Source organism: Corvus hawaiiensis, chromosome 3 (genome assembly GCF_020740725.1).
Source record: "Corvus hawaiiensis isolate bCorHaw1 chromosome 3, bCorHaw1.pri.cur, whole genome shotgun sequence".
Lineage (NCBI taxonomy): Eukaryota > Metazoa > Chordata > Aves > Passeriformes > Corvidae > Corvus > Corvus hawaiiensis.
The window spans coordinates 106706578-106770141 of NC_063215.1; the positions used below are offsets into that span (position 1 = coordinate 106706578).

Genomic DNA, 63564 nt, shown 5'->3' on the forward strand with positions numbered 1-63564 from the left:
CCTTTGAGATCTGAAGGAGATTCATGGACATTGCCTGGTTTTGCACTGGAAGAAATAGGGAAACCTCCTTAGACAGAAAGTCCTTGTGAATGTTCTAGTTAAGGGGAAGGAGACTTCCAAATGGATGCAGCCTATGCAGGATCAGAGTTTGTCATCCTCTGACAGCACAAGCCTAAAGCCACCTATGGCAGGTTCACGATGGCAAATCTCTTCCCCGACTCTCTCTGCCCGTGTCAGTATTGCAGGCTGAGGCTGGGGGAGGAGATGCCTTCTGCCTTGTCCCCCGTCCCTGCCTTGCCTGATCCCTGACAAGAAGAGTTGTGCCAGACCAAATGAGGTGTCTGGTGCATGTGTGTCAGTCCCTGCTTTCAAGTTCAAAGCCTCAATGCCAGGGTTGTTGTTCCTTTGCCATCTCTGGGCGTGGAATGATAGGAGAGATGAGATTTGAAGAAACAATTTTGCTGATGCAGAAAAAGGGATCAGATCCACTGGTCCCTTGCCTCAGGGTTAGTTCTGCCAAATCCTGGGCACGGCCCCTTTGGAATGATTCCTTAATTGCTGATATGCAGCTGGAATGCTGAATGCATCTGGGGAGAAGTATTGCTGAGTATGTAAGGTGGCATTTCTGGATTAATTTTGGAGTAGAAATGAGCTATCTCTTTTAATATTGACCTGGCCTTTCTACAGGGGAAAAAATTCCAGATTTAAGACAGGTCTTCTTTTTATGATTACCCTATGCAACTTCCATTGGGAAAATTTTGAATTGTCAGGAACTGCCATGATCAGAAATGTTTTGAGGCAGGTCATGTTTGTGTTGGGTTTCAGTTTCTTTGCAGAGAAGAAAGCAGGCAATAAATCCCTGGAACCATGAATTAGAGCAAAAGTGGGATATTTGGATGACCCATTTGTTCCCTACAGATACAGGCTACTTGAGTATTGGGGACATCTCATGGGGAGTGCAAAGCTTCTGCAGCTTCTAACATGGGGTGCCACTGTTTGTGTCCTAGCACTGCCTTTGTTGTAAAGAGAAATAAAAACCACCAAGAAAACCCAACCCAGAACTGAGGGGGAGTTACAGAAACACAGGCCTTGAAAACTGGCTTTGGAAAGCAATTAATTCCTAGGTGGAATTGTCAAATTCTAGAGACCCCTGTGGGTTGCCAACTGTTTGGAAGGAAAGGGATCCCCAAGTAGTGGATGAGCCATGAGCAGCACAGAAGCAAAGTAGTGGAATCTCTCTCTCCCTTCCTGCCAGCTCCATACAGTTCAGAGCAATTATAGTGATGCTAGTTTCATGAAAAATAAAAACAAAGTGATCTTCTCAATAATAAATAACCCCTCGAGTGCCTCACCCATTAGTTGTGGTGATTGTAAAGATGGGAGTTCAACTAACTCACTTCTTCCCTTGTACCTGATCTACAGCTTCTTCAGTAGACAAAACCTCAAGGAAGAAGTGGATGGAGACCATGCCTAAGGAGGGCCCTGTGCGGCCTCCCCACCCTGGTGCCCTCCCGCCCCTGGCTGGCTGCAAGGATGCTGTGCAGACCCCCAGGCTTGGCAGTGCAGGTCTCCGCTCGCAGCCTGCTCAGGGGGCCTTGGCCCAGGAGCCCCGGCAGGGGCAGCTGAGCAGCGCTGCCCCCGGGGTCACTGCCAGGGAGCACAAGGTGAAGGCTGAGCATGGCTCAGCCTCACAAAGAGGTAAGGCAGGAGCTAGGCCGCTCTCTGGCGGGAGGAAGGCTCTTGTGCCAGCCTAGAGAGCCTGGGCACATTGCCAGGGAACAGTTCTGCCCTGCATGTGCCCCCTGCACTGAGCTGTGCTGCTCCCAGTGCCCCGTGGAGCTGTAGGGCTGCTCAGCTGTGGGGCCGGGAGAGGAGCAGGAGGGTGCGTGTGCAGCTGAGCCATTCCTGGAAAGCACAGGCCTCTGGGCTCCCTGCTGTCCCAGGGCAGCCCAGAGGCCAGGCTGTTCCTGTGCTGGCTCTGTGCAAGTGGGTCAGGGTGTCTCCCTGGCCTGCCTCAAGTGGCTGCTGGCAGGAGCATGTTTCCCTGTGCAGCTCTTTAGAAGTTTCCAGGGAATCTCTCACATGAAATACTGTAGCTTCTGATGCTTTATGTTGTCATTGTGGCCTCTGTTATATTTTGTGTTTCCATTTTACAGGACTGACTGACTTGGCTACTCTTGCCAAGAAATTTACCGTGGAATCTCCTTCTATGCTCCTTCCCTCCAAGCCATTGCCTCCCATCCAGAAGAGCTCTCCTTCTTCAAATGCAAAGAAAATAAGTAGCAGAGAGCAGGAGAATGGGGAAAATGGCACTAGCTACGATGAAGACAGTAGAGCAAACCAGGAGTTGAGTACAGAGGGAAAAGGATGGAAGGTAAGGAAATGAAGCTAGAGTCCTGTGTGGAAGGTTTTCAGTTTATGTGCTGTAGGCAGAGCTCGGAGACCTTTTGCTGTGGTGTGAGGCCAGGGAAGCAGCTGAGCAAAGGGAGAGCTCAGCAGGACACTGCACTTCAGGCTGTCTTTGCAGTGGGTGTGTAGTGCAGGCTTCATGTCCTCAGCGGGTATCAATAGCAGGGGAGGTCTTTGAATGGTTTCTGGCTCTCTTGTGGCTCCTGCTCTGTCTTATGGCTGAGAAAACACCAACAGGCAGTCAGAGCAGCTGAAGTTGGCCTATCTTGTGAACCAATCCTTCTACATTTAGTAAACTATGGGTATGTGTGAACCATCTCTGTGTCTTGGTGGTGTTTTCTGTCAGCTGTGTCCGGTTTGGACGGAGAAAGGTGTTTGCTGGAACAGGCAGTCCTGCAAAGTCAGTTCCAGGTTGTGTCAGCTTTTGAGTTGTACAGCCATGCCCTTGTGCCCAGTTGTCTCTGATGCTATTTCTAGACTTCATCAGCTTCTGGGCAGCTTTGTGCATTCTGGCATGGCTTTGTCCAGAGGGAAGGGATGGCAGGTGGCCATGGGGAGAGCAGCCCAGAGCCCACCCCCACGATTGCCTTTGCAGCAGGGCCAGGACCTGCAGTTGTTTTGGGTTTGCCGTGGGGTGCAGGAGGAGGCAGATGAACAACAGCTTTGGTAAACAGAATGTCCAACCCAAGGCTTGTGTACTTGATTCCAGCCTTGCTGAGAAAGGGCCCAGCGTATCCCTGAGAGGAACTGATCCGTCCACTGAAGTTTGAACAGGGCCTGATTTGGCTCTTTAGCTGTGCCAGGGACAATGGGATACTAAGGAAGGGTGTGCATCTGCCCCTGCTGCCTCCACCCCGCTTGCTGGACATGGCATGGGGGCCCTGGAGCAACTTGGGCAGGCAGAGGCCTTCCAGAGAGCAGCAGGGCAGGGAGCTCATCAGAACTTCCTAAATGCCAGTGAGCCTGAGATGATGGATGTGTGGGAGCTGGAGAGCACCGAGCATGCCCAGAGCTCAGCAGCATCGGGGCTCAAAGGCTGCTGGGGAACTGTACGAGGGAAGGGAAGCAGCAGCAGAAATGAGGGGCTTGAGAAAAGCAGGTTTAGACATCCTGCAGGATGGCTTTGTGGGGACTTGGCTGGAGATCCGCACTGGCTGTTAGGTGCTTTAGGGACAGGGAGAGACTAGGGATCCAAGGCCATTCCCATACGACCCAAAAGGCCAGTGGAGGCAGTGGCACCGCAGAACATCCTGGTGCCAAACATGTGGATGCCATCTGGGAATGTAGCCACATTTCCAGAGAAGTGAGCACAGGGATAGCGGTGGCAAATGTGGGACATGGCCTCTCCCTCACCACTTCCCTTTCCATTCCCTGTCCTAGACCAAGTTGCTCCATCAGTTTGACATCTCTGCCAGGTCTCAGCTAAGAGCATGGCTAAATGTCTTCAGGCATGAATGGGGGCAAGGCTGGATGCTTGATCTGAGGAGTACTGTGTTCTACTCTTTGCAGGCTTCCTTGCTGTGTTCCAGTGGTGGGGATATGAAGAAGGGATCATTGGGACCACCTTTGATCCCCCCAATACGCAAGGCAGTGAGTCCCCCTGTGAGCAGTGCGGCAGCGTCTGTCCCAAGCTCTCCGCAGCTGGATTTCCAGGAGTCCCAGGAGATGAGGTAAGCCAAGGTGTCTGCTGCTCCAGTGTGCTGTTCCCCTCGCGCTTCCCGTCTCGTGAGGTTATTTTCCACAGTCATCTCTCCCTTGTATTTAGGCAAACCTCAGTGTATTCCCCATTTTGCCCATCTGTGGTGATCCAGCACAATGGCAAAGCCAACACCATATGCCCTAAGAGCAGAGGTGGTTGTGGGGAAGAGGAGGCAGGGCTTAAGAGCACCTCAGAACAGGTCCTCTGCTGGACTTGGCTACTGATTCCCTCTGTGGTGTTTGTGCTGTCATTTGGGAACTGTATTGCATGGATCTGGATACTGTGGTTCTTTGAATACTGTGATCCTTGCCTGTCAACTTCTGCAGCCATGAGGATATGTCAGGGCAAATATTGGCTACTGAGGAGGTGTCTGCAAATTCAGGTGCTGCTCCTGTAAATGTCAGGTGTGACTTCTCTGTGCCTGGGCCTCCACCGTGAAACCAGAGCCCAGATAAAACTTGGGGTACAGATGTATCATCTGATCGAAGTTTAGTATTTCGATCTGGGCTTAAGATCAAAGAGGGCAAGGTGCTAGAGAAGAGTTATAGGACTGTACCTGATGCAAAGACATTGGCTTGGATAAATGTGTGAGAAAATGTAGCTGTCAAGCTTATCCTAGTGACAAGGATAAAGCAGGAGTCCCAGAAGTATCATTCCAATTGAAAAGCGTCCGTAGGGCTTTTAAAGTGCAATCGGAATATCCTTACCTAGCAGCTGAGTTGGAAAAGGCCTTTTTGTCCTTGAAAGAGCAAGGAGGTGTACTGTCATTCTCAGGAGAGAGCAGTGCTATGGCCCCATGTAGCCCGAGACTGTCACCAGTGTAAGGCATGAGCAGGCAAAGTCAAGCTTGGGCAGGAGAACAAAAGTAGCTGCCCTCCATACAGACTTGTGTCTCAGCTCAGCAGCTCTTGCTGCTTCACAGAGGCTGTAGGAGCCACTTGGCTGCAAAAGGAGAGAACTGGGCAGGTCTGATGCAAGTTGAAGAATGACTGCTGTGTTTCAGCCGGAGCTTGGCAAGCTCTGTGGGACTCCAGCACCTGAAAGCTTAAGGACAATTCCTCAGCTTTGCATCGTGTTGGGTTTATGTGTTGCATTTCCTCCTTCATCAGGGGGACCATGCTAAGAAGGTTTGCCTCCTTTGATGCTACACACATTCCATGCCCTTCCCTTTCTACCTGCTCATATGTTCTTTTGTCCTCCCTTTTCTCAAGGCCAAGATCCAGCGGAAGAAGCAAAGAGATGAACTCTGAACATGCAAGTAGGTACAGGGCATGTCTGTCCTAAAATGCCCATTGGAATGCTGACCCAGGGGTGGCATTGTGACAGTTTGGTTGAAAACCATCCTGGTTTAAATGTCTTCAAATTCCTTTCAATTCCCTGATGGGCTCAGTGGATTCTCCCAGAGCCTGGTCACTGGGAGTGTGCTCCGGTGGTGCAGTGAAAATTACTCCAGGAGCTGCACTGGTACCTTGGGGCTCAGGAAATGCGCCACAGGAAAAGAAAACATTCCTCTCCATCCTGCACATGCCTTTCATCTCCCTGCACCCTTTCTAAGGTCATAATTAGTAGAGAAAAAAAGACATTTAGCATGAAAGGAGAAATGTTCCCACTCCTTCCTCCTGCCTTTGAAGGAAGAAGGAGAACACCTTCCCTTGGGGCAGTTTCTGCGCTGAACCCTTTGAGATCTGAAGGAGATTCATGGACATTGCCTGGTTTTGCATGGGGAGAAATAGGGAAACCTCCTTAGACAGAAAGTCCTTGTGAATGTTCCAGTTAAGGGGAAGGAGACTTCCAAATGGATGCAGCCTATGCAGGATCAGAGTTTGTCATCCTCTGACAGCACAAGCCTAAAGCTACCTATGGCAGGTTCACGATGGCAAATCTCTTCCCCGACTCTCTCTGCCCGTGTCAGTATTGCAGGCTGAGGCTGGGGGAGGAGATGCCTTCTGCCTTGTCCCCCGTCCCTGCCTTGCCTGATCCCTGACAAGAAGAGTTGTGCCAGACCAAATGAGGTGTCTGGTGCATGTGTGTCAGTCCCTGCTTTCAAGTTCAAAGCCTCAATGCCAGGGTTGTTGTTCCTTTGCCATCTCTGGGCATGGAATGATAGGAGAGATGAGATTTGAAGAAACAATTTTGCTGATGCAGAAAAACGATTTATCATTGATGGAGGCCTGTACAGAATGATTAGTTCTCTGAGTTTCAAAAGCTCCATTGGAGAGCATTTCAGATTAACCTGCACCATGCCGTTTCCATTAAGAAAATTTTGAATTGTCAGGATTAGCGAAGATCAGAAATGTTTTGAGGCAGGTCATGTTTATGTTGGGTTTGGGTGTCTCTGCAGGAAGGAAAGCAGGGAATAAACTCCTGGAGCAACAAAGCAGAGAAAGCTGGGACGTTTGCATGAACAATGTGTTCCCTACAGATATGGGCTGCTTGAATAGTGGGGACATGTAATGGGGATTGCAAATCTTCTTTTGCTTCTAACACGTGGTGCCATTGTTTGTGTCCCAGCACTGCCTTTGTTGTAAAGAGAAATAAAAACCACCAAGAAAACCCAACCAAGAACTGAGGGGGAGTTACAGAAACAAAGGCCTTGAAAACTGGCTTGGGAAAGCAATTAATTCCTAGGTGGAATTGTCAAATTCTAGAGACCCCTGTGGGTTGCCAACTGTTTGGAAGGAAAGGGATCCCCAAGTAGTGGATGAGCCATGAGCAGCACAGAAGCAAAGTAGTGGAATCTCTCTCTCCCTTCCTGCCAGCTCCATACAGTTCAGAACAATTATAGTGATGCTAGTTTCATGAAAAATAAAAACAAAGTGATCTTCTCAATAATAAATAACCCCTCGAGTGCCTCACCCATTAGTTGTGGTGATTGTAAAGGTGGGAGTTCAACTAACTCACTTCTTCCCTTGTACCTGATCTACAGCTTCTTCTGTAGACAAAACCTCAAGGAAGAAGTGGATGGAGACCATGCCTAAGGAGGGCCCTGTGCGGCCTCCCCACCCTGGTGCCCTCCCGCCCCTGGCTGGCTGCAAGGATGCTGTGCAGACCCCCAGGCTTGGCAGTGCAGGTCTCCGCTCGCAGCCTGCTCAGGGGGCCTTGGCCCAGGAGCCCCGGCAGGGGCAGCTGAGCAGCGCTGCCCCCGGGGTCACTGCCAGGGAGCACAAGGTGAAGGCTGAGCATGGCTCAGCCTCACAAAGAGGTAAGGCGGGAGCTGGGCCGCTCTCTGGCGGGAGGAAGGCTCTTGTGCCAGCCTAGAGAGCCTGGGCACATTGCCAGGGAACAGTTCTGCCCTGCATGTGCCCCCTGCACTGAGCTGTGCTGCTCCCAGTGCCCCGTGGAGCTGTAGGGCTGCTCAGCTGTGGGGCCGGGAGAGGAGCAGGAGGGTGCGTGTGCAGCTGAGCCATTCCTGGAAAGCACAGGCCTCTGGGCTCCCTGCTGTCCCAGGGCAGCCCAGAGGCCAGGCTGTTCCTGTGCTGGCTCTGTGCAAGTGGGTCAGGGTGTCTCCCTGGCCTGCCTCAAGTGGCTGCTGGCAGGAGCATGTTTCCCTGTGCAGCTCTTTAGAAGTTTCCAGGGAATCTCTCACATGAAATACTGTAGCTTCAGAGGCTTTATGTTGGCATTGTGACCTCTGTTATATTTTGTGTCTCCACTTTGCACTTGGGACTGACTGCACTGGTCCCAAGGAGGTTACCCTGGAATCAGTAGTTTCCCTGTCAACTTCTCAGATGCTCTTACCTTCCAAGGCCTTGCCCCCAATCCAGAATAGCCCTCCTTCCTCAAAGCCCATATCTAACTCTTTTTTATTATTAAGCTGACCATTTTGCAGGGCAAAAAATCCGGATTTAAGACATTGGTTTTCTGCTACTTTGCTGCCACGTGTTTTAATCCTCTGTGAAGCCATGTAAAGAGTGATTCATCCTCTGAGTTTTAAGGGCTCTGTTGAAGAGTATTTCAAAACGAGCTACATTGTTCCACTTCCATTAGGAAAATCAGCCTTTGGTCAGACTGGCCTGAAAGTGGCCCAATCTCACACAGTTTAGAATGAAAATCCTCGGGGAAAGCAAATTATCCAATTTCAAGAACACAATTCACGTTTTGCTAACACTCCTGCAATCCTAAGCTTTTCTTTTCATGTCCTCTAAAATATTGCCACAAAGAGAAGAAAATATTGATCTAAATGCTTACGGGTATTAGAACCCGGGAGTTCTTTTAGGAACCAGGGAGAAGATGTTTACTAAAATCAGCATGAATTAGGGCAGATAAGAATCTCTGTCAAGAGCAAGCTCCGTCTCTGCCCTTCTCTATCAAACACAGCAGCTCTCCAGCATCCAGGGCTGAGGCCTCCATCCTGCAGGAGGTTTCATTCTGCTGGCCACAGAGCAATGCCATGTCTGCTGCCAGTGCACTGTGGCAGTAGCCCATCCATTGGGAGAGGTTCTAGGCATATGTAGCTTGCTGCTCTCAGACACAATCTCTGGGTCTTATCAGAGCTCTGCAATCTGGAAGCTGTCTTGCCTGTTGCCCAGCAAGGCGCTGTTGGGGGCTTGAAGTGTGCCAGAGATTTACAGGAACCTTTGCTTCCATTAACAGGCCTCTCAGTGAGCCAGGCCAAGGAGACGGATCACCCCACCAGTGCTGGCCTTACGAGTGCCGAAGCCCTGAAGGATGGCTTTGGAAAGGTGAGGGATAAGGACAGGGATGAGCAGACTTCCTTTCCAGTGACTGTTTAGTGCTAGGCCCAAACTGTCCCTGAAAATCATAATCTTCCACTCTTGGGGGGTGGGGATTCTCTTGGGAATATATTTGACAGCTACAGAGCAATTGCTTGGCTATTTCCAGTGGTGGCAAGGTCACTGGTTTGGAGATGGTGCTAAGGTCATGCCAGAAGCATTCTTTATGTGCAAAGGCCCTTGTAGAGAAGTTCTGAATGGCAGAGCAAGCTACACATCAGTGAATGTGGGCAAAGTGCATCCTGGGAAGCACAGAAGCAAGGATTCTAATGCTGAGTGTAAGCAAGGGTGCAAAATAAAATGGGAGAGTTTGATTTTTCCTGGTTACCTTTCTTGCTGTATCTCACAGCCCTCTCATTCTCAATTTTTCCATGCATTACCATCAATGTTTCTGCAACTTGTTTTCACGTGACTCCTCTTTTTGGCCTCACGGTCTCCGAGAGCAGCTGAGTCCTTCAGAAGCCAGAAGTGAGAAACAGCTGCAATTCCTGGCCATGAGTGTTAAGCAACAGCTACTTACCCCTCCTTGCTGCGTATTGCACATGGTTTTTATTCTCCTGCCATGGCCTGTAGGAAGGGAACTGCCTGCTCACTGATCACGTAGGCTCTTCATCTGTCTTGGAGCACTCCTGTGATTTTCTTGCTTCAAGCAGGGCCTCCTGACACAGGCTGAGAAACAGTACCTTGGAGCAGTGGGAGGTTATGGCAATAAAGCGTTCCACCTCACTGTGTGTAATTGCCAAGGTGAGGACAGGAGACATTCTTCAGAAACCATTGGAATGTACATGGAGCTGCATCAAGGACTGTGGAACTCTATGGACTCTGTGCTCCTGATGAGATGTTGTGTCTGGTTTGTGTGTCTCTGCTTACAGTCTGTGATGCATTCCCATTGCATGTAGGTCCGTGCTGCATTGGGCAAGTTGGCTCAAAGGAACTTAGAGCGGATGCCAATGGAGCTTTTGGAGAAAGAGATCAAGACAGAGAGAGAAAAGGAAACGTCCTTGCAGCTGCCTCCACAGAGAGTTGACCCCGGGGATGCAGCTGCGGCAAGTAAGTGGTTGCTACACCTGTGGTCCTTTCTGATCACTTGCTTGCCCTCTGCACAGTGTTGCCCTCAGACTGGGGGGCTGTTACATTTGCATCTGAGTGGGAGTTTGCATAGGATGTATTTCCGGTCCCCAAAGAAAAATGGAGAGGCATGAAGTGTCTTGCCCATGGCCTCACTGAGTCCGTAACAGAATATCAGCTTCCCACCTTCCCCTCTGAAGTCCTTCAGAGTGTAAAATTCTGTCTTGCAAAGTACACTGGGGCTTCAGACTCTCTCCTGGATAGCAGCCTCCAGGAAAAGTGGGTCCAAAAGAATGCTTTTCAACCAAGGTGCAACCTGGAAGAAACAAAATTCAACTCCTTCTAATGAAAACCCCAGAGACCCTTCTCCCACCACTCCCTGCTGAGGAGCTGGTGCTGTAGAGCTGTGCTGAAGCCCCGAGCCAGTGCTTCTGTTGTAGCCCCAGGAGCAAGCAGCGTTGCCGACTGAATCCGGGCTGAGGGGCTCTGACTGCAGTGCTGTGTGCGCTGCCCCAGGGCAGCAGCAGGGACCTCAGGAGGCAGCACTCAGCCCGAGGGCATCACGCAAGGTTATCTGCGCTTTCTTTTGGTAACTTCCCCAGCCAGCCTCTGAAACAGGAAAACAAAAGCAAAGCAATACTGGGGTTTCCTTGTTTCTTCGGGGAAGCATCACTGCAATTTGGTTTTAAACCAGAAGAGGGTAGATTTTGATTAGATATTAGGAAGAATTTCTTTATAATGAAGGGGATGAAACACTGGAAGAGTTTGCCCCGAGAAGCTGTTGTTGATCGATCCTTGAAGGTGTTCAAGGCCATGTTAGATGGGGCCCTGAGGAAGCTGCTCGTGCTGAAGATGTCCCTGCTCATGGGGGCTGGACTAGATGGTGGTTAAAGGTGCCTTCCCACATAAACTCTTCTAGGATTCTGTGATCACTTTCCCATGGTGCTGTGCCACTGTTATACTTGAAGTTCTTTGGGATAACAAAGAGATGTTACCCAGCTCCAGCAAGTTTTCTGGGCCTTTCCATTGCCACCCTCCACTTCCAAGCTCCTCTTTGGTCCCTGCAGGCTTTAGCCTACCGCCTGTCAATGGCACAGCTTCCAGTGTGCAGAGAAAACACCCTGGTAGTGCCTTGAAGAAGAAGGTCTTGAGGAAGCAGGACAACGTGCCCTTACTGTCCAAGAAGCCCATCATCCATGGAGACGGCAGCTTCCCACGCAACTCCTCAGGTAAGCCTGCTCCACAGCAGCTTTTTCCTGCACCGGTTTTCCTTGCACAAGGAGCACAAACTGCCTCCTGATTCAGCCACCACAGCTGGGATCTTGGGTTCATAGCCTGTGCTGAGAATGAACAGCAAATCTACTCTTGAGTTACTCCAGCTCGGCAGTACTGGAGCAGTTGGTTCTTATTGATCCATTGGAAAGCTGAGCTGCATAAAGTAGTGGTAAAGACCTAAGCTCTGGCTTTTGCCCATCCTGATAGAGCAAACTACAGCACTGGTGCCAGGAGGCAGCTGTAACTGCAGGGATGAGCTCGGGGCAGTCTGGCAGGGTGTGCTCACTGTGCACCTACGAGTACCACCACGATCAATTGTCCACTCTCCATCTTGGCCCTCTGCCTGTGCTGCTGTCCGCCTCTGCAGCCAGCTTTCCTGCTCTCCCAGCAAGGGTTGTCTCTGCATGGCAGTCAGCCACTTGGTGCAGCCGTGCTGCTGCTCCCAGAAGTGCCCAATGGCTTCTCGCCGCTGCCATCCCACGGCCTGCAATGCCAAGAGGGAACAAGCAGCGCCTCCTGTGTCACCCCACCCAAATACAGCGGCCTGTGTAGCAGGTGACAGCCAGGAGGGGCTGCCTGGTGCTCCCAGGCTGTTTGCTGCCCGCAGTGAATACACAGCACATAGTCCCTAGTGGCTCTTGCCTCTCCTGTGAGGGCAGCCTGCCTGTGCTATGATCCTGAGTAGGGTGAGAGAAGAAGAAGGGAGCTAGGAATGATACTTTGAGTGCTCTTTTCTAGTGATGCTACTTCCATGGTCACAATTGACCAGAACTAGCCTGACGTGGCTCCCCATTCCTATTGAATATAGATGTGTACATCCACATCCTTCTGCAGTGACACCACTGATGGCAGTGACAGGGGTACATCAGTGACAGCCAGATAGCTCCCATCTGAATATTCTAGATTCTGTGCAATATTTAAACTCCATCATTTGAGACAGCTCAGATGTTTCCTTGTACACATTAGAAAACGACCTGTTGAGTGCATGACATGAAATTGATGATCAAGAGTCCTTTGGATGACAAGTGGGTTTCTTAAGAAATGCATTTATCATCTGAATTTTCTCATACCTTGTAAACTGACTATCAAGAGATTGTGTCTGCCAACAATTTGCATCTGTATTTATGTATTCTTATCATCAATTTGCATTTGGAAGGCTTTTTTATCAACCATCTGGGCTAGAGATTCCATTTTTCCACAAGGGAAAGCTTAGACTTGCACAGTGTGCACACAAGTCCATTTGAGGACAAACAAATTTCACCTCAGCATCTTTCAAATACAGCCAGTGTGTACTTTATTGAAATAGTAAAGATTCATGATGCTTGGAAAGAACAAAATCCATGAACTACTCCCTTCCCAAGAGCAGGCTGAAATGTAAGTGCACTCAGCTGCCCTCTGTCTAGAATATTTGAAGCCAATGGGAACAGAGGCGCTGTGAGGTGTGAAGGGTCAGGTATCGCTGTTCCCTGGTAGCTGCTCTGAGGGGATTCAGCCGGGCCCAGCAGGACTCGCTTGTTCAGGCTCGGCTTGGTGCTGTCACGAGGCAGCTGCAGGTCTTTCCTCAGGGAGTTGCAGAGTGCCTCTGTCCTCAGGGCTCGGGGAAATCAGGGCGCTGAGACAGGAGAGGCAGCTGAGGGGTCCCTCGTGGGGAGCAAGTCCTGCTGGTGGGCACTGTCTCACAGGGAGTGGGAGCTCTGCGGCCTCAGGAACGTGCCGCTGGCTGTGGTACCTGTGGCACTTGGGAGCTGGCGCTGTGTGGGCAATTGTCAGGTTGAGCCAAGGAGCTGTGCCCAGCTGGGGGGGCTGGGAGAAAGCAAGGAGCCAGAGAGCAGGGAATTCTCTGAGCCAGTGCCAGTTTGTACCTCATGGAAGCCTGGCTGGGAGATGGGGCTGCAGGCCGCTCCATGGCGGGGTGCCTTGCCCGGGGCTGCAGCGCTCATGGCTGACCCTCTCCTTACAGTGACCCCGCAGACGGCCACTGGTGCCGAGCGCCGAGAGGAGCCGCTCCGTGGGAAGGGGCAGAAGGACGGAGCCTCTTTGGAGCCACAGCAGTCCTTGCTCGAGGCACTCTCCTTGCTCAGCAGCGATGACTGGTAAGAAAGGCCCCGTTCACTCTGTCTCCCTCTTAGCGTTAAGGTAGGTTAGGAGAGCATCTTGCTAGTGCCTCTGAGCCCCAACAGCCCAGAGAGCCGAGGGGCACCAGTGAAACCACTCCAGAGCAGAGAGAGGATAAAGATTTGAGAGCAGCCTTTTCTTGGCCTTGGTCTGCAGCAGTGCTCCAGCTGCAGCAGGTCCGTGCTGTTTCCTCGCTTTGCCTGCTGCTCTGTGGAGCTGCAAAGGAAATCTTGAGGGAAGAGAGAAAGCTGTGGGACAAGATGATTTGCTGGCTGAAGCCAGAAGCAGGATGGCAGCAGTTTGGAGTGTAGAGATTTGCGTGCCTCGGGGCCCAGTGGGACTGAGTAAGATTTGTCTCTGGCCCCACTGCTGGCAGCAGTGGCAGGAGTCAGGGTCTGCCTGTGACCTTCCGCATGTGAGTCCCAGGAGCAGCTACAGGGAGTTCTTCTTTCTGAGAAATGCACTGAGTTGTGCTATAGAGTCACTCAGCCTGTCATTAGTCCTGAGGGGCTCATGGCAGAAGAGAAGGAAAAAGAAATAAAATCCTCTAGGAATCTTGCACTTTTGCAAGTCAACTGTTTCCTTCTCACTGCTTCATATGGGCCTGAGATGTTTTGTCAATACTCACAATGTGTCCCAAACTTAGACACAGACAGAAGGAGGCCTGTAGAGGCCCAGAGGTGATAACCCCACAAATGTTAGGTGATACTGGTTGTCTTTTTGATGTCTGGGTTATCATCTACTCACTGCTTCATTCACCCTGGGATAAGGACTCCATTCACCCTGGGATGAGCATGAAAAATCTGCCGCGATGCATCTCCTTGTGCAGTCGCCTTTGCTCTGCCCTGTCTCTTCTGCTTTCTCTTCCCCATTTCTGTTTGGTGCCCTGTGAGGTGCAGAGAGCTTCTGCAGCTGTGGGGGGGTCCGGGTGACACTCAGGGATGCCCGTGTCATCAGCTGCCAGCCCTGCGCTGCAGCCCCGATGCATCACGCGCCTTCCTGTAGCTCAGGTCCTGCCCAAAGCAAGTGCTGAGAGAGGGAGTTGTTTGCACCTTGTAAATAACATGTTGCTGCTGTTTTAGGTAGGGGCTTTTGGGAAAAGCTAGACTTTCAGCTGTTCTTGCCCGGGTGTGGAATCTTCTGGGGCATCCTGCTGCTTTCTTGGGGAATGTGTGAGGTGGAGTGGAGTGGGTGACAGACAGGCCTAGATTGCAGAGTGGAAACTCAGCTACAGAGTGCCAGTGCAGACTCTCACTGCTGAACTGCCTGCTGGGGCTGGCAAAGAAGGAAAATGCCCCAGACACAGCCCAGTGGGACTGTGTCTCAGGGACAGGTACAGGGAGGTGACAAGAAACAGCAGCATGGCACGGTCTCACAGCCTCCAGGAAGCACTGACATAGGGACTTCATGTGCCAGAGACTTCAGAAAGGCTGTCTTGTTAAACGGCCACAAATGAAGACTCTGAAAGCCCTCTATTTGCCTCTTGGATTTGTGTATGCTTTTGACAGCCACAGCAACCTGTGGCAGCAAGTTCCACGATTTCATCACGTACTGCTTGAAAAGCACCTCCCTTTGTTTGACTGAGCCGCCAGCCTGGTAAATTCAGAGGGTGCTGCCTAGTTCTTGGGTGGAGAGAAAGTCAATCTTTTTGGTACTTGCCTTTCAGGGAGCTGAAGGAGAAGGGACTCTTCAGCATCAAACACCTGGCTGAGTCCCACTCAGAAGTCCTTCTTTGTAGACTTCGTGAGGTTTGCTTGGCACTTACCAACGAGGTAAGAACATTGTTCTGAATCGTCCTCCGTGCTTCTTACACGGTGTGTAGAGTAGATATGTGCTTGTTCATCTCCCTGTGTGCTCAGGGACTGCCTTCATTTCTGTTTCTAGACCTTATCTTTCTCATGTCTGTCAGCTCTCTATAGGATCTGTGTGCACATGCAGCTCTATTTACTGGTAGGTCGGGCATCTGACACTCTCCTCTTGGAGCGAGCTGCCATTACAATGCAACGTGCAAATGCAGAAGCGGAGACACTAATTATGTTATTTGCTGCAGTCCAAATCTCTGCCCAAGCTGTAATTCAACACTGCCAATTAGTCTGTAGACTTGAGCCTGTGTTTTCTGTTTCCTGGCTGAGGGCTTCAACTGCTGCTGTTGCTTTTTCAAACAGGAGCAAATGACTCTTTTGTCTTTATGACTTGTGCCTTTATGGCTTGAGAGCAGCCCTTGCTTTAATTTGTTTCTTTGTTTTTTGAATAAAAGGGCCTAAAACCAAAGCAGTGGACATTCCAGAAGAATTAAGTAGAACACTTTAAGTGAAATAATATGTTTTAGGCCTGCAGGAAGCAGGCCTGAGGCCTAGCACAAGTAGGTGCCAGAGTTAAGTGCCTTTCTGTGCTTGTGCTCTTCTGCTCTGCCTGTGCTTTTGTGTTCCCCTGGACACAGCGGGAAGTGTTGTCATTTCCTGGGACTTTTGTCTAAGGCAACTGGTTTTCTTTTCAAGGTGATTCTTATGTTTCCCCGCATGACTTCCCCAGGTGACCAACCTTCGCTCAAAGGTGTCTTACTCTGCAATCGTCACTCTTGGAGAGCTCTTTGTGACCTTGCAGAAGGACATGGACTCGGAGGTGGATGAGGTTGCTCGGGTCCTTCTCCAGATGGTGTGGAACTCCCCAGAGTTTGTTCAGAAAGCAGCCAGTCACACCCTGGGAGTCATGGTGGAGCATGTGACTCCTGCACGAGCAATGACTGCTCTCATGGACAGTGGAGTCCAGTAGGTTCTTCTTCTCTTAGTGATATTCTTCACCTTCTATTGTGTGTGAGGGAGAAGGGCTGAGAGAGAGAATGGGAACGGTGGGAGGGAAGGGTCCTGTATCCTGCATCTTCTGTGATCTCAGTGACTTGATTCTCCAATCAACCTCACTTCTTTCCTCTTGTCACCTATTTCTGCCCTCATGCAGCCCTTTAGTTGACAGAATCACAGAGCTGTAGAATATGCTGAGTTGGAAGGGGCCCATCAGGCTCATCGAGTCCAGCTTCTGCCCTTGCACAGAACAAACACGCCAAAGGTCACACCATGTGCCTGAGAGCATTGTCCAAAGGCTTCCTGAACTCTCTCAGGCTTGGTGCTGTGACCAGTACCCTGGGGAGCCTGTTCCAGTGCCCAGCCACCCTCTGGGTGAAAAACTTTTTCCTGATATCCAAGCTCAACCTCCCCTGACTCAGCTTGCTGCTGCTTCCTGGAGTTCTCCCAGTCTGTCCGAGTTGCCTAGATGTGGTGAATGGTGGGCAAGTGAAAGTGCCTGCAAAGGCTAAGGATAGAGCCCTGTGGTTTTGTGGGAAGAGGGACAATTGCAACTGCAGCTGTGAGCGCTCTTTGATATTTCACAGCCCTAACCACAGAGGCCTTGGGAAAAACCATGCATCCTCATTATGCCATTCACTTGAGAAGTAAGGAGGGTTCTTGCTGGGGCATGGAGCACATGGGGGAGAACGTGCTGGGTGTGGCACAGCCTGCACAGCAGGTGCAGCTCCTGCCAAGAGGAGTCTTGTAGGACTGTCCTGGCCTTAGAGGCCCACTTGCTATTCAAACTGATGTCTCATGTTAGCCTTGAGATGATGAATCACTGTACAGGCACCTTCACAGGCCGACTGCCATGGGACAGCTGAAGCAGGTGCTGCCTTAAGTGTTGGTGCTGGGCCTGATAGTGCCCAAGAGACACTGTCTAGAACAGGACAAGCTGGCTAAACTGACTGCCACCCTTTCCTCAGCTTTAGAAAAGGGGGAAACGTTCAGATGTATCTCTCGCCAAGCCTCACAGAAGAAACTGGCTGCATTGCAGAATATTCTGCAACTTCATGTCCCACAGCGTGTTTTCCCTGCATTTGTTTCTTTCCCAAGGTCTGCAGATTTGGGGGTAAATGGGTGCAAATATCCTCAATCCTGCTGCGGCTGTCTGTGTAGTGGCTGGCTCCTGATGGGTCAGCCTGGGTTGTCTTTAATTTCCCTCTTTCTCAGAGTGAATTTGGGGAAAGACGTTGAGTATCAGATAGTGCAGGGAGACTGAATTCCTCACTCTTGCTTGCAGGCAGTCCTTCTGTAGAGTGCTAACTTTGTGTTTCTCTGCGGACAGAACCTTCTACAGGTGTCCCAAGTGTCAGGGAGAACCCAGGCCTCCTTCCCCCAGCAATGACAGGGAGCATGCTCTGGCCAAGGCCTGCGCTGTGTCCCTCTGCTCCCTGTGCCCCAGTGTCCGCTCTCTTCTTCCCAGGAGCCGCCACGTCCAGGTGCGGAAGTGCGCGGCCCAACTCCTCCTGTCCTTGATGGAGAAAACTGGAGTCACGAAGCTCGCAGGAACGCCCAGGGCTGAGAGGCTGGCGCACGCGGCAGGGACGCTTGCTCAGGACTGTCACGAGGACACAAGGTAATGATCTTCATTTCACCTCCTAAAACAGGAAAACTGTTGGGTGTCTGGCTGTAAAGGGCAAAACCACAAAAGAGTGGAAGCTAAAGGAAATATCAAGTTCCCTCACTGTGTGGATGAGGTTCACAGAGTCACGGAATACGCTGAATTGGAAGGGACCCATCAGTGTCATCGAGTCCAGCTCCTGCCTGTGTGCAGGGCCCCCCAAGAGTCACTCCATGTGCCCGAGAGCATTGTCCAAAGGCTTCTTGAGCTCTGTCAGGCTTGGTGCTGTGACCACTGCCCTGGCTTGTCTGGGGAAATGACTGTGCTGGGGAACCTGAGGTTGTCCCGCAAGAGGGAGCATTGCCAACTTCCTGGGACTTGAATGATTCTTTCCTGAGATCAAAAGAGCCATCAGATGAGCCAGTCAAACAGTTTTGCTTGGCCTTAGGTGCACAAGACAAAGCCAAAATGTTGGCTAATGTTCATCACTGAAGGATCGCATACATCTATTTCTCATTAACTTAAGACTTTCCTAGAAATATTCCAGGGGTCTTTAGCCAATGTATTCAGTCTTTCTAAACCTCTTCTGCAGATTTCTATAATGCTCTTATCTGTGGCTGAATGACCTCCAAATTGCTTCCTGAAGAAAACTGTGGTTTCCTAGTGGCAAAATCAACCCAAACCACCCAAATCCCCTCACTTTGAGGATTCAATTCCCATTAATAGCTGCCAAGAACGCATGAGCAACTAGCTGTCCCTGTGCATACATATGGTATAGAATAATCAAAAGCAAGCATGAGGCATTTGGTCCTGGCTTCCCTGCCAGTTAAAGAAAGGCAAATTACTGTGCAATGGCAGCAAGACACTGCTAATAAGCTCTGACTCAAAGCAGAGGTGTTTTGCTTGTTCCCTGGGATCCTTCGATGCCACAGAAGCGCACCCACAGTTTCAGAGTGAGATTGTATTTTTCTGTTGCCCCACGTTCTCCTCTTGCCTCTTGTGTTCAGCTGACAGCACTGTGCAGTGACAAGTGGAGGTAAATCTCTCTCTTTGCTGAGTAGGTAATGCCTTCTCATGCAGGTATGGCAGCTGCTGAGTTTAAGGTATCAGCTTATTCTGTTAACGCTCCTCCTTTGTTTGTTCACCTTCTATTCTTTCTTTCCTTCTTTCTTTCTTTCTTTCTTTCTTTCTTTCTTGTTTTAGGCATTATGGACAGGAGATGGTGAAAATGATGCTGAATCACCAAAAATTTAAAAGGCTTTTGGAACAATCTCTTTCCACCCGTGACCTGGAAGATATTCTGACAAGAATGAAGAAGAAAGTAAGTGCTTGGTAGGAGAAATGTCTCCTTTGTGCAAGTATTGCCACTGCTGATATGAGATCAAACATACCTAATCTTATCTCATTCCTTTTCTGCCAAATCATTTTGCTCCTGGGAATGAACTGTTGATCCGTAGCCTGTTCATCTGCAGAGCACAAAGGAATTGATAATATTAGGGGAAAAGTGGGGTATTGGATATTTTGTATATTGGCCACAAACAGGGAAGGGAAAGAGGAGGAAATGTGTTTACATTTAAGCATAACCCCCCACCCCACTATCCCTACTCTGCCCCCAGTGACGCAATTAAGTGAGAACAGTGCTTCTGGAGATAACAGAGTCTTTGCAAAAGACACAGGAAGCAGTAGTGCCAAGAAAATTTCCAAATATTCAAAAGATGTCCCAGTCAATCCCAATTCCTACAATTACTATCTGTCTTCTGGGAATACTGCCCTGCTGTCATGCCCTGTGCAGCTGGAAGAAGCTTGGTGAATTCAGCAGCATCCAGAGGAAAATCATTTGTTTGCCTGGGTTATTTTTTTATTCTTTTTACCTACGTTATAGAAGGGAGTGTGCCTTTGTGCAGCACCAGGGAGAGTGAGTGTGGAACCAAATCAACTTCCAACACAATGGGCCAACCTCCAAAGAGTCCAAATTTTTCTGCAGCTTCCTTTAAGAGCATTAGTTCCCTACCAGTTTGCATTATTCCCATTTATGCTCAAGAGGAATGCATTTGGGATTTTAGACTGCTGCTCAGTATGGTAGCAGCCATAACCTGCCTTGGGCTATTGAAAACAAAGAGTTGGCATCACTGAACCTCTGGCCTGTTTCCTTCTGTAAGTTCGGAAAGGTTTGCCCAAGCCTTGGTAGCAGTGATCCTGGTTATAAGTTGTGTTTTAAACAGGTAATTTCCTATTTTACATTCTAAAGATCCATGGGGTTTCTTTATGCCTTTGTAGGGGATGGAAACGCAGAAGGATGAACACCCATCTGTCGAGAAGCCTGTGAAGAAGAGGAGCGATGGCTCGAAGAAGCCCCAGGCCACATTGCCTTCTAGTAAACGGTACTGAGCACTTTAGTTAGATGTGACAAAGCACGTGGCAAGCTTTACATGTCTCTTCCTCAGGAAAATCTTTCTGGTGGAGATGACCTGTGCCAGAGATTGTTTCCTTTCCCTACAAATGCTCTATCATAAAAAATGTCTCCTTCTGCATTACGCTGAACACAACTTCTCTGGAAGGGTTTCCACAAAAAATGGGCGACAAAAAGACACCCATTGGTTGCAGCTCAGAAGATCCAGTGCAGTGGCAAGGACAGTGCTGTGGAGGCTGTGAGAGGGCCATGTCTCCGCTGCCTCACTTGGGACAAGTAAATTCAAGCAGGGTTTTTTTCCTCTGAGAGCAGTCTTTTTCAGATGGGTGTTTTGATGAGAAGTCCCAGTCTAGAAGCAAGATGCTGTTCCCCAAAATAGCACTTCCCATGCATGTGGTTTGGCCTTCCTGAGTCATGGTTTTCTTACCCTCAGACAGTACCAAGATGAGTAGTAAGTAGCAAGCCAGTTCCTGAGCAACTTTGGTCAACAGGTGTCTCAATGTGGACGTTTTGTCTTGACATTCCTGTCCTTCATACTGTTTGCTTGATGGACAGCATGTTTGGTTTATTTCCCCCTGTGCTGCAATCAGCATTTGAGACAGGAATTTGGTCCTTGCTGTCTCTTCCTGCCAGTGGGAGAGCTACTTGTACCTGTTGTCCTCTGATAACAGAGGGGATTTATTTAGCTCTGTCATGCTCAGCGCTGGCAGGAGAGTGACCACATGCCTCAGTAGCGTAGTCAGGATCTTCCCATGCTCAAGAGAGTTGTTCCCAGTGGGTTTGTTAAGCTGTGGATCTAGTCTCTAGGGAAGCAATCATGTGAGCGTAGTGCTGGGATGTCTGGCTTCTGTTTTTATCCCTGTTACGGATTTTCTGGATCCTTCAGATATGCCCCTATCCATCTGTTCAGATGCATCTGAGCTACTTTTCCAGATTGTCATGCCTGCTGTAGAGACACTTCTCCAGAGGGATGAGTTTCCTTATTATAAGACGCACACCTCCCTCATGATGAGGCATTTAAACATGGAAGTAGCGTCTCTCTTTCTTCACAAAGCAGTGCGACATGTGTACCTGGGAAGCCGTCTGGAGATAAGTGAGATGCATCTCATCCTTGGTTTTCCTGAGTAAGCACTGGTGAGAATGTTGCTTGCAGATTGTCTCCTGTAATGATTGTGTAGCGGGTTTGGTTTGTAACCAGGCAGAAACACCAATTTAGTGTAGTGGTTTGGTCCAAAATACTCATTACTATTTACCTTCTGTGAGATAAGAATTAGGAGAAACGCAAAGCAGTCACCAAACTTGAAAGAATAGAAAGAAGTTTATTAACAGACCTAAAAGAAGAAAAAAAAGTCATACCACGCCTTCAGAACACTTCTCCTCCCCCCTGCCTTTCTCCCTTCTTGCAGTGATAATGTAAAAAGACAGCCCTTGAGATGTTCAGTCTGTTTACCACTTCCATAATAACCTTGTTCAGTCCATTTAGGAAGAGGAGTCTCTTGCCCATGCTATGAAAACATTATCGCAAGGAGCCAGCCACCCGGGTTGGTTCTCTGCTTGCATGTGAGTCCCTTCCCCCGTCTTGCAGCTTTTCCCACAACTGCTTTCGAGGGTCCACTCTTGAATTGCTGGGGTAAAATTTTAAGGTTGAGCCGTTCAGAAACAAAAGTTCTCTTCACCCATCTCTGGGAGTATTTCATTTCTAAGAATAGAGGCCCTTCTCCTTCCCTGGAAGCAAAGGGTCTTCCTCATCTTCCTCTTTAGAACTATCTCTGAGAGCATCTCTAGGACCTGAGGTTTTCTCCTTTTCCATTTGGAGCAAAAGTCCTCATCACTTCCATCTCTCCCTGTTCAAACTTCTCATGAAATTACAGCTGCGTCAGCATCTGCTTATCTCAGCACAGGTGCTTTTGCTCACAAGTACAAGTTGAATGCTCCACCCCCCATGCCTTCATGAAATTACAGCAGGTACTCTGATCTATCATAGCTTCACAACAGAATTTCAGCTTTAAGCATCTCCTCTTTCACTTCCCTCCGGTTTTCAGCTCTTCATAGCACTAAAAGGGTTAATCTCACCTAGGCCTTGCAGCTGGAATGTGGCTTATCGCTGTTGGTCACATGACCTCTGCCAGACAGCCGTGCAGCTTTAGCTGAATCTTGGCAGCTCTGGAGAGGGGGAGCCGAGCCGCTCCGGCTGCCCACAGCCCTGCTGTGGGGGGGGTTCCGCGGGTGGAACAGGGCCCGTCGGCTCCAGGATGGCCGTGGCCCGACCCGGCCTGGCCTGAGCAGGGCCTGGGCCGGGCCCGCTGGCCCCCACACGGGGCCCGCAGCCACCTGTCCCAGCACTGGAAACAAGACAGAGAGAGTCTGCCTCGGGGTTTCCTGTTCTTAAGTGTGGATCACAGAGGCGGTCACAACTTTAAGTGGCTTAAAGAATTGTCCATATTCAAAGTGGCCAGCTGATAGGTTCTGTCAGGTCACAGAAGGAGCTGTAAGCACTCCTTTGCAAGAACATCACTTCCGGGACTATGCTTGCTAACCCATGACAGATTGTCATGAGGTCTCCCGTTGTTTTTCAGATCAGGATTTTCTAGCTTGAAATCACATCATTAGGAAACCTCTCCAAGATGTTCTGCTCACAATTAACTGAAGGTATGATCACCAACAGGTCCGCATTTGGTTTTATTCAACAGGGTGAAGTCTACCTCTGATGGACGCCTCCTACGCCGCCCAAAAGCCCAGGTCACGTTACCTCCGGCTGTGGAAGAAACGGAGCCGCTCCAGAAGCTGTACAATCTCCTGGAAGCCAAGGAGTTTAAGACACGGATGGAAGGAGTGGCACTCCTCCTAGACCTGTGCAAAAGCAGCCCCCAGCTCGTCTCCACTAACACTGTCCAAGTATGTAGGGTGTCTTCATTGTTCCTTTCCTTTAGCTCCTTTCCCAAGCCTGCAGCAGGAAAGTTAATTCAGTGTGTCTTGGCACTACATCCTGGCTGTGTGGGACAGGCTGGTGCCTCTTACCCTGAAATATTTAATTCAGGTCCACGCTTCAGGACAAGTTCTTTCGGTCCAGATGTATTTGTCTGGCAGGTGCCTATTGATGCTGTTCATCAGAGGAGGACAGAGTTTTCTGCTGGTGTAACTTCTGCTGTCTCCTACTCCCACTTGGGTTAAGTGAAGGGAATCCAGCCACTGAAAGCGTGGCAATTATTCTCTAGACAAAAAAATGGGTTTGGATGGGGAAGAGAAGTATCAGGCTGGGCAGGTTTAAACCAATTTTTTTTAAAAGGATACTTCTGTAAACTCCGACTTGTCTTGCACAGGCACAACTCTGGTTACTCGTTTCCATCGGCATCCCTAGTCCTCTTGGTAAAGACGGTGCTCACCCTTCTTGGGGGGTCTTTTTTCTCTTTGGAAAAGGAGGGAAATGGCTAGGGACAGATCTCTTCCTTCTCCTCCCAGTAGCTGCTTTTTCCCTTTGTCCAGAAAATGGTGCCTGATAATGTGGCTGTCAAGGGACTGAACCTGCTCTAATGAGAGTGGTCCAGCACATTAAATTTCAGAAGTCTACCTGCTGGGTAGACAATTGGTCTGGATCCTGGAAGAGTTGATCAGAGCCCTGCACTTCTCCAGACACAGGTTCTGAGACAGATGGAACAAAACCTGGATCTCCTCCAGCCATAGTTTTGGCAAAATCGTAACTGTCCTCAGAACTTGAGACAACTGCGTAGAAAAAGGGGCATTGTAAATATCTGGTTCCATACTTCGAAAGCAAAGATACTGTTTTGCATCAATAAATGGGATGAATTTAATGACTGAAATGTGGAGAGAAACACCATAGGAACTATTCTGTCCCCACCCAAAGCTCTTCAAAATATATGAAAATCTTTCAACCAGCATGAGGTTGCGCAACCATTCCAGTGAGCGGCCCACAGGAAAACAGGGAAATTGTGCAAGCAAGTGCTGACCTGACAGGAAGGATCACTTTCATCTTTTACATTGCTGAGTGCTCACTTCTGCGTCCCTTCCTCAAACAAGGACATTTTAATCCAGCTTTCATGTTGTTTGTTCTCTTCACAGATTTTTGATTATTTTGTCCCGAGACTTGGTGATACGCACAAGAAAGTGAAGCAGAAGGCGCTGGACGTGCTGGCTGAAATCGTAGGCATCCTGAAAGATGGCTTAAACCCGGTGATCATCTGTCTGGTTGAAGGAATAACAAACAACCTAAACTCAAAGGACCCCGGGGTTTATGCCGCAGCTGTGAAAGCGCTGGAAGAATCCATGGCTCACTTAGGTAAGGCTGAGCCCTGGCATGGACTCTCCTCAAGTGTGTCTCTGCCTCTGCGAGTCAAGAGAACGCTGAGTGCCTTGACAGCTGTTGTTGTCTGTGGAAACCTCCAGCTGACATCCACCAGAAGCTGTGCAGGTGCAGTCCTTACGCACCAGTCCCCCACCAGGCTTGAATGTGCATCAGCATTTCCCAAAAGTCCCAGGAGCCCTTGGCTCTGTGCTGCTTGTCTGAAGAGGAAGTGCTGGACTACAGCTTTGCTGGAATTCAGGGCCAAAGGGATTTTTGGAGTTTGCCTGGGCCCCAGTTGACTTCCCAAATGAATAGCTTTGCTGTTGGCATGAAGGGACAGCGGCGCATCAGAACCTCTGCAGAGCAGCCTCCTGGAAGGCTCCACATCATAGGCATTAGCTTCATTAGGACAGCAGGATCAGTTCTTTACTGCATGCTTGCATGAAGATCATTTGGGACCTCCATTTTGTATCTCATGCAGGAAAGGAGCTCTTAATAATACCCTGCTACTGAAACCCACACTGGGGTGTAGCTCTGTAGTGGTTCCCAATGAAGCAGATTGCCTGCTTTGTCACTGCCAGCCCTGTGACCCTGTGAGGTACCAAACTTCATCCCACACACGTTCTGTCTCCAGGAAAAGCTTGCCTTGGCTTATTAGAGTGGCAGGACTCGAGGCTTGCAGGCCAATGCAGGCAACAGTGTTTAAATTCAAACGAGACCCCCAAAACCGCGACAGATAGGCACAAGAAAAACCAAAATACATACGCCGGTCAAGTATTGGGAAATCAGTTCATTTTCCAGTCTCTCTGCCAAGATCTGATTTCACAGATGTTACAGAAACCCACAGGCTACTGAGGCACTGAGCACTAATAGCTCTTGTATGAGTAACTTGGAGTCTTGTCCCTAGATCCACACAGGTAACCTGACAATTTAAAAACAGCTTATCCTTCAGGTGGGAATGGAGGTGTGCATTTTGGAGCCTTCTCACCCTTTTCCATAGGGGAGAGAGAAGATCACTTCTGCAAAGCTCTGGGATGCAAAACCTTTTCACTGCTTACGTGTGATTGAAGTCTTGAGGTCCCTGATGTGAAATGTTTAACATAGCTCCTGGTACAGCAGACAACTTTGGATTTAAAATGTGAAAGGAGAGCTTTTCTTTTGGAATTTAAAATCCTCCCAAGTAGGCTGGAAGGAAAGAAGAAAAGGATTCAAAAATCGGCAGGAATTTCCTTTCTTTTGCAAAATGTAGTTGCCCCTGCCCTTTCCCTCCCCACTGTCCTTTCTCTTATGACCTCAGAAGAGAGAGCAGAAATGTGTGTTTCCCTTGTAGATAAAGTATCCCTGATGAAAGAGTTCAGCCACCGCAGGAGTGAACTGAAGGGCCAAGCTCTGCTGGATGTCACGGAGCATCTCTCAGGTATGGCCTCCCCTTCTAAGGCAAGAGGTCTTCCGAGGCAGAATTTACAGGGAATGCCAGTGAATAGACACTAGAGTGGCTCCTCCAAATCAGGAGGTGCTGAGCTTGTCCCTCCTGCCCAATACCCATGGAAGGTGTATTGGGCAGGTTTTCCCTGGCTGCTGCAGAGGTGTGCAGCATCTGAGATGGGGGCGGCACTCGGCCTCGGGGCTGAGCTCTCACTGGGGCATCTCAGAAGCTGCCTCCAGGAAAGGGAGGGGCTAAAAATTCCCAAGCTGGCTCCTCTCTTGGAAGCTCAGGGACAGCTCTGATCCTTTAGGGAAAATGGTGGCAAATGCTGTTTCAGGGGATCGGTTTGTTTTGTCCTCACAGAATTCTTGCTTTGCTCTTGGAAAGTTTTGAGGCGGAAGCCTGCAGTGCCTGGGGGTCACAGCTTAGGTCAAAACTCAGCACACGTGTTAGAGGCACGGATTTTGTGCAAGGCAGCCTTTGGGGGCAGAGGGGCAGAAGCAGAGTGCTGAGGCTCCCTGCCTGTGCTGTGGAAGTGCCATTGGACTGAGCATTTCAGGGTGTGCAGTCAGGGTCTTCCTATGTCAGTGCTGCCCAAAATGCTCCAAATGCAGCTGATAATTGATTGCTCAGAGGAGCTTGCTATGTCAGCAATAGCCAAGGGATGGAAAAATGATAACCTCAATATATACTAGAGAAGACAGTGTATAGCCTTGCTTTATTTATAGCCTTGCTTTAGCGGGGTCTAAATCCACTGCTAATTAAGCCAGGTCACAAAAACGGAGTCATCCTTTTTATTAGAAATCTCTCAATTTCCTCTCTAAAGTGCCTTTCAAACCTTCAGCAGTGGGTTTAGACAACTTCTAAATGGAAATAAACAGCAATTTGACATTTTGGTCATTCATCATGCCGGAAACAGATTGTGGAATGATTTAGTAAAGGTGTGAAGTCTGCCACAGGTACAAGGCTCGGATCTGGAGAAATTAGTCCTGAGGGCTTGGTGGTTCTGTTTTGGGGATGTTCAGCTGCTTTGCCCATTTCTGGATCATGGGGCTCTCACTGTTATTTCACTGATCTTAGCCAGAGAGACTCCCAAAATCACAACTAGAGGTAGATCCTTGTTTGCATTAAGGCTGGTGGTTAAGAAGTTTGCGTCTCTCTTCCGGCAGCGCTTGTGGCATGGGTTTATCCCAGGAGCCCCGAAGTCGTCCAGCGCTACGCCCTGCCCGTGCTCTGGTCCTTCCTGGGGAACAAGGCGCTGCCTGTCCGAAGCGCCAATGTCCGCACTGTGGTCACCAAGCTTGCCTGCGCCCTCTACAAGGTGATGGGCGCCAAGCTGAGGAAGCATGCTGCCAGCCAGCCTCCGCATGTGCGGGAAAACCTCTCCGACATTTTGGGCTGGTGAAGGCTCGATGACCTGCAGGAAGATGACAAAGTGCTGAGTTGGACACCTCCGGACGTGACTTCTTAGCTGTGCCAAAAAGGACAGAATGCAAAGGAAGGGTGTGCACCTGCCCCCGCTCTCTCCACCCCCCTTCCTAGTCGTGGCATGGGGTGCCTGAAGCAACTTCCAATTGAGGACAAGGTGAAGGCTGAGCATGGCTCAGCCTCACAAAGAGGTAAGGCGGGAGCTGGGCCGCTCTCTGGCGGGAGGAAGGCTCTTGTGCCAGCCTAGAGAGCCTGGGCACATTGCCAGGGAACAGTTCTGCCCTGCATGTGCCCCCTGCACTGAGCTGTGCTGCTCCCAGTGCCCCGTGGAGCTGTAGGGCTGCTCAGCTGTGGGGCCGGGAGAGGAGCAGGAGGGTGCGTGTGCAGCTGAGCCATTCCTGGAAAGCACAGGCCTCTGGGCTCCCTGCTGTCCCAGGGCAGCCCAGAGGCCAGGCTGTTCCTGTGCTGGCTCTGTGCAAGTGGGTCAGGGTGTCTCCCTGGTCTGCCTCAAGTGGCTGCTGGCAGGAGCATGTTTCCCTGTGCAGCTCTTTAGAAGTTTCCAGGGAATCTCTCACATGAAATACTGTAGCTTCTGATGCTTTATGTTGGCATTGTGGCCTCTGTTATATTTTGTGTCTCCACTTTGCAGGACTGACTGGCTACACTCTTGCGAAGAAGTTTACCGTGGAATCTCCCTCTATGCTCCTTCCCTCCAAGCCATTGCCTCCCATCCAGAAGAGCTCTCCTTCTTCTAACACAAACAAAATAAGTAGCAGAGAGCAGGAGAATGGGAAAAATGTCACCGGCAATGATGATGACAGGAGAAAAAAGCAGGAGCTGAGTTCAGAGAGAAAAGGACATATGGTAAGGACACCAACCTAAGTCCTGTCTGGTGGATTTCCAGTTTATGTGCTGTAGGCAGAGCTCGGAGACCTTTTGCTGTGGTGTGAGGCCAGGGAAGCAGCTGAGCAAAGGGAGAGCTCAGCAGGACACTGCACTTCAGGCTGTCTTTGCAGTGGGTGTGTTGTGCAGGCTTCATGTCCTCAGCGAGTATCAATAGCAGGGGAGGTCTTTGAATGGTTTCTGGCTCTCTTGTGGCTCCTGCTCTGTCTTATGGCTGAGAAAACACCAACAGGCAGTCAGAGCAGCTGAAGTTGGCCAATCTTGTGAACCAATCCTTCTACATTTAGTAAACTACGGGTATGTGTGAACCATCTCTGTGTCTTGGTGGTGTTTTCTGTCAGCTGTGTCCGGTTTGGACGGAGAAAGGTGTTTGCTGGAACAGGCAGTCCTGCAAAGTCAGTTCCAGGTTGTGTCAGCTTTTGAGTTGTACAGCCATGCCCTTGTGCCCAGTTGTCTCTGATGCTATTTCTAGACTTCATCAGCTTCTGGGCAGCTTTGTGCATTCTGGCACGGCTTTGTCCAGAGGGAAGGGATGGCAGGTGGCCATGGGGAGAGCAGCCCAGAGCCCACCCCCACGATTGCCTTTGCAGCAGGGCCAGGACCTGCAGTTGTTTTGGGTTTGCCGTGGGGTGCAGGAGGAGGCAGATGAACAACAGCTTTGGTAAACAGAATGTCCAACCCAAGGCTTGTGTACTTGATTCCAGCCTTGCTGAGAAAGAGCCCAGCGTATCCCTGAGAGGAACTGATCCTTCCACTGAAGTTTGAACAGGGCCTGATTTGGCTCTTTAGCTGTGCCAGGGACAATGGGATACTAAGGAAGGGTGTGCATCTGCCCCCGCTGCCTCCACCCCGCTTGCTGGACATGGCATGGGGGCCCTGGAGCAACTTGGGCAGGCAGAGGCCTTCCAGAGAGCAGCAGGGCAGGGAGCTCAGCAGAACTTCCTAAATGCCAGTGAGCCTGAGATGATGGATGTGTGGGAGCTGGAGAGCACCGAGCATGCCCAGAGCTCAGCAGCATCGGGGCTCAAAGGCTGCTGGGGAACTGTACGAGGGAAGGGAAGCAGCAGCAGAAATGAGGGGCTTGAGAAAAGCAGGTTTGGACATCCTGCAGGATGGCTTTGTGGGGACTTGGCTGGAGATCCGCACTGGCTGTTAGGTGCTTTAGGGACAGGGAGAGAATAGGGATCCAAGGCCATTCCCATACGACCCAAAAGGCCAGTGGAGGCAGTGGCACCGCAGAACATCCTGGTGCCAAACATGTGGATGCCATCTGGGAATGTAGCCACATTTCCAGAGAAGTGAGCACAGGGATAGCGGTGGCAAATGTGGGACATGGCCTCTCCCTCACCACTTCCTTTTCCATTCCCTGTCCTAGACCAAGTTGCTCCATTGACATCTCTGCCAGGTCTCAGCTAAGAGCATGGCTAAATGTCTTCAGGCATGAATGGGGGCAAGGCTGGATGCTTGATCTGAGGAGTACTGTGTTCTACTCTTTGCAGGCTTCCTTGCTGTGTTCCAGTGGTGGGGATATGAAGAAGGGATCATTGGGACCACCTTTGATCCCCCCAATACGCAAGGCAGTGAGTCCCCCTGTGAGCAGTGCGGCAGCGTCTGTCCCAAGCTCTCCGCAGCTGGATTTCCAGGAGTCCCAGGAGATGAGGTAAGCCAAGGTGTCTGCTGCTCCAGTGTGCTGTTCCCCTCACGCTTCCCATCTCATGAGGTTATTTTCCACAGTCATCTCTCCCTTGTATTTAGGCAAACCTCAGTGTATTCCCCATTTTGCCCATCTGTGGTGATCCAGCACAATGGCAAAGCCAACACCATATGCCCTAAGAGCAGAGGTGGTTGTGGGGAAGAGGAGGCAGGGCTTAAGAGCACCTCAGAACAGGTCCTCTGCTGGACTTGGCTACTGATTCCCTCTGTGGTGTTTGTGCTGTCATTTGGGAACTGTATTGCATGGATGTGGATACTGCGGTTCTTTGAATACTGTGATCCTTGCCTGTCAACTTCTGCAGCCATGAGGATATGTCAGGGCAAATATTGGCTACTGAGGAGGTGTCTGCAAATTCAGGTGCTGCTCCTGTAAATGTCAGGTGTGACTTCTCTGTGCCTGGGCCTCCACCGTGAAACCAGAGCCCAGATAAAACTTGGGGTACAGATGTATCATCTGATCGATGTTTAGTATTTCGATCTGGGCTTAAGATCAAAGAGGGCAAGGTGCTAGAGAAGAGTTATAGGACTGTACCTGATGCAAAGATATTGGCTTGGATATATGTGTGAGAAAATGTAGCTGTCAAGCTTATCCTAGTGACAAGGATAAAGCAGGAGTCCCAGAAGTATCATTCCAATTGAAAAGCGTCCGTAGGGCTTTTAAAGTGCAATCGGAATGTCCTTACCTAGCAGCTGAGTTGGAAAAGGCCTTTTTGTCCTTGAAAGAGCAAGGAGGTGTACTGTCATTCTCAGGAGAGAGCAGTGCTATGACCCCATGTAGCCCGAGACTGTCACCAGTGTAAGGCATGAGCAGGCAAAGTCAAGCTTGGGCCGGAGAACAAAAGTAGCTGCCCTCCATACAGACTTGTGTCTCAGCTCAGCAGCTCTTGCTGCTTCACAGAGGCTGTAGGAGCCACTTGGCTGCAAAAGGAGAGAACTGGGCAGGTCTGATGCAAGTTGAAGAATGACTGCTGTGTTTCAGCCGGAGCTTGGCAAGCTCTGTGGGACTCCAGCACCTGAAAGCTTAAGGACAATTCCTCAGCTTTGCATCGTGTTGGGTTTATGTGTTGCATTTCCTCCTTCATCAGGGGGACCATGCTAAGAAGGTTTGCCTCCTTTGATGCTACACACATTCCATGCCCTTCTCTTTCTACCTCCTCATATGTTCTTTTGTCCTCCCTTTTCTCAAGGCCAAGATCCAGCAGCCAAAGCAAAGAGAAGAACTCTGAACATGCAAGTAGGTACAGGGCATGTCTGTCCTAAAATGACCATTGGAATGCTGACCCAGGGGTGGCATTGTGACAGTTTGGTTGAAAACCATCCTGGTTTAAATGTCTTCAAATTCCTTTCAATTCCTTGATGGGCTCAGTGGATTCTCCCAGAGCTTGGTCACTGGGAGTATGCTCCGGTGGTGCAGTGAAAATTACTCCAGGAGCTGCACTGGTACCTTGGGGCTCGGGAAATGCGCCACAGGAAAAGAAAACATTCCTCTCCATCCTGCACATGCCTTTCATCTCCCTGCACCCTTTCTAAGGTCATAATTAGTAGAGAAAAAAAGACATTTAGCATGAAAGGAGAAATGTTCCCACTCCTTCCTCCTGCCTTTGAAGGAAGAAGGAGAACACCTTCCCTTGGGGCAGTTTCTGCGCTGAACCCTTTGAGATCTGAAGGAGATTCATGGACATTGCCTGGTTTTGCATGGGGAGAAATAGGGAAACCTCCTTAGACAGAAAGGCCTTGTGAATGTTCCAGTTAAGGGGAAGGAGACTTCCAAATGGATGCAGCCTATGCAGGATCAGAGTTTGTCATCCTCTGACAGCACAAGCCTAAAGCCACCTATGGCAGGTTCACGATAGCAAATCTCTTCCCCGACTCTCTCTGCCCGTGTCAGTATTGCAGGCTGAGGCTGGGGGAGGAGATGCCTTCTGCCTTGTCCCCCGTCCCTGCCTTGCCTGATCCCTGACAAGAAGAGTTGTGCCAGACCAAATGAGGTGTCTGGTGCATGTGTGTCAGTCCCTGCTTTCAAGTTCAAAGCCTCAATGCCAGGGTTGTTGTTCCTTTGCCATCTCTGGGCATGGAATGATAGGAGAGATGAGATTTGAAGAAACAATTTTGCTGATGCAGAAAAACGATTTATCATTGATGGAGGCCTGTACAGAATGATTAGTTCTCTGAGTTTCAAAAGCTCCATTGGAGAGCATTTCAGATTAACCTGCACCATGCCGTTTCCATTAAGAAAATTTTGAATTGTCAGGATTAGCGAAGATCAGAAATGTTTTGAGGCAGGTCATGTTTATGTTGGGTTTGGGTGTCTCTGCAGGAAGGAAAGCAGGGAATAAACTCCTGGAGCAACAAAGCAGAGAAAGCTGGGACGTTTGCATGAACAATGTGTTCCCTACAGATATGGGCTGCTTGAATAGTGGGGACATGTAATGGGGATTGCAAATCTTCTTTTGCTTCTAACACGTGGTGCCATTGTTTGTGTCCCAGCACTGCCTTTGTTGTAAAGAGAAATAAAAACCACCAAGAAAACCCAACCAAGAACTGAGGGGGAGTTACAGAAACAAAGGCCTTGAAAACTGGCTTGGGAAAGCAATTACTTCCTAGGTGGAATTGTCAAATTCTAGAGACCCCTGTGGGTTGCCAACTGTTTGGAAGGAAAGGGATCCCCAAGTAGTGGATGAGCCATGAGCAGCACAGAAGCAAAGTAGTGGAATCTCTCTCTCCCTTCCTGCCAGCTCCATACAGTTCAGAGCAATTATAGTGATGCTAGTTTCATGAAAAATAAAAACAAAGTGATCTTCTCAATAATAAATAACCCCTCGAGTGCCTCACCCATTAGTTGTGGTGATTGTAAAGGTGGGAGTTCAACTAACTCACTTCTTCCCTTGTACCTGATCTACAGCTTCTTCTGAGTCTACAACAAAAACCCAGAGGAAGAAGGGAAAGAGTTCATGGTGTGTGATAGGACCTGGGATGCCTCTGTTCCCAAGGGAACTGGCTGAACTTTTTGGCTTGAAGACTGACGTGCGGAAGCCCGGCCTTGGCAGTGCAGGTCTCCGCTCGCAGCCTGCTCAGGGGGCCTTGGCCCAGGAGCCCCGGCAGGGGCAGCTGAGCAGCGCTGCCCCCGGGGTCACTGCCAGGGAGCACAAGGTGAAGGCTGAGCATGGCTCAGCCTCACAAAGAGGTAAGGCGGGAGCTGGGCCGCTCTCTGGCGGGAGGAAGGCTCTTGTGCCAGCCTAGAGAGCCTGGGCACATTGCCAGGGAACAGTTCTGCCCTGCATGTGCCCCCTGCACTGAGCTGTGCTGCTCCCAGTGCCCCGTGGAGCTGTAGGGCTGCTCAGCTGTGGGGCCGGGAGAGGAGCAGGAGGGTGCGTGTGCAGCTGAGCCATTCCTGGAAAGCACAGGCCTCTGGGCTCCCTGCTGTCCCAGGGCAGCCCAGAGGCCAGGCTGTTCCTGTGCTGGCTCTGTGCAAGTGGGTCAGGGTGTCTCCCTGGTCTGCCTCAAGTGGCTGCTAGCAGGAGAGTGTTTCCCTGTGCAGCTCTTTAGAAGTTTCCAGGTGGTCTGTCCCATTAAATACGTAGCTTCCGATGCTTTAGGTTTGCATTGCGGCCTCTGTTATATTTTGTGTCTCCACTTTGCAGGCGTGACTGGCTACAGTCTTATCAAGAAGTTTTCCTTGGACATTTCCTATGTTCCCTAACCGACAAAGCCCTTGCCTCCTGTCCAGAAGAGCTCTCTTTCCTCGAGCTCAGGAAGAAGGTGCTGCCTGTCCGAAGAATGTTTGAAGATTTGGATTTATACGTTAGGCTTTGTAGTTACAGATGTACATATGTTCTGACATGTAGATGTAGTTTGAATAAATGTGTTGTCATTTTATCTTTTAAATTTTGAAACTAGATTTTCAACAGTATATATTTTATTTTGATTGGTTTTGTTTGTTTTAAATAAAATAATTTTTAAAAAAAACAAGCCGAGAATGTGAGACCTGCTAGCCTAGAGGTTGTCAGAGTGCAGCTGACTCAACGTGCCACTGTCTCACGGTATTCTTTCCTCACAGCGCCTCTCCTCTTCCTCTTTTGCCATGTTTTCTTCATGTCATTTGTGCTGCTGTTTGTTATTTAGCATTACAATGGGGCCACCTATTACCATGTTTGGGGGACAATGGACCCAGAAGATCCTGTGTAGTCTCCAGTTTTCTGCCTCGATCTATTCTGTGCTCACAAAAGGCCTGAGCAAAGCAACAAAGAGAATGTGCCCAAATCCCAAAGCTTTGCTCCTTTGCAATGTCAGACGGATCTGGCTCAGAGGTGTCTTCAATCACAATTCCATAGGTAAGAAGAGGACGTGTATTTCACTGGGAAAAGAGGCACTGCTTTGGAAAAGGCATCTGTATGTATATTTACCCAGGACAGCAGTCCAACGGCGTTGTTTGCAACTTGTTTGCAGAAGGATGAGCGGACTGTGAGGTTATTGAACAGGTGACAAGGGTTCCTCAAATCTGTACCCTAGCCTGGGTGCCATTCAGCCCAGAGTTATGGGGTAATGGCGTAGTACATCCCACACACATTCTGCCTCCAAGAAAAGCTTGGCTTGGCTTAATCGAGTGAAATAAATAGAAGAGCAATGAAATGGACATTTAAACTCGTCACTTTAGAGTGATTCTCCTGCTTTCCAATGTCAGCCCTGTACCTCATGCTCCCAAGGCTTGTTACGAACGAGTGTTTGAGATTGCTTAAAAATTCACTGTCAAGGTTATCAGTAAAACCAGATTGAATATGTCCTAGGTTACAGTGTAAGATGCAACCAAGAGTATGTATTCTATTGTCACCTTCACAAGCTGTTAAAACAGATGGGGCTGTGTTTGTTATCTCCTACCATGACTCATCCTGGATAAATCCCTCTGGGGGCTATCTCTGTTTAATGGGCAATCAATGACCCACCCCATGACTCACAGAATTACATCAGCCCATTGGGAGATGCTCCACCCAGGGGGAGGAGCCAAGCATTCCCACCTGGATATAATCAGGTAGGATTGAAGCACAAGCAGCTCTTCTCTACTGGATTCCCAGAGGATAAGAGCTACTACTGGACCCTCTTCTGAAAACCAGAGTCTTCTACAGGATCACTGCTTCAATAGGACCACTTCATCTGGGCTCCTACCACCACCCTGACTAACAGGGTGTCAGGTTGTATCCTGACTCTGTCAGTGTTCTTGTACTATTGCAATTATTTTAATTTTCCTATTAAATTACAGTTCTGTCTTGTGATCTCTCACTGGTTTGTTTTCAAACTAGTACAGAATGTTAAGTAACAGCTCAACAAAATTTGTTGGCAACATTCACACTATTACTTACTAGTCCTTTAAGGCACAACAAGGAAAAAAAGCAACAAACAAAATGCAGTCAATCAAACCAGACATGAACTGAGAACTCTCTCTCTCTCTGTGTGTGTGTTTAGACGGGTTTGACAAAGGGAGAGAAAGGACAAGGATGAAAAGGAATGTGGCCTAAAAGCTTAACAGCACTCAAGCTTAACAGTAGTTAAACTGGAGCCGTGAGGAGTGGGGGTATTGGCCCAGGATCCATTGTTGATCGACGATCCTTGAGCTCGCTGGCTCTGAGAGGCCCCACTGGAGGTTGCCAGTGGCAGCCGCTGTGGTCCAGGAGAGCTTCCAGGGCTTCCTTTTGGACCGCTGTTTATGGGCCACAAGACAGTGGGCTTCAGTCATAAAATGCTTCATCATGGCCGCACTTTGGGTCAGCACCCTGTCTTTGGAAGTGCGAGAAGAAGGATGTTATGGCCTTCAGGCAAGAAAAGTAGTTTCCAAGACTGTTCATAGAAAACCCCAGGAGCTGGTTAGACAGCACAAGTTCCTGGGAGCACTCAGTGTTTTGGGCAAGCTCAAGAGGAGCTGAGTCCAGGGGCTGTTCATCAAGGCTGGGGCCTAACAAGCATTTCTGAGATCACAGTGTGGCCTGACAAGGCCAGGGAAGATTCACCACCACAGTGTGAAGCATGAAGTTTTGATGTGGAGTGAAAAGCCGCTGCATGAAGTTTTGATGTGGAGTAAAAAGCCATGGCCCAGTGGAAGCCCGGGGCAGTTTCCTCAGGCCTGCGGGAGAATCCCACTGCAGATCCTTGTGCCACTGATTCCATCTCTCCCCACCTTTCTCAGTTCTTGGTGGCAAGGTCACTTAGGTTAGACACACAGCTCCCAAGAAGTGCTCCTGTATTTCTCTATACAATGAATTAAAGTGAGATTACACATCCCAAATCTGTGTTTTCTTTCTGGCAATCTGACTGATTGCAGGAATTTCTGGAACAACAAACTTGCTTCCTCAAATATTTCCTGTGCATGGTAATGAGCACAGAGGAAAGATTTAATGTTAAAAGCTTTGCCCAGGCAATGCTCTTTTGACAAGTTCCCTCCTTAGCTCTCCTTGGGAAGATCTGAAAGGTTCAATTGATGCCATGAAGATTTTTGCCTTTTCTTCTATACCCCGTTATACTTTTTTACAGCTTCTGTATTCCTAGTGCTTTTTGCCTACATTCTTGGACTTGTTTGTCAAGCTAAGAGACTAAACATTTTAGAAGCTTCGTAGCTAGGGATCAGTGTGCCCCAGACCCCAAGGTCCTCTCCAGAACACATTCTGTAAACCAAGATAGAACCATCCAGGGGAAGGTTCCTTGGGGAGGGGGGCTCACTTGAGCCTCTCATTGGGGAATCTTTGATAGATATGCTAATTAGTAAAACCTATAATGTTATACCCAATGTTGAGAGGGGAGACACAGAGAGATAGACTCGGCAGGGTGCATCTTGATGCCTATGACCTGGACGTGTACACCTAAGGATCCTTAAAATAAATACCAAGGTAAAATCCCTTTTCCCCTTCTAACCATGCATGACTCTTGATTTTAAGACCAAGAAAAGGCATCACAATGACCCCAGCAAAAGCTCCTGCAATGGCTGCCCGCCAGCAGAGCAGGGCTGTCAGCTGTGAACCAAGTGTTGCCACAGGCAGCAGCTTACCCAGGGCAGCAAATCAGGAGCTAGGAAGGAGCTGATCTGAAGGCCAAACCTCCTTAGCTCCTTCCAAGAGCACTGCAACAATTCCTCATTCCAAGGAGGTGCAGTGCTGGACACCAGAGCTCTGTGTGAGGACTGGACACAAGTTTGCTCCCACTGAGTGCTGTGATGGTTTCTGCAGGAGCTCTGGGCTCCTGTGCCTGCCGGACACCATGAGGAGAGAAGGAGCCGAGTACTCTGACACACCTTTGCCTCGAGCATAGCCTGGCCTTGACCAAACACACTGAAAGGTTTCCCCTTTGGCCCATGTCTCGAAACGTCCGGTCAGCTGTTTGACGACTCCAGTTGGTTTGGTGTAAAAGAACTTCCCTCAGAAATACTAGTGTCTTGGGGTAACTTTATGATGTGTATCCCATATTGCTGCCCTATGCCCAGAAATTAATTTTTGTGCCTTTTTATGCCTTTAAACTGAGCCTGAGAGGGGGAAGGGAAAACTGAGCAAAACTTTTTCAAAGCAGTTTGCAGCTTGTTCAAGGTCACACACAGATAGTGACATTTTCTCCAGCTGCGGCAGGGGAGGGAGGAGGCACCTGGCTTGCGGCTGCCCGGTCAGCTTTTGGCCAGTTGTTCAGTTTCTTTTTCTCCAGAGAGAGACTGAGAGTTGAACTTTTTTTCCTTCCCTGGAATTTCAGATTTTCTCCCTTTTCTACTGCACTGCTTCAATTATCAGAGCATAGTGGGAGGACTTTCCATCAAGCACAGAGGGCCTGGCCCTGGGCCAAGTCCCAGCTCCAAGGAGACCAAAGGGAGGACTCTTAACACTTTGCCAGGTTTTTTCTCCACAGCGAGAGATTTTTATTAGTTAGCATTATTTTCCTTTTCCCGTGTGTTTGTTAAAGAAATCGTTTTTATCTCTTTCACTTTCCTTTGAGGAAAATTTATTTTTTCCCAAACCTGGTGGGGGAGGGGTGGTGATGGTCCTTCTCTCAGGGGATATATTTCTAAATTTGGCCAAACTGGTACAACTAGGTTTGTCTTCCTCCATGCCTTCCTCTCAGCAGCCTTGGGGATGTTCCTATGTGAAGCCATCTGTCTCAGTTTGAGAAAACTTAGGGCAGTCTGGAATTAGTTGTCTCCTCTAAACTGTTCCAACAATCCCTTTCCAGCAATAGGAAATGAATACTAATAGATGAAAGTGGAAAAAACCCAACATTTTATTAACAAACAGAATGCCCACAAGGCAAGGAAAAATAAGTAAGCAACTTGTAGATATCAAACTGTCAGACCTCACCGTCCTCCCACTGGAACAAAGACCCAAAATGCCAGAGGAAAACCCGCCCAGGACACGCGTTACAAGATGGCGCTGGCTTCTCTCTCGGGAAAAACAGGAGCTATCACGGAGTAGTTCTAGCAGCAGATGAAAGCTCGGTGGCTCGCCCAGCGTCGACTTCCACCCCACGGCAGAGCTCCGCAGAACGGTCATGGCAGGTGAGGCGGCTGGGCTGGTGCCCCTCGGGGTCTTTTCTCCCCGGCGTGGCTCAGCTCACAGACTCTTGGGCTGGGAGCGGGGCCACTCCACTTCTGCAGGCACGATGTCCCCGGTCTTGGACAAACAGTTTTCTCCTAGGAGAGCCCTGCATACTGTTCCACACATCTTTCCTAAAGGCCCAAACCAACTCCAGACACTGTACCTACAGCAGGTTTCCACAAAGGGCTGCAGAAATCCAGGACAGCTGCAAGTGAGTGTCGGAAGGATTTTATCCGGGTCCTGACAACAGAAATCTTAATAATCTGAAGGAATTTCATTCAGATGTAGCATAGGATCTGAGTTTTTTCTATTGATATGTTTCATGATGACGAACAAGCCGGTACAAGGCTGACATGTGAAAGCATGAGCATGTCCTCCAAAGTGACCAGATTAATTGTCCATTTTATTATTCTTCTGATTTTTCCCCTCATATAAGCCAAGGCAAGCTTTTCCTGGAGACAGAACATGTGTGGGATGAACTGTGGTCCCTCACAGGGTCACAGGGCTGGCAGTGACAAAGCAGGCAATCTGCTTCATTGGGAACCACTACAGAGCTACACCCCAGTGTGGGTTTCAGTAGCAGGGTATTATTAAGAGCTCCTTTCCTGCATGAGGTACAAAAAGGAGGTCCCTGACGATCATCTTGCAGCCATGCATAAAGAAGTGATCCTGCTCCCCTAATTAAGCTTTGGCTGTGGCAATGACACTCTTCCCACTCATCTTTTTACACAGACACTTCAGGTTTTCCCCACACTCTTGCAATACTGGCAGTCGCTGTTTCCTATTTACTGTTCTTCCCCAGAGAGTGATGGTATAGCTGCAGCTTGGAAACAAAATGCCCTGAGATCTGGGGATCTTGAAGGAGCATGAAATGCTAATTAAATGTTAATCTGGGTAGCTACCCAGATCTGCACTTACCAGTATTCTGAGGCACCAGCAGGAGGATCATGCATCATTCCCGTTTGTTGGTGTTCCTGTTTCTGGTGTGCAAGAGCAATGACTTAGCGGAGAGACAGAAATGCCCCTATTCAAACAGTGGGTGTGCAAGTAGACATGAAGTTTCACTGCCTTTTCTAGGATATTTTAGAAAGATCTAAGAGAATATTGCAGGAGGGAGCAGGTGCCTAATTTTGTCTCCAGAGGAATCCCCAAAGGACACATCCACTCTGCTGGTGATGGCAACCCCATAAGCTCACGGACTAGTTTTCCCTGACACATGCCAGCCTTCCCAGGCTTTACTAGTCCGGGATTTGACCCATAGCTAAGCAAACACACGCAGCCACGTGACACAGAGTTTTTCCTCCAGAAAACCTAAGTAACACATTCACATGCATTTTCTTCTCTAACATCCGAGCCTGGAAACCATGAAGACTTTGGTGTCAAAAGGTTACAGTTTGCGCAGGGCTCAGAAGTGTTTTTCCCTAAGGCAGAGCAAATTGACATGTGAGGTTTAAAAGCTTCAAATGACTATGAAAGGCAACTGAGAAATAAATTCTGGAAAGGCAGCATTGTCAGTGATCATGCAGCCCACCAAGAGCTGGAGCTGAACCCAGAATTGCTTCTTCCAGCTAGGCAGGAATTCAATATGCTGGCAAGCACTGGTCCATGGTACCAAATGATCCCATACCCGTGGGCTGAATGGCACCCAGGCTAGGGTACAGATTTGAGGAACCCTTGTCACCTGTTCAATAACCTCACAGTCCGCTCATCCTTCTGCAAACAAGTTGCAAACAACGCCGCTGGACTGCTGTCCTGGGTAAATATACATACAGATGCCTTTTCCAAAGCAGTGCCTCTTTTCCCAGTGAAATACACGTCCTCTTCTTACCTATGGAATTGTGATTGAAGACACCTCTGAGCCAGATCCGTCTGACATTGCAAAGGAGCAAAGCTTTGGGATTTGGGCACATTCTCTTTGTTGCTTTGCTCAGGCCTTTTGTGAGCACAGAATAGATCGAGGCAGAAAACTGGAGACTACACAGGATCTTCTGGGTCCATTGTCCCCCAAACATGGTAATAGGTGGCCCCATTGTAATGCTAAATAACAAACAGCAGCACAAATGACATGAAGAAAACATGGCAAAAGAGGAAGAGGAGAGGCGCTGTGAGGAAAGAATACCGTGAGACAGTGGCACGTTGAGTCAGCTGCACTCTGACAGCCTCTAGGCTAGCAGGTCTCACATTCTCGGCTTGTTTTTTTTAAAAATTATTTTATTTAAAACAAACAAAACCAATCAAAATAAAATATATACTGTTGAAAATCTAGTTTCAAAATTTAAAAGATAAAATGACAACACATTTATTCAAACTACATCTACATGTCAGAACATATGTACATCTGTAACTACAAAGCCTAACGTATAAATCCAAATCTTCAAACATTCTTCGGACAGGCAGCACCTTCTTCCTGAGCTCGAGGAAAGAGAGCTCTTCTGGACAGGAGGCAAGGGCTTTGTCGGTTAGGGAACATAGGAAATGTCCAAGGAAAACTTCTTGATAAGACTGTAGCCAGTCACGCCTGCAAAGTGGAGACACAAAATATAACAGAGGCCGCAATGCAAACCTAAAGCATCGGAAGCTACGTATTTAATGGGACAGACCACCTGGAAACTTCTAAAGAGCTGCACAGGGAAACATGCTCCTGCCAGCAGCCACTTGAGGCAGGCCAGGGAGACACCCTGACCCACTTGCACAGAGCCAGCACAGGAACAGCCTGGCCTCTGGGCTGCCCTGGGACAGCAGGGAGCCCAGAGGCCTGTGCTTTCCAGGAATGGCTCAGCTGCACACGCACCCTCCTGCTCCTCTCCCGGCCCCACAGCTGAGCAGCCCTACAGCTCCACGGGGCACTGGGAGCAGCACAGCTCAGTGCAGGGGGCACATGCAGGGCAGAACTGTTCCCTGGCAATGTGCCCAGGCTCTCTAGGCTGGCACAAGAGCCTTCCTCCCGCCAGAGAGCGGCCCAGCTCCCGCCTTACCTCTTTGTGAGGCTGAGCCATGCTCAGCCTTCACCTTGTGCTCCCTGGCAGTGACCCCGGGGGCAGCGCTGCTCAGCTGCCCCTGCCGGGGCTCCTGGGCCAAGGCCCCCTGAGCAGGCTGCGAGCGGAGACCTGCACTGCCAAGGCCGGGCTTCCGCACGTCAGTCTTCAAGCCAAAAAGTTCAGCCAGTTCCCTTGGGAACAGAGGCATCCCAGGTCCTATCACACACCATGAACTCTTCTTCCTCTGGGTTTTTGTTGTAGACTCAGAAGAAGCTGTAGATCAGGTACAAGGGAAGAAGTGAGTTAGTTGAACTCCCACCTTTACAATCACCACAACTAATGGGTGAGGCACTCGAGGGGTTATTTATTATTGAGAAGATCACTTTGTTTTTATTTTTCATGAAACTAGCATCACTATAATTGCTCTGAGCTGTATGGAGCTGGCAGGAAGGGAGAGAGAGATTCCACTACTTTGCTTCTGTGCTGCTCATGGCTCATCCACTACTTGGGGATCCCTTTCCTTCCAAACAGTTGGCAACCCACAGGGGTCTCTAGAATTTGACAATTCCACCTAGGAATTAATTGCTTTCCCAAGCCAGTTTTCAAGGCCTTTGTTTCTGTAACTCCCCCTCAGTTCTTGGTTGGGTTTTCTTGGTGGTTTTTATTTCTCTTTACAACAAAGGCAGTGCTGGGACACAAACAATGGCACCATGTGTTAGAAGCAAAAGAAGATTTGCACTCCTCATGAGATGTCCCCACTATTCAAGCAGCCCATATCTGTAGGGAACACATTGTTCATGCAAACGCCCCAGCTTTCTCTGCTTTGTTGCTCCAGGAGTTTATTCCCTGCTTTCCTTCCTGCAGAGACACCCAAACCCAACATAAACATGACCTGCCTCAAAACATTTCTGATCTTCGCTAATCCTGACAATTCAAAATTTTCTTAATGGAAATGGCATGGTGCAGGTTAATCTGAAATGCTCTCCAACGGAGCTTTTGAAACTCAGAGAACTAATCATTCTGTACAGGCCTCCACCAATGATAAATCGTTTTTCTGCATCAGCAAAATTGTTTCTTCAAATCTCATCTCTCCTATCATTCCATGCCCAGAGATGGCAAAGGAACAACAACCCTGGCATTGAGGCTTTGAACTTGAAAGCAGGCGCTGACACACATGCACCAGACACCTCATTTGGTCTGGCACAACTCTTCTTGTCAGGGATCAGGCAAGGCAGGGAGGGGGGACAAGGCAGAAGGCATCTCCTCCCCCAGCCTCAGCCTGCAATACTGACATGGGCAGAGAGAGTCGGGGAAGGGATTTGCCATCGTGAACCTGCCATAGGTGGCTTTAGGCTTGTGCTGTCAGAGGATGACAAACTCTGATCCTGCATAGGCTGCATCCATTTGGAAGTCTCCTTCCCCTTAACTGGAACATTCACAAGGCCTTTCTGTCTAAGGAGGTTTCCCTATTTCTCCCCATGCAAAACCAGGCAATGTCCATGAATCTCCTTCAGATCTCAAAGGGTTCAGCGCAGAAACTGCCCCAAGGGAAGGTGTTCTCCTTCTTCCTTCAAAGGCAGGAGGAAGGAGTGGGAACATTTCTCCTTTCATGCTAAATGTCTTTTTTTCTCTACTAATTATGACCTTAGAAAGGGTGCAGGGAGATGAAAGGCATGTGCAGGATGGAGAGGAATGTTTTCTTTTCCTGTGGCGCATTTCCCGAGCCCCAAGGTACCAGTGCAGCTCCTGGAGTAATTTTCACTGCACCACCGGAGCATACTCCCAGTGACCAAGCTCTGGGAGAATCCACTGAGCCCATCAAGGAATTGAAAGGAATTTGAAGACATTTAAACCAGGATGGTTTTCAACCAAACTGCCACAATGCCACCCCTGGGTCAGCATTCCAATGGTCATTTTAGGACAGACATGCCCTGTACCTACTTGCATGTTCAGAGTTCTTCTCTTTGCTTCGGCTGCTGGATCTTGGCCTTGAGAAAAGGGAGGACAAAAGAACATATGAGCAGGTAGAAAGAGAAGGGCATGGAATGTGTGTAGCATCAAAGGAGGCAAACCTTCTTAGCATGGTCCCCCTGATGAAGGAGGAAATGCAACACATAAACCCAACACGATGCAAAGCTGAGGAATTGTCCTTAAGCTTTCAGGTGCTGGAGTCCCACAGAGCTTGCCAAGCTCCGGCTGAAACACAGCAGTCATTCTTCAACTTGCATCAGACCTGCCCAGTTCTCTCCTTTTGCAGCCAAGTGGCTCCTACAGCCTCTGTGAAGCAGCAAGAGCTGCTGAGCTGAGACACAAGTCTGTATGGAGGGCAGCTACTTTTGTTCTCCTGCCCAAGCTTGACTTTGCCTGCTCATGCCTTACACTGGTGACAGTCTCGGGCTACATGGGGCCATAGCACTGCTCTCTCCTGAGAATGACAGTACACCTCCTTGCTCTTTCAAGGACAAAAAGGCCTTTTCCAACTCAGCTGCTAGGTAAGGATATTCCGATTGCACTTTAAAAGCCCTACGGACGCTTTTCAATTGGAATGATACTTCTGGGACTCCTGCTTTATCCTTGTCACTAGGATAAGCTTGACAGCTACATTTTCTCACACATATATCCAAGCCAATATCTTTGCATCAGGTACAGTCCTATAACTCTTCTCTAGCACCTTGCCCTCTTTGATCTTAAGCCCAGATCGAAATACTAAACATCGATCAGATGATACATCTGTACCCCAAGTTTTATCTGGGCTCTGGTTTCACGGTGGAGGCCCAGGCACAGAGAAGTCACACCTGACATTTACAGGAGCAGCACCTGAATTTGCAGACACCTCCTCAGTAGCCAATATTTGCCCTGACATATCCTCATGGCTGCAGAAGTTGACAGGCAAGGATCACAGTATTCAAAGAACCGCAGTATCCACATCCATGCAATACAGTTCCCAAATGACAGCACAAACACCACAGAGGGAATCAGTAGCCAAGTCCAGCAGAGGACCTGTTCTGAGGTGCTCTTAAGCCCTGCCTCCTCTTCCCCACAACCACCTCTGCTCTTAGGGCATATGGTGTTGGCTTTGCCATTGTGCTGGATCACCACAGATGGGCAAAATGGGGAATACACTGAGGTTTGCCTAAATACAAGGGAGAGATGACTGTGGAAAATAACCTCATGAGACGGGAAGCGTGAGGGGAACAGCACACTGGAGCAGCAGACACCTTGGCTTACCTCATCTCCTGGGACTCCTGGAAATCCAGCTGCGGAGAGCTTGGGACAGACACTGCCGCACTGCTCACAGGGGGACTCACTGCCTTGCGTATTGGGGGGATCAAAGGTGGTCCCAATGATCCCTTCTTCATATCCCCACCACTGGAACACAGCAAGGAAGCCTGCAAAGAGTAGAACACAGTACTCCTCAGATCAAGCATCCAGCCTTGCCCCCATTCATGCCTGAAGACATTTAGCCATGCTCTTAGCTGAGACCTGGCAGAGATGTCAATGGAGCAGCTTGGTCTAGGACAGGGAATGGAAAGGGAAGTGGTGAGGGAGAGGCCATGTCCCACATTTGCCATCACTATCCCTGTGCTCACTTCTCTGGAAATGTGGCTACATTCCCAGATGGCATCCACATGTTTGGCACCAAGATGTTCTGCGGTGCCACTGCCTCCACTGGCCTTTTGGATCGTATGGGAATGGCCTTGGATCCCTAGTCTCTCCCTGTCCCTAAAGCACCTAACAGCCAGTGCGGATCTCCAGCCAAGTCCCCACAAAGCCATCCTGCAGGATGTCTAAACCTGCTTTTCTCAAGCCCCTCATTTCTGCTGCTGCTTCCCTTCCCTCGTACAGTTCCCCAGCAGCCTTTGAGCCCCGATGCTGCTGAGCTCTGGGCATGCTCGGTGCTCTCCAGCTCCCACACATCCATCATCTCAGGCTCACTGGCATTTAGGAAGTTCTGCTGAGCTCCCTGCCCTGCTGCTCTCTGGAAGGCCTCTGCCTGCCCAAGTTGCTCCAGGGCCCCCATGCCATGTCCAGCAAGCGGGGTGGAGGCAGCGGGGGCAGATGCACACCCTTCCTTAGTATCCCATTGTCCCTGGCACAGCTAAAGAGCCAAATCAGGCCCTGTTCAAACTTCAGTGGAAGGATCGGTTCCTCTCAGGGATACGCTGGGCCCTTTCTCAGCAAGGCTGGAATCAAGTACACAAGCTTTGGGTTGGACATTCTGTTTACCAAAGCTGTTGTTCATCTGCCTCCTCCTGCACCCCACGGCAAACCCAAAACAACTGCAGGTCCTGGCCCTGCTGCAAAGGCAATCGTGGGGGTGGGCTCTGGGCTGCTCTCCCCATGGCCACCTGCCATCCCTTCCCTCTGGACAAAGCCATGCCAGAATGCACAAAGCTGCCCAGAAGCTGATGAAGTCTAGAAATAGCATCAGAGACAACTGGGCACAAGGGCATGGCTGTACAACTCAAAAGCTGACACAACCTGGAACTGACTTTGCAGGACTGCCGGTTCCAGCAAACACCTTTCTCCGTCCAAACCGGACACAGCTGACAGAAAACACCACCAAGACACAGAGATGGTTCACACATACCCGTAGTTTACTAAATGTAGAAGGACTGGTTCACAAGATTGGCCAACTTCAGCTGCTCTGACTGCCTGTTGGTGTTTTCTCAGCCATAAGACAGAGCAGGAGCCACAAGAGAGCCAGAAACCATTCAAAGACCTCCCCTGCTATTGATACCCGCTGAGGACATGAAGCCTTCACTACACACCCACTGCAAAGACAGCCTGAAGTGCAGTGTCCTGCTGAGCTCTCCCTTTGCTCAGCTGCTTCCCTGGCCTCACACCACAGCAAAAGGTCTCCGAGCTCTGCCTACAGCACATAAACTGGAAATCCACCAGACAGGACTTAGGTTGGTGTCCTTACCATATGTCCTTTTCTCTCTGAACTCAGCTCCTGCTTTTTTCTCCTGTCATCATCATTGCCGGTGACATTTTTCCCATTCTCCTGCTCTCTGCTCCTTATTTTGTTTGTGTTAGAAGAAGGAGAGCTCTTCTGGATGGGAGGCAATGGCTTGGAGGGAAGGAGCATAGAGGGAGATTCCACGGTAAACTTCTTCGCAAGAGTGTAGCCAGTCAGTCCTGCAAAATGGAAACACAAAATATAACAGAGGCCACAATGACAACATAAAGCATCAGAAGCTACAGTATTTCATGTGAGAGATTCCCTGGAAACTTCTAAAGAGCTGCACAGGGAAACATGCTCCTGCCAGCAGCCACTTGAGGCAGGCCAGGGAGACACCCTGACCCACTTGCACAGAGCCAGCACAGGAACAGCCTGGCCTCTGGGCTGCCCTGGGACAGCAGGGAGCCCAGAGGCCTGTGCTTTCCAGGAATGGCTCAGCTGCACACGCACCCTCCTGCTCCTCTCCCGGCCCCACAGCTGAGCAGCCCTACAGCTCCACGGGGCACTGGGAGCAGCACAGCTCAGTGCAGGGGGCACATGCAGGGCAGAACTGTTCCCTGGCAATGTGCCCAGGCTCTCTAGGCTGGCACAAGAGCCTTCCTCCCGCCAGAGAGCGGCCCAGCTCCCGCCTTACCTCTTTGTGAGGCTGAGCCATGCTCAGCCTTCACCTTGTCCTCAATTGGAAGTTGCTTCAGGCACCCCATGCCACGACTAGGAAGGGGGGTGGAGAGAGCAGGGGCAGGTGCACACCCTTCCTTTGCATTCTGTCCTTTTTGGCACAGCTAAGAAGTCACGTCCGGAGGTGTCCAACTCAGCACTTTGTCATCTTCCTGCAGGTCATCGAGCCTTCACCAGCCCAAAATGTCGGAGAGGTTTTCCCGCACATGCGGAGGCTGGCTGGCAGCATGCTTCCTCAGCTTGGCGCCCATCACCTTGTAGAGGGCGCAGGCAAGCTTGGTGACCACAGTGCGGACATTGGCGCTTCGGACAGGCAGCGCCTTGTTCCCCAGGAAGGACCAGAGCACGGGCAGGGCGTAGCGCTGGACGACTTCGGGGCTCCTGGGATAAACCCATGCCACAAGCGCTGCCGGAAGAGAGATGCAAACTTCTTAACCACCAGCCTTAATGCAAACAAGGATCTACCTCTAGTTGTGATTTTGGGAGTCTCTCTGGCTAAGATCAGTGAAATAACAGTGAGAGCCCCATGATCCAGAAATGGGCAAAGCAGCTGAACATCCCCAAAACAGAACCACCAAGCCCTCAGGACTAATTTCTCCAGATCCGAGCCTTGTACCTGTGGCAGACTTCACAGCTTTACTAAATCATTCCACAATCTGTTTCTGGCATGATGAATGACCAAAATGTCAAATTGCTGTTTATTTCCATTTAGAAGTTGTCTAAACCCACTGCTGAAGGTTTGAAAGGCACTTTAGAGAGGAAATTGAGAGATTTCTAATAAAAAGGATGACTCCGTTTTTGTGACCTGGCTTAATTAGCAGTGGATTTAGACCCCGCTAAAGCAAGGCTATAAATAAAGCAAGGCTATACACTGTCTTCTCTAGTATATATTGAGGTTATCATTTTTCCATCCCTTGGCTATTGCTGACATAGCAAGCTCCTCTGAGCAATCAATTATCAGCTGCATTTGGAGCATTTTGGGCAGCGCTGACATAGGAAGACCCTGACTGCACACCCTGAAATGCTCAGTCCAATGGCACTTCCACAGCACAGGCAGGGAGCCTCAGCACTCTGCTTCTGCCCCTCTGCCCCCAAAGGCTGCCTTGCACAAAATCCGTGCCTCTAACATGTGTGCTGAGTTTGGACCTAAGCTGTGACCCCCAGGCACTGCAGGCTTCCGCCTCAAAACTTTCCAAGAGCAAAGCAAGAATTCTGTGAGGACAAAACAAACCGATCCCCTGAAACAGCATTTGCCACCATTTTCCCTAAAGGATCAGAGCTGTCCCTGAGCTTCCAAGAGAGGAGCCAGCTTGGGAATTTTTAGCCCCTCCCTTTCCTGGAGGCAGCTTCTGAGATGCCCCAGTGAGAGCTCAGCCCCGAGGCCGAGTGCCGCCCCCATCTCAGATGCTGCACACCTCTGCAGCAGCCAGGGAAAACCTGCCCAATACACCTTCCATGGGTATTGGGCAGGAGAGACAAGCTCAGCACCTCCTGATTTGGAGGAGCCACTCTAGTGTCTATTCACTGGCATTCCCTGTAAATTCTGCCTCGGAAGACCTCTTGCCTTAGAAGGGGAGGCCATACCTGAGAGATGCTCCGTGACATCCAGCAGAGCTTGGCCCTTCAGTTCACTCCTGCGGTGGCTGAACTCTTTCATCAGGGATACTTTATCTACAAGGGAAACACACATTTCTGCTCTCTCTTCTGAGGTCATAAGAGAAAGGACAGTGGGGAGGGAAAGGGCAGGGGCAACTACATTTTGTAAAAGAAAGGAAATTCCTGCCGATTTTTGAATCCTTTTCTTCTTTCCTTCCAGCCTACTTGGGAAGATTTTAAATTCCAAAAGAAAAGCTCTCCTGTCACTTTTTAAATCCAAAGTTGTCTGCTGTACCAGGAGCTATGTTAAACATTTCACATCAGGGACCTCAAGACTTCAATCACACGTAAGCAGTGAAAAGGTTTTGCATCCCAGAGCTTTGCAGAGGTGATCTTCTCCCTCCCCTATGGAAAAGGGTGAGAAGGCTCCAAAATGCACACCTCTGTTCCCACCTGAAGGATAAGCTGTTTTTAAATTGTCAGGTTACCTGTGTGGATCTAGGGACAAGACTCCAAGTTACTCATACAAGAGCTATTAGTGCTCAGTGCCTCAGTAGCCTGTGGGGTTCTGTAACATCTGTGAAATCAGATCTTGGCAGAGAGACTGGAAAATGAACTGATTTCCCAATACTTGACCGGCGTATGTATTTTGGTTTTCCTTGTGCCTATCTGTCGCGGTTTTGGGGGTCATGTTTGAATTTACTGTTGCCTGCATTGGCCTGCAAGCCTCGAGTCCTACCACTCTAATAAGCCAAGGCAAGCTTTTCCTGGAGACAGAACGTGTGTGGGATGAAGTTTGGTCCCTCACAGGGTCACCAGGGCTGGCAGTGACAAAGCAGGCAATCTGCTTCATTGGGAACCACTACAGAGCTACACCCCAGTGTGGGTTTCAGTAGCAGGGTATTATTAAGAGCTCCTTTCCTGCATGAGATACAAAAAGGAGGTCCCAAATGATCTTCATGCAAGCATGCAGTAAAGAACTGATCCTGCTGTCCTAATGAAGCTAATGCCTATGATGTGGAGCCTTCCAGGAGGCTGCTCTGCAGAGGTTCTGATGCGCCGCTGTCCCTTCATGCCAACAGCAAAGCTATTCGTTTGGGAAGTCAACTGGGGCCCAGGCAAACTCCAAAAATCCCTTTGGCCCTGAATTCCAGCAAAGCTGTAGTCCAGCACTTCCTCTTCAGACAAGCAGCACAGAGCCAAGGGCTCCTGGGACTTTTGGGAAATGCTGATGCACATTCAAGCCTGGTGGGGGACTGGTGCGTAAAGACTGCACCTGCACAGCTTCTGGTGGATGTCAGCTGGAGGTTTCCACAGACAACAACAGCTGTCAAGGCACTCAGCGTTCTCTTGACTCGCAGAGGCAGAGACACACTTGAGGAGAGTCCATGCCAGGGCTCAGCCTTACCTAAGTGAGCCATGGATTCTTCCAGCGCTTTCACAGCTGCGGCATAAACCCCGGGGTCCTTTGAGTTTAGGTTGTTTGTTATTCCTTCAACCAGACAGATGATCACCGGGTTTAAGCCATCTTTCAGGATGCCTACGATTTCAGCCAGCACGTCCAGCGCCTTCTGCTTCACTTTCTTGTGCGTATCACCAAGTCTCGGGACAAAATAATCAAAAATCTGTGAAGAGAACAAACAACATGAAAGCTGGATTAAAATGTCCTTGTTTGAGGAAGGGACGCAGAAGTGAGCACTCAGCAATGTAAAAGATGAAAGTGATCCTTCCTGTCAGGTCAGCACTTGCTTGCACAATTTCCCTGTTTTCCTGTGGGCCGCTCACTGGAATGGTTGCGCAACCTCATGCTGGTTGAAAGATTTTCATATATTTTGAAGAGCTTTGGGTGGGGACAGAATAGTTCCTATGGTGTTTCTCTCCACATTTCAGTCATTAAATTCATCCCATTTATTGATGCAAAACGGTATCTTTGCTTTCGAAGTATGGAACCAGATATTTACAATGCCCCTTTTTCTACGCAGTTGTCTCAAGTTCTGAGGACAGTTACGATTTTGCCAAAACTATGGCTGGAGGAGATCCAGGTTTTGTTCCATCTGTCTCAGAACCTGTGTCTGGAGAAGTGCAGGGCTCTGATCAACTCTTCCAGGATCCAGACCAATTGTCTACCCAGCAGGTAGACTTCTGAAATTTAATGTGCTGGACCACTCTCATTAGAGCAGGTTCAGTCCCTTGACAGCCACATTATCAGGCACCATTTTCTGGACAAAGGGAAAAAGCAGCTACTGGGAGGAGAAGGAAGAGATCTGTCCCTAGCCATTTCCCTCCTTTTCCAAAGAGAAAAAAGACCCCCCCAAGAAGGGTGAGCACCGTCTTTACCAAGAGGACTAGGGATGCCGATGGAAACGAGTAACCAGAGTTGTGCCTGTGCAAGACAAGTCGGAGTTTACAGAAGTATCCTTTTAAAAAAAATTGGTTTAAACCTGCCCAGCCTGATACTTCTCTTCCCCATCCAAACCCATTTTTTTGTCTGGAGAATAATTGCCACGCTTTCAGTGGCTGGATTCCCTTCACTTAACCCAAGTGGGAGTAGGAGACAGCAGAAGTTACACCAGCAGAAAACTCTGTCCTCCTCTGATGAACAGCATCAATAGGCACCTGCCAGACAAATACATCTGGACCGAAAGAACTTGTCCTGAAGCGTGGACCTGAATTAAATATTTCAGGGTAAGAGGCACCAGCCTGTCCCACACAGCCAGGATGTAGTGCCAAGACACACTGAATTAACTTGCCTGCTACAGGCTTGGGAAAGGAGCTAAAGGAAAGGAACAATGAAGACACCCTACATACTTGGACAGTGTTAGTGGAGACGAGCTGGGGGCTGCTTTTGCACAGGTCTAGGAGGAGTGCCACTCCTTCCATCCGTGTCTTAAACTCCTTGGCTTCCAGGAGATTGTACAGCTTCTGGAGCGGCTCCGTTTCTTCCACAGCCGGAGGTAACGTGACCTGGGCTTTTGGGCGGCGTAGGAGGCGTCCATCAGAGGTAGACTTCACCCTGTTGAATAAAACCAAATGCGGACCTGTTGGTGATCATACCTTCAGTTAATTGTGAGCAGAACATCTTGGGGAGGTTTCCTAATGATGTGATTTCAAGCTAGAAAATCCTGATCTGAAAAACAATGGGAGACCTCATGACAATCTGTCATGGGTTAGCAAGCATAGTCCCGGAAGTGATGTCCTTGCAAAGGAGTGCTTACAGCTCCTTCTGTGACCTGACAGAACCTATCAGCTGGCCACTTTGAATATGGACAATTCTTTAAGCCACTTAAAGTTGTGACCACCTCTGTGATCCACACTTAAGAACAGGAAACCCCGAGGCAGACTCTCTCTGTCTTGTTTCCGGTGCTGGGACAGGTGGCTGCGGGCCCCGTGTGGGGGCCAGCGGGCCCGGCCCAGGCCCTGCTCAGGCCAGGCCGGGTCGGGCCACGGCCATCCTGGAGCCGACGGGCCCTGTTCCACCCGCGGAACCCCCCCCACAGCAGGGCTGTGGGCAGCCGGAGCGGCTCGGCTCCCCCTCTCCAGAGCTGCCAAGATTCAGCTAAAGCTGCACGGCTGTCTGGCAGAGGTCATGTGACCAACAGCGATAAGCCACATTCCAGCTGCAAGGCCTAGGTGAGATTAACCCTTTTAGTGCTATGAAGAGCTGAAAACCAGAGGGAAGTGAAAGAGGAGATGCTTAAAGCTGAAATTCTGTTGTGAAGCTATGATAGATCAGAGTACCTGCTGTAATTTCATGAAGGCATGGGGGGTGGAGCATTCAACTTGTACTTGTGAGCAAAAGCACCTGCGCTGAGATAAGCAGATGCTGACGCAGCTGTAATTTCATGAGAAGTTTGAACAGGGAGAGATGGAAGTGATGAGGACTTTTGCTCCAAATGGAAAAGGAGAAAACCTCAGGTCCTAGAGATGCTCCCAGAGATAGTTCTAAAGAGGAAGATGAGGAAGACCCTTTGCTTCCAGGGAAGGAGAAGGGCCTCTATTCTTAGAAATGAAATACTCCCAGAGATGGGTGAAGAGAACTTTTGTTTCTGAACGGCTCAACCTTAAAATTTTACCCCAGCAATTCAAGAGTGGACCCTCGAAAGCAGTTGTGGGAAAAGCTGCAAGACGGGGGAAGGGACTCACATGCAAGCAGAGAACCAACCCGGGTGGCTGGCTCCTTGCGATAATGTTTTCATAGCATGGGCAAGAGACTCCTCTTCCTAAATGGACTGAACAAGGTTATTATGGAAGTGGTAAACAGACTGAACATCTCAAGGGCTGTCTTTTTACATTATCACTGCAAGAAGGGAGAAAGGCAGGGGGGAGGAGAAGTGTTCTGAAGGCGTGGTATGACTTTTTTTTCTTCTTTTAGGTCTGTTAATAAACTTCTTTCTATTCTTTCAAGTTTGGTGACTGCTTTGCGTTTCTCCTAATTCTTATCTCACAGAAGGTAAATAGTAATGAGTATTTTGGACCAAACCACTACACTAAATTGGTGTTTCTGCCTGGTTACAAACCAAACCCGCTACACAATCATTACAAGAGACAATCTGCAAGCAACATTCTCACCAGTGCTTACTCAGGAAAACCAAGGATGAGATGCATCTCACTTATCTCCAGACGGCTTCCCAGGTACACATGTCGCACTGCTTTGTGAAGAAAGAGAGACGCTACTTCCATGTTTAAATGCCTCATCATGAGGGAGGTGTGCGTCTTATAATAAGGAAACTCATCCCTCTGGAGAAGTGTCTCTACAGCAGGCATGACAATCTGGAAAAGTAGCTCAGATGCATCTGAACAGATGGATAGGGGCATATCTGAAGGATCCAGAAAATCCGTAACAGGGATAAAAACAGAAGCCAGACATCCCAGCACTACGCTCACATGATTGCTTCCCTAGAGACTAGATCCACAGCTTAACAAACCCACTGGGAACAACTCTCTTGAGCATGGGAAGATCCTGACTACGCTACTGAGGCATGTGGTCACTCTCCTGCCAGCGCTGAGCATGACAGAGCTAAATAAATCCCCTCTGTTATCAGAGGACAACAGGTACAAGTAGCTCTCCCACTGGCAGGAAGAGACAGCAAGGACCAAATTCCTGTCTCAAATGCTGATTGCAGCACAGGGGGAAATAAACCAAACATGCTGTCCATCAAGCAAACAGTATGAAGGACAGGAATGTCAAGACAAAACGTCCACATTGAGACACCTGTTGACCAAAGTTGCTCAGGAACTGGCTTGCTACTTACTACTCATCTTGGTACTGTCTGAGGGTAAGAAAACCATGACTCAGGAAGGCCAAACCACATGCATGGGAAGTGCTATTTTGGGGAACAGCATCTTGCTTCTAGACTGGGACTTCTCATCAAAACACCCATCTGAAAAAGACTGCTCTCAGAGGAAAAAAACCCTGCTTGAATTTACTTGTCCCAAGTGAGGCAGCGGAGACATGGCCCTCTCACAGCCTCCACAGCACTGTCCTTGCCAGTGCACTGGATCTTCTGAGCTGCAACCAATGGGTGTCTTTTTGTCGCCCATTTTTTGTGGAAACCCTTCCAGAGAAGTTGTGTTCAGCGTAATGCAGAAGGAGACATTTTTTATGATAGAGCATTTGTAGGGAAAGGAAACAATCTCTGGCACAGGTCATCTCCACCAGAAAGATTTTCCTGAGGAAGAGACATGTAAAGCTTGCCACGTGCTTTGTCACATCTAACTAAAGTGCTCAGTACCGTTTACTAGAAGGCAATGTGGCCTGGGGCTTCTTCGAGCCATCGCTCCTCTTCTTCACAGGCTTCTCGACAGATGGGTGTTCACCCTTCTGCGTTTCCATCCCCTACAAAGGCATAAAGAAACCCCATGGATCTTTAGAATGTAAAATAGGAAATTACCTGTTTAAAACACAACTTATAACCAGGATCACTGCTACCAAGGCTTGGGCAAACCTTTCCGAACTTACAGAAGGAAACAGGCCAGAGGTTCAGTGATGCCAACTCTTTGTTTTCAATAGCCCAAGGCAGGTTATGGCTGCTACCATACTGAGCAGCAGTCTAAAATCCCAAATGCATTCCTCTTGAGCATAAATGGGAATAATGCAAACTGGTAGGGAACTAATGCTCTTAAAGGAAGCTGCAGAAAAATTTGGACTCTTTGGAGGTTGGCCCATTGTGTTGGAAGTTGATTTGGTTCCACACTCACTCTCCCTGGTGCTGCACAAAGGCACACTCCCTTCTATAACGTAGGTAAAAAGAATAAAAAAATAACCCAGGCAAACAAATGATTTTCCTCTGGATGCTGCTGAATTCACCAAGCTTCTTCCAGCTGCACAGGGCATGACAGCAGGGCAGTATTCCCAGAAGACAGATAGTAATTGTAGGAATTGGGATTGACTGGGACATCTTTTGAATATTTGGAAATTTTCTTGGCACTACTGCTTCCTGTGTCTTTTGCAAAGACTCTGTTATCTCCAGAAGCACTGTTCTCACTTAATTGCGTCACTGGGGGCAGAGTAGGGATAGTGGGGTGGGGGGTTATGCTTAAATGTAAACACATTTCCTCCTCTTTCCCTTCCCTGTTTGTGGCCAATATACAAAATATCCAATACCCCACTTTTCCCCTAATATTATCAATTCCTTTGTGCTCTGCAGATGAACAGGCTACGGATCAACAGTTCATTCCCAGGAGCAAAATGATTTGGCAGAAAAGGAATGAGATAAGATTAGGTCTGTTTGATCTCATATCAGCAGTGGCAATACTTGCACAAAGGAGACATTTCTCCTACCAAGCACTTACTTTCTTCTTCATTCTTGTCAGAATATCTTCCAGGTCACGGGTGGAAAGAGATTGTTCCAAAAGCCTTTTAAATTTTTGGTGATTCAGCATCATTTTCACCATCTCCTGTCCATAATGCCTAAAACAAGAAAGAAAGAAAGAAAGAAAGAAAGAAAGAAAGAAAGAAGGAAAGAAAGAATAGAAGGTGAACAAACAAAGGAGGAGCGTTAACAGAATAAGCTGATACCTTAAACTCAGCAGCTGCCATACCTGCATGAGAAGGCATTACCTACTCAGCAAAGAGAGAGGTTTACCTCCACTTGTCACTGCACAGTGCTGTCAGCTGAACACAAGAGGCAAGAGGAGAACATGGGGCAACAGAAAAATACAATCTCACTCTGAAACTGTGGGTGCGCTTCTGTGGCATCGAAGGATCCCAGGGAACAAGCAAAACACCTCTGCTTTGAGTCAGAGCTTATTAGCAGTGTCTTGCTGCCATTGCACAGTAATTTGCCTTTCTTTAACTGGCAGGGAAGCCAGGACCAAATGCCTCATGCTTGCTTTTGATTATTCTATACCATATGTATGCACAGGGACAGCTAGTTGCTCATGCGTTCTTGGCAGCTATTAATGGGAATTGAATCCTCAAAGTGAGGGGATTTGGGTGGTTTGGGTTGATTTTGCCACTAGGAAACCACAGTTTTCTTCAGGAAGCAATTTGGAGGTCATTCAGCCACAGATAAGAGCATTATAGAAATCTGCAGAAGAGGTTTAGAAAGACTGAATACATTGGCTAAAGACCCCGGGAATATTTCTAGGAAAGTCTTAAGTTAATGAGAAATAGATGTATGCGATCCTTCAGTGATGAACATTAGCCAACATTTTGGCTTTGTCTTGTGCACCTAAGGCCAAGCAAAACTGTTTGACTGGCTCATCTGATGGCTCTTTTGATCTCAGGAAAGAATCATTCAAGTCCCAGGAAGTTAGCAATGCTCCCTCTTGCGGGACAACCTCATGTTCCCCAGCACAGTCATTTCCCCAGACAAGCCAGGGCAGTGGTCACAGCACCAAGCCTGACAGAGCTCAAGAAGCCTTTGGACAATGCTCTCGGGCACATGGAGTGACTCTTGGGGGGCCCTGCACACGGGCAGGAGCTGGACTCGATGACACTGATGGGTCCCTTCCAATTCAGCGTATTCCGTGACTCTGTGAACCTCATCCACACAATGAGGGAACTTAATATTTCCTTTAGCTTCCACTCTTTTGTGGTTTTGCCCTTTACAGCCAGACACCCAACAGTTTTCCTGTTTTAGGAGGTGAAATGAAGATCATTACCTTGTGTCCTCGTGACAGTCCTGAGCAAGCGTCCCTGCCGCGTGCGCCAGCCTCTCAGCCCTGGGCGTTCCTGCGAGCTTCGTGACTCCAGTTTTCTCCATCAAGGACAGGAGGAGTTGGGCCGCGCACTTCCGCACCTGGACGTGGCGGCTCCTGGGAAGAAGAGAGCGGACACTGGGGCACAGGGAGCAGAGGGACACAGCGCAGGCCTTGGCCAGAGCATGCTCCCTGTCATTGCTGGGGGAAGGAGGCCTGGGTTCTCCCTGACACTTGGGACACCTGTAGAAGGTTCTGTCCGCAGAGAAACACAAAGTTAGCACTCTACAGAAGGACTGCCTGCAAGCAAGAGTGAGGAATTCAGTCTCCCTGCACTATCTGATACTCAACGTCTTTCCCCAAATTCACTCTGAGAAAGAGGGAAATTAAAGACAACCCAGGCTGACCCATCAGGAGCCAGCCACTACACAGACAGCCGCAGCAGGATTGAGGATATTTGCACCCATTTACCCCCAAATCTGCAGACCTTGGGAAAGAAACAAATGCAGGGAAAACACGCTGTGGGACACGAAGTTGCAGAATATTCTGCAATGCAGCCAGTTTCTTCTGTGAGGCTTGGCAAGAGATACATCTGAACGTTTCCCCCTTTTCCAAAGCTGAGGAAAGGGTGGCAGTCAGTTTAGCCAGCTTGTCCTGTTCTAGACAGTGTCTCTTGGGGACTATCAGGCCCAGCACCAACACTTAAGGCAGCACCTGCTTCAGCTGTCCCATGGCAGTCGGCCTGTGAAGGTGCCTGTACAGTGATTCATCATCTCAAGGCTAACATGAGACATCAGTTTGAATAGCAAGTGGGGCTCTAAGGCCAGGACAGTCATACAAGACTCCTCTTGGCAGGAGCTGCACCTGCTGTGCAGGCTGTGCCACACCCAGCACGTTCTCCCCCATGTGCTCCATGCCCCAGCAAGAACCCTCCTTACTTCTCAAGTGAATGGCATAATGAGGATGCATGGTTTTTCCCAAGGCCTCTGTGGTTAGGGCTGTGAAATATCAAAGAGCGCTCACAGCTGCAGTTGCAATTGTCCCTCTTCCCACAAAACCACAGGGCTCTATCCTTAGCCTTTGCAGGCACTTTCACTTGCCCACCATTCACCACATCTAGGCAACTCGGACAGACTGGGAGAACTCCAGGAAGCAGCAGCAAGCTGAGTCAGGGGAGGTTGAGCTTGGATATCAGGAAAAAGTTTTTCACCCAGAGGGTGGCTGGGCACTGGAACAGGCTCCCCAGGGCACTGGTCACAGCACCAAGCCTGAGAGAGTTCAGGAAGCCTTTGGACAATGCTCTCAGGCACATGGTGTGACCCCTTGGCGTGTTTGTTCTGTGCAAGGCCAGGAGCTGGACTCGATGAGCCTGATGGGCCCCTTCCAACTCAGCATATTCTACAGCTCTGTGATTCTGTCAACTAAAGGGCTGCATGAGGGCAGAAATAGGTGACAAGAGGAAAGAAGTGAGGTTGATTGGACAATCAAGTCACTGAGTTCACAGAAGATGCAGGATACAGGACCCTTCCCTCCCACCGTTCCCATTCTCTCTCTCAGCCCTTCTCCCCCACACACAATAGAAGGTGAAGAATATCACTAAGAGAAGAAGAACCTACTGGACTCCACTGTCCATGAGAGCAGTCATTGCTCGTGCAGGAGTCACATGCTCCACCATGACTCCCAGGGTGTGACTGGCTGCTTTCTGAACAAACTCTGGGGAGTTCCACACCATCTGGAGAAGGACCCGAGCAACCTCATCCACCTCCGAGTCCATGTCCTTCTGCAAGGTCACAAAGAGCTCTCCAAGAGTGACGATTGCAGAGTAAGACACCTTTGAGCGAAGGTTGGTCACCTGGGGAAGTCATGCGGGGAAACATAAGAATCACCTTGAAAAGAAAACCAGTTGCCTTAGACAAAAGTCCCAGGAAATGACAACACTTCCCGCTGTGTCCAGGGGAACACAAAAGCACAGGCAGAGCAGAAGAGCACAAGCACAGAAAGGCACTTAACTCTGGCACCTACTTGTGCTAGGCCTCAGGCCTGCTTCCTGCAGGCCTAAAACATATTATTTCACTTAAAGTGTTCTACTTAATTCTTCTGGAATGTCCACTGCTTTGGTTTTAGGCCCTTTTATTCAAAAAACAAAGAAACAAATTAAAGCAAGGGCTGCTCTCAAGCCATAAAGGCACAAGTCATAAAGACAAAAGAGTCATTTGCTCCTGTTTGAAAAAGTAACAGCAGCAGTTGAAGCCCTCAGCCAGGAAACAGAAAACACAGGCTCAAGTCTACAGACTAATTGGCAGTGTTGAATTACAGCTTGGGCAGAGATTTGGACTGCAGCAAATAACATAATTAGTGTCTCCGCTTCTGCATTTGCACGTTGCATTGTAATGGCAGCTCGCTCCAAGAGGAGAGTGTCAGATGCCCGACCTACTAGTAAATAGAGCTACATGTGCACACAGATCCTATAGAGAGCTGACAGACATGAGAAAGATAAGGTCTAGAAACAGAAATGAAGGCAGTTCCTGAGCACACAGGGAGATGAACAAGCACATATCTACTCTACACACCGTGTAAGAAGCACGGAGGACGATTCAGAACAATGTTCTTACCTCGTTGGTAAGTGCCAAGCAAACCTCACGAAGTCTACAAAGAAGGACTTCTGAGTGAGACTCAGCCAGGTGTTTGATGCTGAAGAGTCCCTTCTCCTTCAGCTCCCTGAAAGGCAAGTACCAAAAAGAGTGACTTTCTCTCCACCCAAGAACTAGGCAGCACCCTCTGAATTTACCAGGCTGGCGGCTCAGTCAAACAAAGGGAGGTGCTTTTCAAGCAGTACTTGATGAAATCGTGGAACTCGCTGCCACAGGTTGCTGTGGCTGTCAAAAGCATATACAAATCCAAGAGGCAAATAGAGGGCTTTCAGAGTCTTCATTTGTGGCCGTTTAACAAGACAGCCTTTCTGAAGTCTCTGGCACATGAAGTCCCTATGTCAGTGCTTCCTGGAGGCTGTGAGACCGTGCCATGCTGCTGTTTCTTGTCACCTCCCTGTACCTGTCCCTGAGACACAGTCCCACTGGGCTGTGTCTGGGGCATTTTCCTTCTTTGCTAGCCCCAGCAGGCAGTTCAGCAGTGAGAGTCTGCACTGGCACTCTGTAGCTGAGTTTCCACTCTGCAATCTAGGCCTGTCTGTCACCCACTCCACTCCACCTCACACATTCCCCAAGAAAGCAGCAGGATGCCCCAGAAGATTCCACACCCGGGCAAGAACAGCTGAAAGTCTAGCTTTTCCCAAAAGCCCCTACCTAAAACAGCAGCAACATGTTATTTACAAGGTGCAAACAACTCCCTCTCTCAGCACTTGCTTTGGGCAGGACCTGAGCTACAGGAAGGCGCGTGATGCATCGGGGCTGCAGCGCAGGGCTGGCGGCTGATGCCACGGGCATCCCTGAGTGTCACCCGGACCCCCCCACAGCTGCAGAAGCTCTCTGCACCTCACAGGGCACCAAACAGAAATGGGGAAGAGAAAGCAGAAGAGACAGGGCAGAGCAAAGGCGACTGCACAAGGAGATGCATTGCGGCAGATTTTTCATGCTCATCCTAGGGTGAATGGAGTCCTTATCCCAGTGTGAATGAAGCAGTGAGTAGATGATAACCCAGACATCAAAAAGACAACCAATATCACCTAACATTTGTGGGGTTATCACCTCTGGGCCTCTACAGGCCTCCTTCTGTCTGTGTCTAAGTTTGGGACACATTGTGAGTATTGACAAAACATCTCAGGCCCATATGAAGCAGTGAGAAGGAAACAGTTGACTTGCAAAAGTGCAAGATTCCTAGAGGATTTTATTTCTTTTTCCTTCTCTTCTGCCATGAGCCCCTCAGGACTAATGACAGGCTGAGTGACTCTATAGCACAACTCAGTGCATTTCTCAGAAAGAAGAACTCCCTGTAGCTGCTCCTGGGACTCACATGCGGAAGGTCACAGGCAGACCCTGACTCCTGCCACTGCTGCCAGCAGTGGGGCCAGAGACAAATCTTACTCAGTCCCACTGGGCCCCGAGGCACCCAAATCTCTACACTCCAAACTGCTGCCATCCTGCTTCTGGCTTCAGCCAGCAAATCATCTTGTCCCACAGCTTTCTCTCTTCCCTCAAGATTTCCTTTGCAGCTCCACAGAGCAGCAGGCAAAGCGAGGAAACAGCACGGACCTGCTGCAGCTGGAGCACTGCTGCAGACCAAGGCCAAGAAAAGGCTGCTCTCAAATCTTTATCCTCTCTCTGCTCTGGAGTGGTTTCACTGGTGCCCCTCGGCCCTCTGGGCTGTTGGGGCTCAGAGGCACTAGCAAGATGCTCTCCTAACCTACCTTAACGCTAAGAGGGAGACAGAGTGAACGGGGCCTTTCTTACCAGTCATCGCTGCTGAGCAAGGAGAGTGCCTCGAGCAAGGACTGCTGTGGCTCCAAAGAGGCTCCGTCCTTCTGCCCCTTCCCACGGAGCGGCTCCTCTCGGCGCTCGGCACCAGTGGCCGTCTGCGGGGTCACTGTAAGGAGAGGGTCAGCCATGAGCGCTGCAGCCCCGGGCAAGGCACCCCGCCATGGAGCGGCCTGCAGCCCCATCTCCCAGCCAGGCTTCCATGAGGTACAAACTGGCACTGGCTCAGAGAATTCCCTGCTCTCTGGCTCCTTGCTTTCTCCCAGCCCCCCCAGCTGGGCACAGCTCCTTGGCTCAACCTGACAATTGCCCACACAGCGCCAGCTCCCAAGTGCCACAGGTACCACAGCCAGCGGCACGTTCCTGAGGCCGCAGAGCTCCCACTCCCTGTGAGACAGTGCCCACCAGCAGGACTTGCTCCCCACGAGGGACCCCTCAGCTGCCTCTCCTGTCTCAGCGCCCTGATTTCCCCGAGCCCTGAGGACAGAGGCACTCTGCAACTCCCTGAGGAAAGACCTGCAGCTGCCTCGTGACAGCACCAAGCCGAGCCTGAACAAGCGAGTCCTGCTGGGCCCGGCTGAATCCCCTCAGAGCAGCTACCAGGGAACAGCGATACCTGACCCTTCACACCTCACAGCGCCTCTGTTCCCATTGGCTTCAAATATTCTAGACAGAGGGCAGCTGAGTGCACTTACATTTCAGCCTGCTCTTGGGAAGGGAGTAGTTCATGGATTTTGTTCTTTCCAAGCATCATGAATCTTTACTATTTCAATAAAGTACACACTGGCTGTATTTGAAAGATGCTGAGGTGAAATTTGTTTGTCCTCAAATGGACTTGTGTGCACACTGTGCAAGCCTAAGCTTTCTCTTGTGGAAAAATGGAATCTCTAGCCCAGATGGTTGATAAAAAAGCCTTCCAAATGCAAATTGATGATAAGAATACGTAAATACAGATGCAAATTGTTGGCAGACACAATCTCTTGATAGTCAGTTTACAAGGTATGAGAAAATTCAGATGATAAATGCATTTCTTAAGAAACCCACTTGTCATCCAAAGGACTCTTGATCATCAATTTCATGTCATGCACTCAACAGGTCGTTTTCTAATGTGTACAAGGAAACATCTGAGCTGTCTCAAATGATGGAGTTTAAATATTGCACAGAATCTAGAATATTCAGATGGGAGCTATCTGGCTGTCACTGATGTACCCCTGTCACTGCCATCAGTGGTGTCACTGCAGAAGGATGTGGATGTACACATCTATATTCAATAGGAATGGGGAGCCACGTCAGGCTAGTTCTGGTCAATTGTGACCATGGAAGTAGCATCACTAGAAAAGAGCACTCAAAGTATCATTCCTAGCTCCCTTCTTCTTCTCTCACCCTACTCAGGATCATAGCACAGGCAGGCTGCCCTCACAGGAGAGGCAAGAGCCACAAGGGACTATGTGCTGTGTATTCACTGCGGGCAGCAAACAGCCTGGGAGCACCAGGCAGCCCCTCCTGGCTGTCACCTGCTACACAGGCCGCTGTATTTGGGTGGGGTGACACAGGAGGCGCTGCTTGTTCCCTCTTGGCATTGCAGGCCGTGGGATGGCAGCGGCGAGAAGCCATTGGGCACTTCTGGGAGCAGCAGCACGGCTGCACCAAGTGGCTGACTGCCATGCAGAGACAACCCTTGCTGGGAGAGCAGGAAAGCTGGCTGCAGAGGCGGACAGCAGCACAGGCAGAGGGCCAAGATGGAGAGTGGACAATTGATCGTGGTGGTACTCGTAGGTGCACAGTGAGCACACCCTGCCAGACTGCCCCGAGCTCATCCCTGCAGTTACAGCTGCCTCCTGGCACCAGTGCTGTAGTTTGCTCTATCAGGATGGGCAAAAGCCAGAGCTTAGGTCTTTACCACTACTTTATGCAGCTCAGCTTTCCAATGGATCAATAAGAACCAACTGCTCCAGTTCTGCCGAGCTGGAGTAACTCAAGAGTAGATTTGCTGTTCATTCTCAGCACAGGCTATGAACCCAAGATCCCAGCTGTGGTGGCTGAATCAGGAGGCAGTTTGTGCTCCTTGTGCAAGGAAAACCGGTGCAGGAAAAAGCTGCTGTGGAGCAGGCTTACCTGAGGAGCTGCGTGGGAAGCTGCCGTCTCCATGGATGATGGGCTTCTTGGACAGTAAGGGCACGTTGTCCTGCTTCCTCAAGACCTTCTTCTTCAAGGCACTACCAGGGTGTTTCCTCTGCACACTGGAAGCTGTGCCATTGACAGGCGGTAGGCTAAAGCCTGCAGGGACCAAAGAGGAGCTTAGAAGTGGAGGGTGACAATGGAAAGGCCCAGAAAAC

General features: G+C 49.5%; 2 protein-coding genes and 4 long non-coding RNA genes across 7 annotated transcripts; 3 read left to right on the top strand and 3 right to left on the bottom strand.

Annotated features, from left to right (window-relative positions):
* Positions 1 to 10983: 10983 nt before the first annotated feature.
* Positions 10984 to 15872, top strand: LOC125322446. Its single transcript, XR_007202005.1, has 4 exons — positions 10984 to 11138; positions 13145 to 13277; positions 14966 to 15071; positions 15832 to 15872. It is a non-coding gene; the product is annotated as an uncharacterized LOC125322446 (long non-coding RNA).
* A 153-nt stretch (positions 15873 to 16025) lies between these two features.
* LOC125322514 lies at positions 16026 to 18947 on the top strand. The gene is made up of 3 exons (XR_007202042.1): positions 16026 to 16067; positions 17566 to 17718; positions 18907 to 18947. It is a non-coding gene; the product is annotated as an uncharacterized LOC125322514 (long non-coding RNA).
* Positions 18948 to 18992: 45 nt separating this feature from the next.
* LOC125322308 (TOG array regulator of axonemal microtubules protein 2-like) lies at positions 18993 to 27389 on the top strand. 2 transcript variants are annotated; one of them, XM_048295951.1, is made up of 5 exons: positions 18993 to 19024; positions 19981 to 20084; positions 22804 to 23008; positions 24191 to 24407; positions 27009 to 27389. In XM_048295951.1, the coding sequence occupies exons 1-5, from the start codon at positions 19013 to 19015 to the stop codon at positions 27242 to 27244; spliced, it is 774 nt and encodes a 257-aa protein (XP_048151908.1). In that variant the 5' UTR covers positions 18993 to 19012; the 3' UTR covers positions 27245 to 27389. The 2 variants fall into 2 exon arrangements, with proteins under 2 accessions (XP_048151908.1, XP_048151907.1); XM_048295950.1 differs by lacking the exon at positions 27009 to 27389 and having other exon boundaries at positions 24191 to 24782.
* On the bottom strand, positions 21819 to 44549 carry LOC125322309. The gene is made up of 3 exons (XR_007201943.1): positions 44538 to 44549; positions 28682 to 28683; positions 21819 to 21957 (listed from the first exon to the last, which is right to left on the bottom strand). It is a non-coding gene; the product is annotated as an uncharacterized LOC125322309 (long non-coding RNA).
* A 2591-nt stretch (positions 44550 to 47140) lies between these two features.
* LOC125323511 (TOG array regulator of axonemal microtubules protein 2-like) lies at positions 47141 to 55481 on the bottom strand. The gene is made up of 5 exons (XM_048298553.1): positions 55449 to 55481; positions 54389 to 54492; positions 51465 to 51669; positions 50065 to 50281; positions 47141 to 47466 (listed from the first exon to the last, which is right to left on the bottom strand). Exons 1-5 carry the CDS (start codon positions 55458 to 55460, stop codon positions 47231 to 47233), a joined length of 774 nt encoding a protein of 257 aa, XP_048154510.1. The 5' UTR covers positions 55461 to 55481; the 3' UTR covers positions 47141 to 47230.
* A 44-nt stretch (positions 55482 to 55525) lies between these two features.
* Positions 55526 to 58456, bottom strand: LOC125322520. Its single transcript, XR_007202048.1, has 3 exons — positions 58415 to 58456; positions 56763 to 56915; positions 55526 to 55566 (listed from the first exon to the last, which is right to left on the bottom strand). It is a non-coding gene; the product is annotated as an uncharacterized LOC125322520 (long non-coding RNA).
* Between the last annotated feature and the right edge of the window lie 5108 nt (positions 58457 to 63564).

Coding starts and splice junctions, on each gene's coding strand:
- LOC125322308 (XM_048295950.1), top strand. Junction 20,085..22,803: donor ACATTGCCTTCTAGTAAACG/GTACTGAGCACT, acceptor TTTATTCAACAG/GGTGAAGTCTACCTCTGATG. Junction 23,009..24,190: donor TCTCCACTAACACTGTCCAA/GTATGTAGGGTG, acceptor TTCTCTTCACAG/ATTTTTGATTATTTTGTCCC.
- LOC125323511 (XM_048298553.1), bottom strand. Junction 51,670..54,388: donor ACATTGCCTTCTAGTAAACG/GTACTGAGCACT, acceptor TTTATTCAACAG/GGTGAAGTCTACCTCTGATG. Junction 47,467..50,064: donor AGAATCCATGGCTCACTTAG/GTAAGGCTGAGC, acceptor CTCTTCCGGCAG/CGCTTGTGGCATGGGTTTAT.